The sequence below is a fragment of the Delphinus delphis genome, chromosome 8 (genome assembly GCF_949987515.2).
Source record: "Delphinus delphis chromosome 8, mDelDel1.2, whole genome shotgun sequence".
NCBI lineage: Eukaryota > Metazoa > Chordata > Mammalia > Artiodactyla > Delphinidae > Delphinus > Delphinus delphis.
This window is the reverse complement of record NC_082690.1, coordinates 19,580,489-19,652,577: the sequence shown is the minus strand read 5'-3', so window position 1 is coordinate 19,652,577 and position 72,089 is coordinate 19,580,489. Positions and strand designations below refer to the sequence as shown.

The 72,089-nt window shown below is 39.3% G+C and overlaps 2 protein-coding genes and 1 pseudogene across 3 annotated transcripts; all 3 read right to left on the bottom strand.

Annotated features, from left to right (window-relative positions):
* Positions 1-3,510, bottom strand: part of LOC132429368 (NXPE family member 1-like) — a 7,958-nt pseudogene extending 4,448 nt beyond the window's left edge.
* A 29,493-nt stretch (positions 3,511-33,003) lies between these two features.
* LOC132429519 (NXPE family member 4) lies at positions 33,004-48,164 on the bottom strand. Its single transcript, XM_060017922.1, has 5 exons — positions 48,098-48,164; positions 39,577-40,307; positions 39,013-39,074; positions 36,525-36,734; positions 33,004-33,799 (listed from the first exon to the last, which is right to left on the bottom strand). The coding sequence occupies exons 1-5, from the start codon at positions 48,125-48,127 to the stop codon at positions 33,264-33,266; spliced, it is 1,569 nt and encodes a 522-aa protein (XP_059873905.1). The 5' UTR covers positions 48,128-48,164; the 3' UTR covers positions 33,004-33,263.
* On the bottom strand, positions 37,179-37,528 carry LOC132429517 (large ribosomal subunit protein P1-like). Of its 2 annotated transcripts, XM_060017920.1 has the most exons (2): positions 37,463-37,528; positions 37,179-37,381 (listed from the first exon to the last, which is right to left on the bottom strand). In XM_060017920.1, exons 1-2 carry the CDS (start codon positions 37,526-37,528, stop codon positions 37,184-37,186), a joined length of 264 nt encoding a protein of 87 aa, XP_059873903.1. In that variant the 3' UTR covers positions 37,179-37,183. The 2 variants fall into 2 exon arrangements, with proteins under 2 accessions (XP_059873903.1, XP_059873904.1); XM_060017921.2 differs by having other exon boundaries at positions 37,179-37,528.
* Positions 48,165-72,089: the final 23,925 nt, after the last annotated feature.

Genomic DNA, 72,089 nt, shown 5'->3' with positions numbered 1-72,089 from the left:
AGGTATGCCCACAGAGAATTCGGCTAACTAAACCAAAATGTTTCTACTCTGAAGCTGTGGGTATCCATCAGAGATTTGTACAGAATGTCCCCCAGACAGAATCACTGACTCTAGGAGATGCATTCTGGGTTTAAATATGGATGTAGGATATGAATACTTTCCCCTTTGGGATAAATTGAGATGAAATCTGTTATAAAAAGAGTTTGAAATAATTTCCTTGACTTGATTTCTCTCTTTAAAATCCAAGGTGATTGACACCACAGACCCCTGCTAGGAATGGTGTTCCTGGAAAATCGTGATTGCTAGGGTTGATTCTGATAAAGTTTCCTCTGTGTCAGAATGTCTCTTAGAAGATCCATGCCAAGCACCACCTACCACAGGACAAAGCAAACTTACTGTAATATCAGGAGACATCAATGTGGTTAAGATGTTTCATCATTTCAACTCCTATACTGGACCTTCAAAAATATAAGACAACAAATTACCCTGCTGTCTGTTGACACAATACAAGTAATAGAAGCTTGTGAGTGAAGGATAATTTAAAATTTGCTACAGCTGCAAGCTATTATGGTTGTTGTAAATATTGTATCTATTGGGCATTGTATATGAATTAGGATTTTTTATTGTATATCCATTGTATATGCATTAGGAAAACTATTTACCTTTCTGGGAGCACCTTGAAGTCCAGGGCAGCTCTGCTCTTCTGTCACATGCAATCAGTGTGTCCTGGAATTTTAGTTTCAAAGTATTTATCTAATCTGAAAGTCCTCCTCTCTCTCTACTTACACATCACTTATTCAAGTTCATACAGTATTTTTCTTAGATTACTGTCAGCCTCTAGCCAGGCCATCTCAATTTTATCCCATCTAAATTCTTCAACACAACTGCCAGAGCATCCTTTCTTATTGCAAATGCAACTGCATTACTGCTTAAAATCCTTTATTTTAAAGTTGTTTATTTAAAATCCCCATCACTTACCTAAGGAGTTCAGGCTTCTTAGCCTGGCATGAAGACCTCTTCTCATAGGGTTCCTGCTTCCCTCTTTATATATGTTTTCTGCTATGTTTACCTTCCATTTTTCCTAGAAACTTGCTTTCCAAGGGTTGTAATCTTTATGAAGGAAGGTAATATATTTGCCTGGTCCACTGCTGTGTCCCTGATACCTCACAAAGTGGCTGGCAGAAAGTCATGTTCAGTCTGATGCATGAATAAATATACACTGCATTTCTTTCCTCCAGTTGATGAAAGACTCTCTGACTCTCCTACTTCAAAGCTCTTACGCTCCCTTTGATTCACTCTTTGTTCCAGTTCTGTGTACATGTGTAGGTAAGCGGTAGCAGGCAGAAAGGGGACACGGGGGAATGGGGACCCAGGTGCCAGGTAGTACAATGGATATAAGTGGTACCTGATTTGCTACTATGGATGTCTCTTCAGGTTCAATCCAGAGAAAGGAAGGGATCAACACATTTTCATCCTTACTGGGACTTAGGCATAAGGACACTTACTGGGTAGGAAGAGATTTGGTGAGGGGTACCATCAGAGATCAAAGGGAAAGAACAGAAACCCAACTGTGCTTTTACTTGTTTCAGAAGGGAATCAAAGACTATTGATCAGAAGCCAACACTTGGATAACTCTGTAAGATCTGAAATGCATGTTATTTTTCCATGTTTGCTATCCATACGTTACTTCCTCTTCGCGTATTTTTTGGGAGCTTAAGGGGAAAAGACTGTAAGCTTGACTTAGAAAACTGCTGAGAAAGGGGTTGCTGAGAACCTAGCATTCCACTCTATGGCCAAGCTTAAGGAAAGTGAATTCCCAGGGGAAAAAAATGGATCCCTAGGGGGAAAAAAAAGAATGGAAAGGGAAAAGGAAATGGATTGAGACTTACAGAAAGTTAGCAAAGTAGCCAAAGAGTCTGGAACTGATAGGTTGTCTCAGGGATTGGCCCACAGGTTCTGGGATTTGTGGTGGCATATAAGTTATCCTTTGTAAATTCCCAAAGTGACTCATGAAGTGTTTTGCAGCTTATGGTAGAGCTGGCAGACCAGGAAGTAAGTATGTTTGTGAGGAATGGGAGAAAATCTTGGCATTGACACTGCCATGATTGATATGAGAAACATGCTTACACCCCAGTTTATGGAGGTCTGTTCAACTGGAGGCTTCCGAAAATCACTAGATCACAACTCAGGGAGTATGGAGGACTCCTCCAACCTGATATCTGAGAATATCTGAGAATACCTGATCTTGAGATCAATTGGGGATGAACAGTAGGAAGGAGTTGGATCGTTGGAAAGATGACTCAGGTTGCAGTGTGGACAATGGATTAGAGAGGGTAGGCTAGGCAGAAAGGAATCTGTGACAAGTAATCTAGATGAGATGATGATGATGATCTGAACTCAGGTAAGAGCAGTAATCATGGAGAGAAATGGATAAATGTGAAAGATACTTAAGAGGTAGAATCTACAGAATATGATATGGGGGATGAAGAAGCATGGATGTTACCATACACTTATCAAGGAGTCCTTTTCTGGTGTAACATCTATTAACTAACACAGCAGAATACTTTTCCATTGAACATATTTTGTAAAACCTAGGTCTACAGTAAAAGATATGACTGAATCTGAGAATACCCGTCATCATGGAGAAGGACAGGCATATATAATATAGTTCACCTTGGGCAGCCCTCTTTTATTGAACATCTGAGTGAGAATGCCAACCCTGGTGGTAGGAGTCATGAACAGGGGGCTCAGGAAGATGCCGCATACCTGATCAGACCTTAAAGAGGCATCTGAGAGGGTCATGCTCAATACATATATATATTTTTTTGCGGTACGCGGGCCTCTCACCATTGTGGCCTCTCCCGTTGCGGAGCACAGGCTCCGGACGTGCAGGCTCAGCGGCCATGGCTCACGGGCCCAGCCGCTCCGCGGCACATGGGATCTTCCCGGATCGGGGCACGAACCCATGTCCTCTGCATCGGCAGGCGGACTCTCAACCACTGCGCCACCAGGGAAGCCCCATGCTCAATATTAATTGAGGTAGGCAATGTAGCTCTGCCTGTGGGCACCTCTCAGGGTATCTGAAAGTATACTTAGCTGTGAAAAAAAGCTTCTTCCTTGACAGTAAGATAAGAAATTTCTCCATTCCTGGTGGTCATGTCAGTCAGGGCCTCACAGAGTGTGTGTTGAGGTCAGAAAGTAGAATTCTTGGACACGAGTATCCAGGTTCTCACACAGTTCAGCACTTGAATTTAAAACCAGGGTGCAAACAGTATTGACATGGGAGGTACCACTGGCAGACTGGCCCGTGAAGATCACCCTGTCATAGCCTTGGTTCCTTGCCCTCCCGAGAGCCTACACCCCTTCACTGGGGAGGATGAGCAGGAGAGACAGAGACACCCGGCCCTCCCAGAACAGGGTGAAGCTGACAAGGTAGGTGCCATTGTTGAAGTCTGTCACCTTTCCCGAAGCGCCTGCCTTCAGGGCTGGGGAGGACATCCTGGCCCTCAGGAAATCCCCGCCATATTCCTTCCTGCGTCCCAAGTGGTCCCTCACCTCCAGCAGGACGTCTAGCTGATCCCCCCTGCAGTATGTGTCTTGAGGGCTGAGGAGGGTGGCTTTGCTGTGTGTGGCGCTGGTGGTGGAGCTCACATGGGAGAAGGGTCTGGGTGGGATCAGCTGGTCTGGGTGGGGTCAGCTGGGATCCATGATCCCCTTTATTCTCAGCTCAGTCTCTGTTGGTGACTTTGACAGGCTCGGTGATGTTTTAGGGTATGGGGACTTTGTGGAGCTGTTCCAGTGGCGGAGGGAAATGGGTAAGTTAGAGTGAACCAAACTGAAGGGGCAAGGAATGAGACATACTATGAAATGAACCTGTCCAAATAATTTTTACTTCTTCTGTGTTTGAATATTTATTTACATATTATCATCAATTTTATTTAAACTCTGACAATTTTGAATAAAATGTATACTACACATTCATCTTTAACCTCAGTGTTTTTGAGAATGCCTGAACAGTTGTAGATAAATATATTAAATCCAAAATATAGAGCTCAGAGAATACTTATGAGTAATAAATTGATTCCAGTGCATTTACTCTTCCTTTTCTTATACATCTTATCACCAGTCATCATTACCTTCTGTTAGTTCTACTTATGTATATCTTTTACCCTTGTCTAATAGTCTTTTCTTCCCCAACTGTATTATAGTTCAAGTCACCATTGTTTATTTCCTGAATTGCAGAAGTCATTCCAAGGGTCAAAGCTTCAGTTCCGCTTTCTCCCCAATTAATTTTCTCCATTGTTGCTAAATCAGTCCTTCTCAAGCAAAACTCTCTTCACGTCCCTCCCTGCTTAAATCCCTTCAATGGCTTCTCATTACCCTGGGGGTAAAGTCTAATTTTGATATGGCTTTATGCTATGACCTCTTTTATAACTCTCTCTAGTTCCTGCCACTCCTTTTTTGCATTCTATTGATACATTTTAATGAGTAACTGTTTTTATTTTCTGGAGCTGACCTTCCTTTCCTTCAGTTCTCACTCTTTATTAATACACCTCTTCCAGGATGGCTGGCCACCTCCACCTTTTCCCCCGAACCACCTAAACATCTGTTAACTTCTTACTGAAAAATCTTTAGAACCTTAGAGGTTCCTTTTTATCCTTTTAGCACTAGATCATGTTTTTATAGGTTCTCAAATTCAGTAATTTCCAAATCTTATCGATAGTCAGAAGTGCCTGCAAACTTTTCTAAAAATATGGATTCTCAAGCTGCAGCCCAGATCAGCTGAATCATAATCACTAAATGCCTTGCCCGAGAGTTTGTTTTTCAAAAGCCTCACATGCAGTCAAGTCAGGTAATTGTGAGAACAATGGTTATAGACTGGTGGTTGTCAACCCTTTTGTACTTTAGAACACACATAAAGCTTCAACAAAAAATATAGGTCCACTGCACCCCAGCAATAAAATCAATAAGACCCACGTGGTTGGTACAAAGCAATAGAGTAAATCAAAAGGGACAAGAAACAAGAAAATGAGATATAATTAAAAATAAAAATGAATAGAACCCAAGTTCCTTTCAAGGTCAGGAATAAGATAAAAATGTTATCCACTTTAGAAGTCCTGAACAATAAAACAAAACAAACGAACAAACAAGTGTATGAGAATTGTGAGGGAAGAAGCAAACTGTCCTATTTTTCATTTTTCTTTTCTTTTTTAATTTTATTTTTTGCAGATGTTGTTATTGTCCACCAAAAAACCCCCACCAGAGTTAGCAAATTGTTAGCATTTACAGAGTCACAAAGGAGCTGGATACAAAATAAACTTGTAAAAATAGCATTTATCTATACCAGTAATAATCACCAGAAAATACAATAGGAGATAATCTCTGACCTTGTTGGAGGCATTTTGAAAACTCTTTTGAAGAACATTTTTAAAAGACCTTGAACGAAAAGCTTTAACATTTTTAAAAGTAGTAGAGCCTAATATTATAAATTTGTTAATTTTCCCTCAAATAATTTAAAAATTCTATGTATTTATTTTTTTAATTGAAGTATAGTTGATTTACAATATTGTGTTAGTTTCAGGTATACAGCAAAGTGATTAGGTTATATCTATCTATCTACCTACATATTTCTGATTATTTTCCATTATAGGTTATCACAATGTATCAAATATTGTTTCCTGTGGTATACAGTAAGTCTTTGTTGCTTATCTGTTTGATGTACAGTAGTCTGTATCTGTTAATCCCATACTCCTAATTTATACCTCACCCTGCCTCTTTTTCCCTTTTGGTAACCATAAATTTGTTTTCTATGTCTGTGAGTCTGTTTCTGTTCTGTGTATAGATTCATTTGTATTATTTTTTAGATACCACATACAAGTGAGATCATATAAATTTGTCTTTTTCTGACTTCACTAAGTATAATATTCTCTAGGTTCATCCATGTTGCTGCAAATGGCCATATTTCATTCTTTTTTAATGGCTGAGTAATATTCCATTGTATATACATATACCACCTCTTCTTAATCCAGTCATCTGTTGATGGGTACTTGGGTTGTTTCCATGTCTTGGCTATTGTAAATAGTGCTGCTGTGAACATTGAAGCACATGTGTCTTTTCTAATTATAGTTTTCTCCAGATATATTCTCAGGACTGGAGTTGCTGGATCATATGGTAGCTCTATTTTGAGTTTTTTAAGGAACCTCCATACTGTTTTCCATAGTGGCTATACCAATTTACATTCCCACCAACAGTGTAGGAGGGTTCCCTTTTCTCCACACCCTCTCCAGCATTTGTTATTTGTAGATTTTTTGATGATAACCATTCTGATAAGTGTGAGGTGATTTCTAATTGTGGTTTTGATTTGCATTTCTCTAATAATTAGTGACGTTGAGCATCTTTTCGTGTGCCTGTTGGCCATCTGTATGTCTTCTTTGGAGAAACGTCTATTTAGGTGTTCTACCCATTTTTTGATTATGTCGTTTGTATTTTGTTATTGAGTTGTATGAGCATTTGTGTATTTTAGAAATTAAGCCCTGGTCACTTGCATCGTTTGCAAATATTTTCTCCCATTCTGTAGGTTGTCTTTTCATTTTGCTGATGGTTTTCTTTGCTGTGCAAAACCTTATATGTCTGATTAGGTCCCATTTGTTTATTTTTGCTTTTATTTATATTGCCTTGGGAGACTAACCTAAGAAAACATTGCTATGGTTTATGTCAAAGAATGTTTTGCCTATGTTCTCATCTAGGAGTTTTATGGCATCATGTCTTGTATTTAAGTCTTTAAGCCATTTTGAGTTTATTTTTGTTTATGGTGTGAGGAAGTGTTCTCACTTCATTGATTTACATGTGGCTGTACAGCTTTCCCAACACTAGTTGTTGAAGAGACTATCTTTTCTCCATTGTATATTCTAGCCTCTTTGTCAAAGATTAATTGACCACAGGTGTGTGGATTTATTTCTGGGCTCTCTATTCTGTTCCATTGATCTATATGACGTTTTTGTACTAATACCACATTGTTTGTTTTTTTTGGCCATCCTCACAAAATGTATTTATTTATTTATTTTCTTATTAGTCATCCATTTTATACACATCAGTGTATACATGTCAATCCCAATCGCCCAATTCATCACACCCCCACCCCCCGCCACTTTCCCCCCTTGATGTCCATACGTTTGTTCTCTACTTCTATCTCAATTTCTGCTCTGCAAACCAGTTCATCTGTACCATTTTCTAGGTTCCACATATATGCATTAATATACGGTATTTATTTTTCTCTTTCTGACTTACTTCACTCTGTATGACAGTCTCTAGATACATCCATGTCTCTACAAATGACCCTATTTTGTTCCTTTTTATGGCTGAGTAATATTCCATTGTATATATGTACCACATCTTCTTTATCCATTCGTCTGTCGATGGGCATTTAGGTTGCTTCCATGACCTGACTATTGTAAAATAGTGCTGCAATGAACATTGGGGTGCATGTGTCTTTTTGAATTATGGTTTTCTCAGGGTATATGCCCAGTAGTGGGATTGCTGGGTCATATGGTAATTCTATTTTTAGTTCTTTGAGGAACCTCCATACTGTTCTCCATAGTGGCTGTATCAATTTACATTCCCACCAACAGTGCAAGAGGGTTCCCTTTTCTCCACACCCTCTCTAGCATTTGTTGTTTGTAGATTTTCTGATGATGCCCATTCTAAGTGGTGTGAGGTGATACCTCACTGTAGTTTTGATTTGCATTTCTCTAATAATTAGTGATGTTGAGCAGCTTTTCATGTGCTTCTTGGCATCTGTATATCCTTTTTGGAGAAATGTCTATTTAGGTCTTCTGCCCATTTTTTGATTGGGTTGTTTGTTTTTTTAATCTTGAGCTGCATGAGTGGTTTATATATTTTGGAGATTAATCCTTTGTCTGTTGATTCATTTGCAAATATTTTTTCCCATTCTGACGGTTGTCTTTTCATCTTGTTTGTAGTTTACTTTGCTTTGCAAAAGGTTTTAAGTTTCATTAGGTCCCATTTGTTTATTTTTGTTTTTATTTTCATTACTCTAGGAGGTGGATCAAAAAAGATCTTGCTGTGATTTATGTCAAAGAGTGTTCTTCCTATGTTTTCCTCTAAGAGTTTTACAGTGTCCAGTGTTACATTTAGGTCTCTAATCAATTTTGAGTTTATTTTTGTGTATAGTGTTAGGGAGTGTTCTAATTTCATTCTTTTACATTTGCTGTTCAGTTTTCCCAGCACCACTTATTGAAGAGACTGTCTTTTCTCCATGGTATATCCTTGCCTGCTTTGTCATAGATTAGCTGACCATATGTGTGTGGGTTTATCTCTGGGCTTTCTATCCTGTTTTTGTGCCAGTACCATATTGTCTTGATTACTGTAGCTTTGTAGTATAGTCTGAAGTTAGGGAGCCTGATTCCTCCAGCTCCGTTTTTCTCCCTCAAGACTGCTTTGGCTATCCAGGGTCTTTTGTGTCTGCATACAAATTAAAAAATTTTTTGTTCTAGTTCTGTAAAAAATGCCATTGGTAATTTGATAGGGATTGCATTGAATCTGTAGATTGCTTAGGGTAGTATAGTCATTTTCACAATATTGATTCTTCCAATCCAAGAACATGGTATATCTCTCCATCTGTTGGTATCATCTTTAATTTCTTTCATCAGTGTCTTATAGTTTTCTGCATAAAGGTCTTTTGTCTCCCTAGGTAGGGTTTATTCCTAGGTATTTTATTCTTTTTGTTGCAATGGTGAATGGGATTGTTTCCTTAATTTCTCTTTCAGATTTTTGATCATTAGTGTATAGGAATGCAAGAGATTTCTGTGCATTAATTTTGTATCCTGCAACTTTACCAAATTCATTGATTAGCTCTAGTAGTTTTCTGGTGGCATCTTTAGGATTCTCTATGTAGACCTTAGACCTGTATTGCTGTAAACTTCCCTCTTAGAAGTACTTTTGCTGCATCCCTAGATTTTGGAAAGTTGTGCTTTTATTTTCATTTGTCTCGAGGTATTTTCTGATTCCCATTTTGATTCCTTCACTGACCCATGGTTTTTTTAGTAGCATTTTGTTCAGTCACCCCATGTTGTGTTTTCTCCGTTTTTCTTCCTGTAGTTAATTTCTAGTTTCATGCTACTGTGATTGCAAAAAATGCTTGATATAACTTCTGTCCTCCAGAGTTTGTTGAGACTTGTTTTGTGACCTACCATGCGATCTGTCATGGAGAATGTTCCATGTGGTCTTGAAAAGAATGTGTATTCTGCTATTTTTTAATGGAAAGCCTTGTAGATGTGTGTTGACTCCAGTGGTCTAACGTGTCATTTAAGACTGCTGTTACCTTACTGATTTTCTGTTTGGATGGTCTATCCATTGATGTAATTAGGGGTGTTAAAGTCCCCTGCTATTATGCTATTATTGTCAATTTCTCCATTATGTCTGTAAATATTTGCTTTATATATTTAGGTGGTCCATGTTAGGTGCATGTATGTTAATAAGTGTTACATCTTCTTCTTGTATTCATTCCTTTATCATTATATAATTCCCTTCTTTGTCTTTTTTTATAGTCTTTGTTTTTAAAGTACTTTTTGTGATATGAGTATTGCTATACCTGCTTTCTTTTTGTTTCCATTTGCATAAAATATCTTTCCCCACCCTCTTGCTTTTATGCTGTGTGTGTCTTTAGCTCTGAAGTGAGTCTCTTGCAAGCAGCATATGCGTGGGTCTTGGTTTTTTGTTTTTTGTTTTTTTTTTAATCGGCCACCCTATGTCTCTTGTTTGGAACATTTAGTCCATTGAGTTTTATTTTTTTAAGATTTAATTTTATTTATTTTTGGCTGCGTTAGGTCTTCATTGCTGCACGTGGACTTTCTCTAGTTGTAGCAAGCAGGGGCTACTCTTCGTTGTGGTGTGCGGAGTTCTCATTGCAGTGGCTTCTCTTGTTGCAGAGCATGGGCTCTAGGTGTGTGGGCTTCAGTAGTTGTGGTGTGCAGGCTCAGTAGTTGTGGCTCATGGGCTCTAGAGCATAGGCTCAGTAGTTGGGGTGCACAGGCTTAGTTGCTCCATGGCATGTGGGATCTTCCCAGACCAGGGCTCGAACCCATGTCCCCTGCATTGGCAGGCAGATTCTTAACCACTGCACCATCAGGGAAGTCCCTCCATTGACATTTAAAGTGATTATTGTAAGGTATGTACTTAGTGCTATATTGTTACTTGTTTTCTGGTTGTTCTTGTAGTTCTTTTCTGTTCTTTTCTTCATGTTTTAGTTTCTTCCCCTGTGGTTTGATGATTTTCTTTAGTGGTATCCTTGTGTTCCTTTCTGTCTAGTTTTTACGTTATCTATTATAGGTTTTTGGTTTGTGGTTTCCATGGGGTTTAATATATGTTAACCTATAACTATATCTTTTAAACTGGTAGTCATTTAAGTTCAAACATATTCTAAAAGATCTGTAATTTTTACTCCCCTCACCCATGTTTTGTGTTTTTGATGCCATACTTTATGTCTTCATGTTTATCCCTTAACTCTTTATTTTAATTATAGTTGATTTTACAAATTTTTGTCTTTTAATCTTTGTACTAACTTAAGTAGTTGATCCACAGGCTTTACTATATATCTGCCTTTCCTAGTGGGATTTTTCTTTTCCTATAGATTCTTTTTTTTGACTGTATTAGTGAGATTTTACTTAAAGCATTTTGAAATTTTTTGTGAGGGGGCTTGAAGGTGGCAGAGATAATGTTTTACAAAAGAATTTTTTCCCCCATTATTTTTCTCCTGGGGAGAAAATAGCATCTTTTCAGATGGGCTCTTCCTCTTCTACCCTTGACTTAAATGTCCTCGGTGCTATAGATTCTTACTTCTAGTTGTAGCCTTTTCTTTTCCACTTAGAGACAACCCTTTAACATTTCTCTTACAGTAGATTTAGTATCGATGAACTCCTTTAGTTTTTGCTTGTCTGAGAAGTTCTTTATCTCTCCTTCAATTCTAAATAATAATATTCCTGGGTAAAGTATCCTAGATTGCATATTTTTCCATTTCAGTACTTTGAATATATCATGGCGCTCTCTTTTGGCGTGCCATGTTTCTGCAGAAAAATCAGCTGATTTTGTATGTGACTGTTTGTTTTTCTCTTGTTACTTTTAGAATTCTTCTATTTCTCACTTTTGCCATTTTAATTATATGTTGTGTTCTGGGTTTGTTTGGGTTCATCTTGTTTGAGACCCCCTGTGCTTCCTGTACCTGGATATGTTTCCTTCTTCATGTTTGGGAACTTTTCAGCCATAATTTCATCAAATGCATTTTGATCCTTTTCTCTCTCTCTTCTCCTTCTGGGCCCCTTACAGTACCAGTGTTAGTATTCTTGATGTGGCACAGGTCCCTTAAACTGTTCTCATTTTCTTAATTTTTTCTTCTCTTTGTTGTTCTGATTAGGTGGTTTCCATAATTCTGTCTTCCAGACCACTTATGCATCTTCTGTATGAGCTAGTCGGCTGTTAATTCTTACCAGTCTGTTTTTCATTTCAGTTATTGTACTCTTCAGGTCTGATTGGTTCTTTTTTTATATTTTCCAATTCCTTCTTAAAATTCTCACTGTGTTCATCTCTTCTTTCCCCTAATTCTGTTAGTGTTCTTATTACTAATTCTTTGAACTCCTTATCTGGTACATTATTTCTGTTTCATTAGTGGTTTTTTTTTTAAAGGGGTTTTTCTTATTCTTTCATTTGAAACAAATTCCTCTGTCTTCTTATTTTGCTTAACTTCTCTGTGACATTAGGTCAAATATTACCTATTTTGATCTTGAACCAGTATCCTTATGTGGAAGCATCCTTACACAGTCTGTGCGTTCCCAGTGAGTTTGTTTGGAGAGCTGGATCTGGCATAAGCATGAATCATGTCTTCCCCCAGGGCATGCTGGCGGCTATCGCCTTGGTAGGAGGTGGGGCTGGAGACTGAAGGACTAGAACTGGAGCTAGGTGTGAGCCTGGGTTTCTCCTCTTCTCAGTTGCCACCACCTCCCTATTGGGGGTGGGGTCTGTTCCCTAGTTACTAGAGCAGATGCCTTGAGGTTTGGGTCTGAGGTGGCTCCATTCCCTCTAAGTGTGTGCTCTCCCCATTCTCAGCAGCAGCATTCTTGCTCTAGAGGTGAGCTATGCTGGAGCAAGAGGGGCTACTGTGGGCACTTGGTGTGGGTAGAGGCATGAGCTGTGGTAGTCCTGGCCTCAGTCAGAGTTCCAGACCACTTCCTATGTGCTGCCTCCACAAATGTCAGCAATGGCCACTCTTGCCCCATTCAGATGCCATTCTGGGTCTGAGCCAGCTCTGTCCCTCACAACTGCACACTCCCCTCAGCCACTACAGCTGCTGCTCTAGTGTGGAGCTTTGCCATGGGGCAAGAGTGCCTAGAGTGGGCGCATGACTCAGGCTGGGGCTTGTGCTGGAGTGGTTGTGGGAAACTGGCCAGAGTCCTGTGCAATTTCAGTCAGCTTCCTCCACCTTGTTTTGGGAGTAAGCAAGTGTGCGTGTGCTCTTCATGAGCAGAGTCTAGGTTTTTTACAGCCCTCTTGTTTGTCCCACTGATTTTCAAACCAGCTAAGGGGACTCATCTTCCTGGTGTCAAAACCCCAGGTTTGGGTTGCCCAATATGTGTCTCTACCTTAGATCCTTCGATCCTCAGGGAGGATCTCTGAGCTTGTGTAAGCCCCCTCCTCATCTTTGTCTCCTACCAGGGGTGCCGGTCCTGACCTGATTGCTTCTCTTCCCCTCCTACCCAACTCTGTGTGGATCTTTCTCACAGCCTTGGTTGTACAAGAGTCTTTCTGCCAGTCTCCAGTTTGTTTTCAGTGAGAATTTTTCCACATGTAGATGTATTTTTGATGTGTTGGTGGGGGGAGGTGAGCTCCACATCCTCCTACTCTGCCATCTTGATCTCCCCCTGATTGGAATTCTTAACCCTTAGAGTCCTTAAGTCCAAGTGGAAACTAAGAGGTTAGCAATTGTGGACTGTTGGTCACGCTAGCATTCTGATGATTGCCAAATTTATAAATACATTTAATAATTTCTGGATGTATATTCTTCCTTATAGTAAATTTTTCAATGCCTCAAAAAACATGTTTACTAATAAACCCAAATATCTTTAGTTCCTCTGTAAAAGGAAGCCAAAAGTGGTTAAACCTATGTTCAGTAATTAATGTTTCAGTATTTTATCTTAGTTGAAAATGATCTAGCTATTCGATGAATAGTCATCATTTAACTTATCTCAATATAACTTTAACATTTCAAGTTTTTAAAAAGATTTAGAAACAATTTTTATGTAGACTTATCATAAAGCATAATTACTGTTGAAAAATTCATTAATAAACTTTTATATGTATTTAATTTACTTATTCTTGGAAATCATGTTTAGATTACTTATGAAAGCTTCACGTGACATTAAATGCTAATCATCATCTTATCTTTCTTGCTGACAAATTATGTAACAGAGATAATGTGAGCTTATTTAACTTTTAGTAAACCGAGGTAGAATAGAAGTTGTATATCTATATTATATTTGAATGCGAAAAATTCCTGTTTTAATTAAACCAACAAACTTAAACTAGCTTTTATTTACTAAAGATTATCCTAGATCACATGAACCTGAAAAACATTTCAGTAATTTCTATATTCCTGAGAGTATATTTAATTTAAGTCAATCAAACAGAGCTCTTTACAAATTCATTTTGGCAATACCACCCAGAGGTAGAAAAATATCACATATCTATAACATGCATACATAGACATACATAAACATACAGACAGATGCAAGCAGAGATCTTACGGCTTTCATTTAAAAATTTTAGCCATGACACATATATGATAATGCAAAACTCACTAGTTTATAAAAGAACAGCTGGATCCAAATTGTGTATCTGGCAGATAGAATAAGTTCAGGTTACTTGCTCAGGTGGCTTAAACTTTTCACTAATATTGGTAGTGAAGGTTTTTAAGATTTTTTTATTCACCTAGTTTCCAAATAGCCTTTTTTTTCTCTCTCTTTTTTTTCCCCTTCTGATAAGAATGACCTCCTTGAAGTTTGCATTTTAAAGAGATGGCCCTCAGTTCCTAAAGACAGGATAGAACATTTAAATATATCTCAAAGGCACAGAGAAAGAATATAAGTTTCTCCAAGAAGGGCTTTTGTTTCCTAAAGCCTGAGTTTTTTCAATACCTACAAGCCTTTTGAGATGAAGACGGGATGTTTGGGGATTGGTAAAAAAGGATAGCAGAGATTTTTCGTTCTTGTAAAGATTCAATTTGTAAGACAAGTTGTACAAGCTGTCTTCAGTTTGTCAGACAGTTTTTAATTCCTCAAAGATTGGGTTGAGGGCCTTCCCTGGCGGTCCAGTGGTTAAGACTTTGCCTTCCAACGCAGGGGGTATGGGTGGGTTCAATCCCTGGTTGGGGAGATAAGATCCCACATGCCTCGAGGCCAAAAAGCCAAAACATAAAACAGAAGCAATATTGTAATTGCTTCAATAAAGACTTTAAAAATGGTCCACATCAAAAAATCTTAAAAAAAAAAAAAAGAGTACATTATCTTCAATTTGCTTCTTTATATTTAGCTGAAGATCTTCACTAAGATAGGAGTGAAAAGTTTCCTAGATTCTCTTTGTAATGTTTCAGTAAATCCTCCCACAAAGGGTTCAGAATGTTTTTCTTTCCCTCTGGGCATGTAGTTTCATTTTAGATTAGGGGCATGGCCAAAAAGGAAAGTTCCTATTAGGCTCTGAATATCAGCTTTTAATTTGGTCAAATTCTGGGAATTTCCCAGTGGTTAGGACTCCGTGCTTTCACTGCCCTGGGCCTGGATTCAGTCCCTGGTCAGGGAACTAAGATCCTGCAAGGCCACGTGGTGGCTTTATTTTAAGATAAAATAAAATAAAAATTGGCCAACTTCTCACCATAAAGCTACTTTAAAAAATCCTTTCAAATATCTTGTTAGGTTTTAGCCAGGACAAATAGTATTTACTCCTGACCGTACTGAACAACTCCATGGACGTAAGAAGTGTTCCCAAAGAGGGTGCAAAACATACTACTTTCCCCAAATTCAAAGATAACCAAGAGAAAGAAAGACAATTGCCCTGAGAGCTGGCAGCAGTTGGTTGTACCCTAGCTGTAAATGGAGTGCAAACCCACATTTCTGTCCAGCCATGTGGACAGTGGGGTGTGAGCCACAATTCTATCTGGGCATTTTTTAAAAAAAATTTTATTGAAGTATAGTTGATTTACAGTGTGTGTTAATTACTGCTGTACAGTAAAGTGATTCACTGTACATTATATATGTATATTATATATATTCTTTTAAAAATATTCTTTTCCATTATATATGTATATTATATATATTCTTTTTAAAATATTCTTTTCCATTATGGTTTATTATAGATTATTGAATATAGTTCTCTGTGCTATAGAGTAGGACCTTGTTGTTTATCCATTCTATATAAAAAAACTTACATCTGCTAACCCCACCTCCCATTCCATCCCTCTCCCTTGGTAACCACCAGTCTATTCTCTATGTCTGTGATTCTGTTTCTGTTTCATAGATAGGTTCATTTGTATCATATTTTAGATTCCACATATAAGTGATACCATATGTTATATGTCTTTCTCTTTCTGACTTACTTCACTTAGTGTAATAATCTCTAGTTGTATCCATGTTGCTGCAAACGGCATTATTTCATTCTTTTTTTATGGCTGACTAGTATTCCATCGTATTGATATATATGTACCGCTTCTTTATCCATTCATCTATTGATGGAAGATTAGGTTCTTACCATGTCTTGGCTATTATGAATAGTGCTGCTATAAACGTAGGGGTGCATGTACCTTTTTTGTTCTGTTTTTTTTTTTCTTTCTTAATATCTTTATTGGAGTATAATTGCTTTACAATTGTTTGTTAGTTTCTGCTTTATAACAAAGCGAATCATCTATACATATACATATATCTCTATATCTCGTCCCTCTTGCGTCTCCCTCGCACCCACCCTATCCTGTTCCTCTAGGTGGTCACAAAGGACTAAGCTGATCTCCCTGTGCTATGTGGCTGCTTCCCACTAGCTATCTACTTTACATTTGTTAGTATATGTAAGTCCATGCCACTCTCTCACTTCATCGCAGCTTACCCTTCCCCCACCCCGTGTCCTCAAGTCCATTCTCTATGTCTGCATCTTTATTCCGGTCCTGCCCCTAGGTTCTACAGAACCATTTTTTTTTAGATTCCATATATATGCGTTAGCATACAGTATTTGTTTTTCTCTTTCTGACTTACTTCACTCTGTATGACAGATTCTAGGTCCATCAACCTCACTACCAATAACTCAATTTCGTTTCTTTTTATGGCTGAGTAATATTCCATTGCATATATGTGCCACATCATTATGCATTCATCTGTTGCTGGACACTTAAGTTGCTTCCTTGTCCTGGCTATTGTAAATACAGCTGCAATGAACATTGTGGAACATGACTCTTTTTGAATTATGGTTTTCCAGGGTATATGCCCAGTAGTGGGATTCCTGGGTCATATGGTAGTCCTAATTTTAGTTTTTTAAGGAACCTCCATACTGTTCTCCATACTGGCTGTATCAATATACATTCCCACCAACAGTGCAAGAGGGTTCCCTTTTGTCCACATCCTCTCCAGCATTTATTGTTTGTAGGTTTTTTGATGATGGCTATTCTGAATGGTGTGAAGTGATACCTCATTGTAGTTTTGATTTGCATTTCTCTAATGATTAGTGATGTTGAGCATCTTTTCATGTGTTTGTTGACAATCTGTATATCTTCTTAGGAGAACTGTCTGTTTAGGTCTTCTCCCCATTTTTGGATTGGGTTGTTTGTTTTTTTGATATTGAGCTGCATGAGCTGCTTGTATAGTTTGGAGATTAATCCTTTGTCAGTTGTTTCATTTGCAAATATTTTCTCGCATTCTTGGGTTGTCTTTTCATCTTGTTTATGGTTTCCTTTGCTGTACAAAAGTTTTTAAGTTTCATTAGGTCCCATTTGTTTATTTTTGTTTTTATTTCCATTTCTCTAGGAGGTGGGCCAAAAAGGATCTTGCTGTGACTAATGTCATAGAGTGTTCTGCCTGTGATTTCCACTAACAGTTTTATAGTGTCTGGCCTTACATTTAGGTGTTTAATCCATTTTGAGTTTATTTTTGTGTATGGTGTTAGGAAGTGTTCTAATTTCATTCTTTTACATGTAGCTATCCAGTTCTCCCAGCACCATTTACCAAAGAGGCTGTCTTTTCTCCATTGTATACTCTTGCCTCCTTTATCAAAGATAAGGTGACCATAAGTGCATAGGTTTATCTCTGGGTTTTCTATCGTGTTCCATTGATCTATATTTCTGTTTTTGTGCTGGTACCGTACTGTCCTGATTACTGTAGCTTTGTAGTATAGTCTAAGTCAGGAAGCCTGATTCCTCCAGCTCCGTTTTTCTTTCTCAAGATTGCTTTGGCTATTTGGGGTCTTTTGTGTTTCCATACAAATTGTGACATTTTTTGTTCTGTGAAAAATACCAGTGGTAGTTTGATAGGGATTACACTGAATCTGTAGATTGCTTTGGGTAGTATAGTCATTTTCACAATGTTTATTCTTCCAATTCAAGAACATGGTATATCTCGCCATCTGTATCATCTTTAATTTCTTTCATCAGTGTCTTATAATTTTCTGCATACAGGTCTTTTGTCTCCTTAGTTAGGTTTATTGCCAGGTATTTTATTCTTTTTGTTGCAATGGTAAATGAGAGTGTTTTCTTAATTTCGCCTTCATATTTTTCATCATTAGTGTGTAGGAATGCAAGTGATTTCTGTGCATTAATTTTGTATCCTGCTACTTTACCAAATTCATTGATTAGCTCTAGTAGTTTTCTGGTAGTATCTTTAGGATTCTTTATGTATAGTATCATGTCATGTGCAAACAGTGACAGTTTTACTTCTTCTTTTCTGATCTGGGTTCCTTTTATTTCTTTTTCTTCTCTGATTGCTGTGGCTAAGTCTTCCAAAACTATGTTAAATAATAGTGGTGAGAGTGGGCAGCTTTGTCTTGTTCCTGATCTTAGAGGAAATGGTTTCAGTTTTCACCATTGAGAACGATGTTTGTGGTGGGTTTGTCATATATGCCCTTTATTATGTTGAGGTAGGTTCCTGCTATGCCTACTTTCTGGAGAGTTTTTATCATAAATCGGTGTTGAATTTTGTTGAAAGCTTTTTCTGCATCTATTGAGATTATCATATGGTTTTTATCCTTCAATTTGTTAATGTGGTGTATCACATTGATTGATTTGTGTATATTGAATAATCCTTGCATTCCTGGAATAAACCCCACTTGATCATGGTGTATGATCCTTTTAATGTGCTGTTGGATTCTGTTTGCTAATATTTTGTTGAAGAATTTTGCATCTGTATTCATCAGTGATATTGGCCTGTAGTTTTCTTTTTTTGTGACATCTTTGTCTGTTTTTGGTATCAGGGTGATGGTGGCTTCATAGAATGAATTTGGGAGTGTTCCTCCCTCTGCTATGTTTTGGAAGCATTTGAGAAGAACAGGTGTTAGCTCTTCTCTAAATGTTTGATAGAATTTGCCTGTGGAGCCATCTGGTCCTGGGCTTTTGTTTGTTGGAAGATTTTTAATCACAGTCTCAATTTCAGTGCTTGTGATTGGCCTGTTTATATTTTCTGTTTCTTCCTGGTTCAGCCTCAGAAGGTTGTGCTTTTCTAAGAATTTGTCCATTTCTTCCAGGTTGTCCATTTTATTGGCATATAGTTGCTTGTAGTAATCTCTCATGATCCTTTGTATTTCTGCAGTGTCAGTTGTTGCTTCTCCTTTTTATTTCTAATTCAGTTGATTGAGTCTTCTCCCTTTTTTTCTTGATGAATCTGGCTAATGGTTTATCAATTTTGTTTCCCTTCTCAAAGAACCAGCTTTTAGTTTTAGTGATCTTTGCTATTGTTTCCTTCATTTTTTTTCCCATTTATTTCTGATCTGATTTTTATGATTTCTTTCCTTCTAACTTTGGGGGGTTTTTTTTGTTCTTTATTTCTCTAATTGCTTTAAGTGTAAGGTTAGGTTGTTTATTTGAGATTTTTCTTGTTTTTTGAGGTAGGATTGTATTGCTATAAACTTTCCTCCTAGAAGTGCTTTTTCTGCATCCCATGGGTTCTGGGTCATTGTGTTTTCATTGTCATTTTTCTCTAGGTATTTTTTTTTATTTTGTGTTGATTTCTTCAGTGATCTCTTGGTAATTTAGCAGTGTATTGTTTAGCCTCCATGTGTTTGTATTTTTTACAGTATTTTTCCTGTAATTGATATCTAGTCTCATAGCATTGTGGTCAGAAAAGAAACTTGATACGATATCCATTTTCTTAAATTTACCAATGCTTGATTTGTGACCAAAGATATGGTCCCTCCTGGACAATGTTCCATGAACACTTGAGAATAAAATGTATTCTGTTGTTTTTGGATGGAATGTCCTGTAAATATCACTTAAATCCATCTTGTTTAATGTGTCATTTAAAGCATGTGTTTCCTTATATATTTTCATTTTGGATAATCCGTCGATTGGTGAAAGTGGGGTGTTAAAGTCCCCTACTATGATTGTGTTACTGTCCATTTCCTGTTTTATGGCTGTTAGCATTTGCCTTCTGTATTGAGGTGTTCCTATGTTGGGTGCATAAATATTTACATTTGTTATATCTACTTCTTGGATTGACCCCTTGATCATTATGTAGTGTCCTTCTTTGTCTCTTCTAATAGTCTTTATTTTAAAGTCCATTTGTCTGATATGAGAATTGCTACTCCAGCTTTCTTTTGATCTCCATTTGCATGGAATATCTTTTTCCATCCCCTTACTTTCAGTCTGTATGTGTCCCTAGGTCTGAAGTGGGTCTTTTGTAGACAGCATATATATGGGTCTTGTTTTTGTATCCATTCAACCAGTCTGTGTCTTTTGGTTGGAGCATTTAATCGATTTACATTTAAGGTAATTATCGATATGTATGTTCCTGTTACCATTTTCTTAATTGTTTTGGGTTTGTTTTTGTAGGTCTTTTCCTTCTCTTGTGTTTCCTGACTAGAGAAGTTCCTTTAGCATTTGTTGTAAAGTTGGTTTTGTGGTGCTGAATTCTCTTATCTTTTGCTGTCTGTAAACGTTTTTTAAATTTCTCTGTCGAATCTGAATGTGATCCTTGCTAGGTAGAGTAGTCTTGGTTGTAGGTTTTTCACTTTCATCCCTTTAAATATGTCCTGCCACTCCCTTCTGGTTTGCAGAGTTTCTGCTGCAAAATCAGCTGTTAACCTTATGGGGATTCCCTTGTATGTTATTTGTTGCTTTTCCCTTGCTGCTTTTAATATTTTTTCTTTGTATTTAATTTTTGACAGTTTGATTAATATGTGTCTTGGTGTGTTTCTCCTTGGATTTATCCTGTATGGGACTCCATGCGCTTCCTGGGTTTGATTGACTATTTCCTTTCTCATGTTAGGGAAGTTTTCAACTATACTCTCTTCCAATATCTTCTCAGACCCTTTCTTTTCTCTTCTTCTTCTGTGATCCCTATAATTTGGATGTTGGTGTGTTTAATGTTGTCCCAGAGGTCTCTAAGGCTGTCCTCAATTCTTTTCATTCTTTTTTCTTTATTCTGCTCTGCAGTACTCATTTCCACTATTTTGTCTTCCAGGTCACTTATCTGTTCTTCTGCCTCAGTAATTCTGCTATTGATTCCTTCCAGAGAATTTTTAATTTCATTTATAGTGTTGTTTATCATTGTTTGTTTGCTCTTTAGTTCTTTTAGGTCCTTGTTAAATGTTTCTTGTATTTTCTCCCTTCTATTTCAAAGTTTTTGGATGATCTTTATATCATTACTCTGAATTGTTTTTCAGGTAGACTGCCTATTTCCTTTTCTTTTGTTTGGTCTGGTGGGTTTTTACCTTGCTCCTTCATCTTCTGCATATTTCTCTGTCTTCTCTTTTTGTTTAACTTACTGTGTTTGTGGTCTCCTTTTTGCAGGATGCAGGTTCATAGTTCCCTTTCTTTTTGTTGTCTGCCCCCAGTGGGTGAGGTTGACTCAGTGGGTTGTGTAGACTTCCTTGTGGAGGGGTCTGGTGCCTGTGTTCTGGTGGGTGGGGCTGGACCTTGTCTTTCTGGTGGGCAGTGCTATGTCCGGTGGTGTGTTTTGGGGTTTCCGTGAAGTTAGTATGATTTTAGGCAGCCTCTCTTCTAATGGTGGGTTTGTGTTTCTGTCTTCCTAGTTGTTTGGCATGGGGCATCTAGCAGTAGAATTTGCTGGCTGTTGGGTGGAGCTGGGTCTTAGTGTTGAGACGGAGATCTCTGGGAGAGCTCTCACTGATTGATATTACATGGGCTCAGGAAATCTCTGGTGGTCCAATGTCCTGATCTTGGCTCTCCCACCTTGGAGGCTCAGGCCTGACGCCAGGCCAGAGCACCAAGTCCCTGTCAGCCACATGGGTCAGAAGATGAGGGAGAAAAAAAAGAAAGAAAGAATAATAATAAATAATAATAAATTGAAAAAAATTATTAAAATGAAAAAATAATAAAAAAACAAAAGAAGAGAGCAACCAAACCAATAAACAAATCCACCAATGATAACAAGTGCTAAACACTAAACTAAGATAAACATAAAAATCAGAAACAAATCAGTTGCCAACAGCAAGCCCCAAGTGTCCAGTTGCTTCCAAATCCACCGCTACAGTTTTGGGATAATTCATTGTGTATTCAGGTATTCTGCAGATTCAGGGTACATCAAGTTGATTGGGGTGATTTAATCCACTGCTCCTGAGGCTGCACAGAGAAATTTCCCTTTCTTTTCTTTGTTCACACAGCTCCTGGGGTTCAGCTTTGGTTTTGGCCCCACCTCTGCGTGTATGTTGCCCTCAAGTATCCATTCCCCACCCAGACAGGAGGGGGTTAAAGTAGTGGCTGATTAGGGGGCTCTTGCTCATTCAGGCAGGGGGGTAGGTAGGGGTACGGTAGTTATAATTGGAATGAGGGGTGAGCCTGTGGTGGCAGAGGCCAGCATGATGTTGCAACAGCCTTGGGCATGCCGTGTGTTCTCCTGGGGAAGTTGTCCCTGGATCACGGGACCCTGGCAGTGGTGGGCTGCACAGGCTCCTGGGGGGCAGGGTGTAGATAATGACCTGTGCTTGCACACAGGATTCTTGGTGGCTGAAGCAGCAGTGTTAGCATTTCATGCTTGTCTCTGGGGTCCAAGCTGATAGATGTGGCTCATGCCCATCTTTGAAGCTCATTTAGGCGGTGCTCTGAATCCCCTCTCCTCGTGCACCCTGAAACAATGGTCTCTTGCCTCTTAGGCAGGTCCAGACTTTTTCTGGGACTCCCTCCCGGCTAGCTGTGGCGCACTAACCCCCTTCAGGCTGTGTTAATGCAGCCAACCCATCTTCTCCCTGGGATCTGACCTCCGAAGCCCAAGCCTTAGTTCCCAGCCCCCACCTGTCCTGGCAGGTGAGCAGACAAACCTCTCAAGCTGGTGAGTGCTAGTCAGCACCGATTCTCTATACAGGAATCTCTCCACTTTGCCCTCTGCACCCCTGTTGCTGCGCTCTCTTCCATGGCTCTGAAGCTGCCTCTCCACTACCCCCATCTCCGCCATGAAGGGACTTCCTAGTGTGTGGAAACTTTTCCCCCTTCGCAGCTCCCTCCCAGAAGTGCATGTCCTGTCCCTATTCTTTTGTCTCTGTTTTTTCTTTTTTCTTTTGCCCTACCCAGGTACGTGGGAAGTTTCTTGCCTTTTGGGAGGTCTGAAGTTTCCTGACAGCGTTCAGTAGGTGTTCTGTAGGAGTTGTTCCACATGTAGATGTATTTCTCATGTACTTGTAGGGAGGAAGGTGATCTCCACATCTTACTTCTGTGCCATCTTGAAGGTCTCCCCCAGCATTCGGTTAGTTTTTAAATGCTGGACTCAGTTTTGACTGAGTTCTGAGTAACAGTACTGATAGAGCCTTAAAAGCAGAAAAAACAAAAACAAAAAACTGTTCTCTCTTTATTCTAACAGTTGTGTGGCCTAGATAAAATGATATTTATGATATAGCTAGTGGGAAGCAGCCGTATAGCACAGGGAGATCAGCTCGGTGTTTTGTGATCACCTAGAGGGGTGGGAGAGGGACGGTGGGAGGGAGACACAAGAGGGAGGAGCTATGGGGATATATGTATATGTATAGCAGATTCACTTTATTATAAATCAGAAACTAACACATCATTGTAAAGCAATTATACTTCAATAAAGATGTTAAAATAAAAATACAGACTAAGAGACGTGAGAGGTTCCAGTAAAGGAAGTGGTCAGCTGTGGTAAAAAGATAATAAAAAGTCTCTTGCCTCTTCGGCAGTTCCAAACTTTTTCCCGGACTCCTTCCCAGCTAGCTGTGGCTCACTAGCCCCTTCAGGCTGTGTTCACGCAGCCAACCCCAGTCCTTTCCCTGGGATCCGACCTCCGAAGCCCTAGCCTCAGCTCCCAGCCCCCACCTGTCCTGGTGGTTGAGCAGACAAACCTCTCAGGCTGGTGAGTGCTGGTCAGCACTGATCCTCTGTGTGGGAATCTCTCTGCTTTGTCCTCTGCACCCCTGTTGCTGTGCTCTCCTCCATGGCTCTGAAGCTTCCCCCCTGCCCACTCTTGGTCTCTGCCAGTGAAGGGGCTTCCTAGTGTGTGGAAACTTCTCCTTCACAGCTCCTTCCCAGAGATGCAGGTCCTGTCACTCTTCTTTTGTCTCTGTTTTTTCTTTTTTCTTTTGCCCTACCCAGGTATGTGGGTATTTTCTTGCTTTTTGGGAAGTCTTCTGCCAGCGTTCAGTAAGTATTCTGTAGGAGTTGTTCCACATGTAGTTGTATTTTTGATGTATTTGTGGGGAGGAAGGTGATCTCCGCGTCTCACTCCTCTGCCATCTTGAAGGTCCCCCCTGTAAGGTATTTCTATACATGTTCTGCTCTTCGGTTGGATTGTGAGTACTTTCTGGGCAGGGATCAAATCTTATTCTTTCTTGTTTTTCTAAGTTTGTCAAGCCTTTTACGGTAACCACTTTTATCAATATCATTGTTTATATTCCAAAGGAGCAAATCTTTTCTGGCAACACAAAGGGTACAACTCATATGTCCATATTCTCTTTTCCTTTTTAAGGCTGCAGTCATCAATAGATAAAGGTGAAAAATACAATCTATGTCCCTAAATTCTTCATTTCTAAGTCAGAGCATCAAAATATTTTGGGATACACATCTCATGGCCTTTGGCAGATCGGATGAATCTTGGAGGCTCTGTGTCATATCATGGATTTATTGTCCTAAAAGAGAATATGTCTCTATTACATGCCATGTCATTTTATACATAAACCTCTTCCTAATTCTAAATAGGTGGATACTAGCAGCTATTGCATCTCGCTTCCTCCCTGGCAAATGTGAAAGGAATCTTTATTTTATTCAGCTCATATAAACTGAGCTATTGATATATTCTGGGCATTGTTCTAGATGCTGTGGGCAAAGCATCTAGTGAACAACACAAGGCCCTTACAGTTAGGGAGCTTAGAATCTAGCATTGAGTAGAACAGGTAAAAATCACATATATGACCTAACTTAATGAGAGCATTTTGGATAGTGATACATAGTCATATGAAAAGAGAACATGGCCAAGTAATTAACTAATGGAGAGATGGAGAGAGCTACTTCTGTATTGTGTGGTCAGGAAGAATGATCTCTCAGGAGATAGTTGACTGGAGACTGGACTGACAAGAAGACAGCGTTCTGGATCATTGGAAGGAAATTTAGAAGCCATTGAAAGATTTCACCTAAGGATATGAAATAATCTGATTTCCATTTTAAAAGATCAATCTGGCTGCTTTGTAGAGATTGACTTGTGAAGTGTCAAGATTATAAGCAGAAAGACCAGTCATTTCCTAAATCCAGGAAAGAAGTGGTATAGCTTGGGCTAGGATGGTGGCAATGGAAGTAGAAAAGAAGAGACAGATTTTCTACATATATTGTAAGAAAATATGGCAGGACTTTGGAATGAGTGAAAGAAATGGATGAATCAAGGATAGCTTCTAATTACTGTATGGATTTTACTAACATTTTTTGAATTGGAGAAGACTGGGGACAAATGTGTTCTGGAATATAAATCAAGAATTCCATCTTGATCATGTTGGGTTTGAGATGCTTCCTAGACAGGCAAATGGAGAGTTAAGTAAGCAATGGGATATGCAAGTCCTAAGCAGTGGGATATGCCAGTCCTAAACTCAGTGGAGAGATCAGACCTGGAGACACATATTTAGAAGTCATTGAATACAGGTAGTATGTAAACCCAAGAGTGGATATCACCCAGAATGACAGCATAGATAGAACAAAGCAGGTGGTAGGACTGAACCCCAGGGTATTCCAAATTTAGAGGCCAAGAGGTGGAATTAGCAAAGGAGAGTGGGAGGGAGCCTCCAGGGAGGCTGGAGGAAAACACAGAAAGAGTCATGTCTCACAAAAAAGGAAAGTGAGGGTTTAAATAAAGAAGGTTTATTCAACTTGGTTAAATTCTACTGAGAGGCTGAACTGGATGAAGATAGAGAAGCGGCCATTGGGATGAACAATATGAAGATGACTTCAACAAGAGCAATGTAGAACATAAGCCCAACTGTGATATGTTGTAACAGAGAAGAGGAGGTAGTGAGGACATTTTCAAGAAGGTATTGTACAAAGAGGAGAAGATATGTGTCAATATCTGAAGAGAAAAGTAATATCAGGGGATATATATAATTTCTACTTATAATTTCTACTTTTTTTTTGCTTTGTAGTCTCCTATTTATTTCTTAAAATATTAGCTCTTTACCATATCTTTAGAAATTTTATTTTTATTAAAAAATTTTATTGCAATATAGTTGCTTTACAATGTTGTGTTAGTTTCTGCTGTAAAGCAAAGTGAATCCATTATACATGCACATATATCCACTCAGTTTTAGATTCTTTTCCCATATAGGTCATTACAGAGTATCGAATAGAGTTCCCTGTCCTATACCATAGGCCCTTATTAGTTATCTATTTTATATATAGCAGTGTGTATATGTCAATCCCAGTCTCCCAATTTATCCCTCCCCCTCTTATCCCCTGGTTTGTTTTCTACATCTGTGACTCTACTTCTGTTTTGTAAATAACATTTGTACCCTTTTGTTTAAGATTCCACCTGTAAGAGATATCATATGATATTTGTCTTTCTCTGTCTGTACTTCACTCAGTATGACAATCTCTAGGTCTATCCATGTTGCTGGAAATGGCATTATTTTGTTCTTTATTTAATGACTGAGTAATATTCCATTGTATATATGTATCACATCTTCTTTATCCATTCCGCTGTTGATGGACACTTAGGTTGCTTCCTTCTCTGGCCATGGTAAATAGTGCTGCAATGAACATTGGGGTGCGTGTATGTTTTCGAATTATGGTTTTCTCTAGGTATGTGCCCAGGAGTGGGATTGCTGGGTCGTATGGTAGTTCCATTTTTAGTTTTTCAGGGAACCTCCATACTGTTCTCCATAGTGGCTGTTACCAATTTACATTCCCACCAACAGTGCAAGAGGGTTCCCTTTTCTCCACACCCTCTCCAGCATTTATTGTTTGTTGATTTTTTGATGATGGCCATTCTGACCAGTGTGAGTTGGTACCTCATTGTGGTTTTGATTTGCATTTCTCTAATAATTAGTGATGTTGAGCATCTTTTCAGGTGTTTTTTGGCCATCTGAATGTTTTCTTTGGAGCAATGTCTGTTTCAGTCTTTCACCCATTTTTTAATTGGGTTGTTCATTTTTTTGATATTGAGCTGCATGAGCTGTTTGTATATTTTGGAGATTAATCCCTTGTCGGTTGCTTCATTTGCAAATATTATCTCCCATTCTGAGGGTCATCTTTTTGTTTTGTTTATGGTTTCCTCTGCTGTGCAAAAACTTTTTTTAATAAAAAAAAAGTAATTTATTTATTTATTTGTTTTTGGCTGCGTTGGGTCTTTGTTGCTGCACACGAGCTTTCTCTAGTTGTGGCGAGTGGGGGCTACTCTTCATTGTGGTGTGCAGGCTTCTCATTGCAGTGGCTTCTTTTTGTTGTGGAGCATGGACTCCAGGTGCACGGACTTCAGTAGTTGTGGCACACAGGCTCAATAGTTGTGGCTCATGGGCTCTAGAAAGCAGGCTCAGTAGTTGTGGCGCACAGGCTTTGTTACTCCACGATATGTGGGATCTTCCCGGACCAGGGCTCCAACCAGTGTCCCCTGCATTGACAGGTGGATTCTTAACCACTGTGCAACCAGAGAAGTCCCTGTGCAAAAGCTTTTAAGTTTAATTAGATCCCATTTATTTATTTTTGTTTTTATTTTCATTACTCTAGTAGGAGGTTCAGAAAGGATCTTGCTGCAGTTTATGTCAAAGCGTGTTTTGCCTATGTTTTCCTCTAAGAGTTTTATAGTGTCTGGCCTTATATTTAGGTTTTAATCCATTTTAAGTTTATTTTTGTGTATGGTGTTTGGGAGTGTTCTAATTTCATTCTTTTACATGCAGCTGTCCAGTTTTCCCATACCATTTATTGAAGAGGCTGGCTTTTCTCCATTGTATATTCTTCTTCTTTGTCATAGATTAAGTGACCATAGGTGTGTGGGTTTATCTCTGGCCTTTCTATCCTGTTCCATTGATCTATATTTCTATTTTTGTGCCAGTACCATACTGTCTTGATTACTGTAGCTTTGTAGTATAGTCTGAAGTCTGGGAGCCTGATTCCTCCAGCTCCGTTTTTCTTTCTCCAGATTGCTTTAGCTATTCGGCGTCTTTTGTGTTTCCATACAAATTGTGAATTTTTTTGTTCTAATTCTGTGAAAAATGCCATTAGTAATTTGATAGGGATTGCATTGAACCTGTAGATTGCTTTGTGTAGCATAGTTGTTTTCACAATATTGATTCTTCCAATCCAAGAACATGGTATATCTCTTCATCCATTTTTGTCATCTTTTATTTCTTTCATCAGTGTCTTACAGTTTTCTGAGTACAGGTCTTTTGCCTCCTTAGGTAGGTTTATTCCTAGGTTTTTTTTTTTTTTTTTTTTTTTGGTGCAATGGTAATTGGGATTGTTTCCTTAATTTTTCTTTCTGATCTTTCATTGTTAGTGTACAGGAATGCAAGAGATTTCTGTGCATTAATTTTGTATCCTGCAACTTTACCAAATTCATTGATGTGTGCTAGTAGTTTTCTGTTAGTATCTTTAGGATTTTCTGTGTATAGTATCATGTCATCTGCAAACGATGACAGTTTTACTTCTTCTTTGCCAATTTGGATTCCTTCTAATTCTTTTTCTTCTCTGATTGCTGTGGCTAGGACTTCTAAAACTATGTTGAATAATAATTGTGACAGTGAATATTTTTGTCTTGTTCTTGATATTAGAGAAAATGCTTTCAATTTTTCACCATTGAGAATGGTGTTTGCTGTGGGTTTGTCATATATGGTCTTTATATGCTGAGGTAGTTTCCCTCTGTGGTCAGTTTCTGGAGAGTTTTTATCATAAATGGGTGTTGAATATTGTCAAAAGCTGTTTTTGCAGCTATTGAGATGATAACATGGTTTTTATTCCTCAATTGGTTAATGTGGTGTATCACATTGATTGATTTGCGTATATTGAAGAATCCTTGCATTCCTGGGAGAAATCCCACTTGATCATGGTGGATGATCCTTTTAATGTGTTGTTGGATTCAGTTTGCCAGTATTTTGTTGAAGATTTTTGTGTCTATGTTCATCAGTGATATTGGCCTGTAATTTTCTTTTTTTGTGTGATATCTTTGTCTAGTTTTGGCATCAGGATGATTGTAGCCTTATAGAGTGAACTTGGGAGTATTTCTTCCTCGGTAATTTTTTGGAATAGTTTGAGAAGGGTAGGTGTTAACTCTTCTCTAAATATTTGATAGAATTTGCCTGTGAAACCATCTGGTCCTGGACTTTCGTTTGTTGGAAGATTTTTAATCACTGTTTCAATTTCAGTACTTACGATTGTTCTGTTCATATTGTCTATTTCTCCCTGGTTCAGTCTTGGAAGGTTGTACCTTTCTAAGAATTTGTCCATTTCGTCCATGTTGTCCATTTTATTGGCATATATTTGCTTCTAGTAGTATCTTATTGATCCTTTGTATTTCTGTGGTGTCTGTTGTAACTTCTCCTTTTTCACTTCTGATTTTATTGAGTTGAGTCCTCTCCCTATTTTTCTTGATTAATCTGGCTCAGTGTTTATCAATTTTGTTTATGTTCTCAAAGATCCAGCTTTTAGTTTCATTGATCTTTGCTATTCTTTTCTTCATATCTATTTCATTTATAACTGCTTTGATCTTTATGATTTCTCTCCTTCTACCAACTTTGGGTTTTGTTTGTTCTCCTTTCTCTAGTTGCTTTAGTTGTAAGGTTTGGTTGTTTATTTGAGATTTTTTTGTTTCTTGAGGTAAGATTGTATTGCTATAAACTTCCCTCTTAGAACTGCTTTTGCTGAATCCCATAGGTTTTGGATCATCATGTTTTTGTTGTCTTTGTCTCTAGGTATTTTTGATTTCCTCTGTGATTTTTTCAGTGTTCCATTGGTTATTTAGTAACATATTGTTTAGCCTCTGTTTACTTTTTTTTAAAGATACAAACTATCATAACTATTATTAGAGCATGGTCTTGTTGTTTCCTAAGGAAATGGCCCAGTAAAAAGGAGTGAGTTGATGACTGTCACAGTTATCAATGGATTGCCTCTCAGCTCCAAATTCACCCATCAATATATTCTCTGCAGTGACAGACAGAATTATTTTAAGTACCTCTCCTTAAGGTGAGCGTGTTGTCGAGCTTTGTCATTAGAGGGCATTGGAGGGACAGTACAGGAGGAAGGCACTATCCCCTGTCACTGCCTACAACAGTGGGTGGGCATTGTGAGTATGGAGAGTTCCAGTGGAGCTCTTCCTGTCTTGTTCCTAGAACCAGGCAATTTCTCAGTGACCTTGTAGGCTTGTCCTTTCCCAACAATAACTTTCCCTGGCTTTCGTACACAGAAAACGACAATCTGTGGCTTCCTGCCAGTGAAGGCCTCCTGCTTGCACAGACCCTGATTCCCTCTGTAGGTCCCTGGGCAGGTCAGCTGTCCCGACCCCCACCCACTTTACATGCCCCCACCCCTGCTTGCCGATCACCTGTATTCCATCTGCACTACAGAGGGTCACTTTCTGCTTGCCCAGCAATTGCAGACCATCTGTGACCTGGACAAACCAGTGATCTTTTCTGCTGCCCAGTGGGCTGAACTACATTTTCCTCAGCAGGGTCTGAATTCTAGCCTTGGGGAGGGCCCCTTCCAAGTTGCTCCTTCCTTGGATACCCTCTCTCTTCCCTAAGGGTACAATATAGAGTTTCCTTCTATCTTACAGTCACTCGTTTATCAGAGTGTAATAATTTTTTATATCAGACGTCCTGTAATTTTTAATATTGTCAGTTTCTTCTCAGTATACTCTTTAACATCCTTACCTCTTGATAATAATCATTTCCCTTGGAAATATTTACCTTTTTGTTTCCTTTAGAAATATTTATCCATCTTGTCTAAGAATCCATTCTATCCAAAAGGCTGTGTGCCAGTAAGTTTTACTTGTTTCTCTCATTGGAAGACCAGTTTGCAGTTGCTACAGACATACTGCGCAAGCATCTCAGACAGGAAATGACCCACCAAACATCAAGCAGACGTGGCAACAGTTACTCTGTGTTTATAATGATTCATTTTGAGAAAAACTGATTCATTTTTGGGAAGAACTGAAATCATTTTGGATTTCCGCTAGAAAGTGCTCACTTCTGAGGTCTATCATTCTGAATGCATTACCCTGAGCTTGCACTTCCTCTTAGGGTTCACACATTACAAACAAATACTTCTTCTCTTTTCTTTTCTTTCAAAAAAAAATCTCTGGGTCACATTCTAATTTTAGTTGCTCTTCTAAAATTATAGTCCTCTGTGTTCTTTAAAAAAAAATCTGCCCCTTTAGCAAGACCTTCAGTGACCCTGCCAACCTTACCCAATTGGAGAGTGGTAATGGAAAGTCACTTTATTAATAAAAGAAAACAGATGCTTTTCCAAAGTTCCATGGTTTCACAACTGCTGTCATTCTGACGTTAGCAACTATAGCAGTCTGTGATGATGCCTGAGTTATGTTACCAGTCCCTCTCTCCCTCCCTCCCTTCTTTCTTTCCTTCTTTTCTCTCTCGCTCTCTCTTTCTCTTTCTCTCTCTCCCTTCCTCTCCCCTTCCTCCCTCCCTATTCTTTCCCTCCCTCCCTCCCTTTATTTTCTTCCTTCTCTTTCTCCTTCTTTTCTTCCTTCTCTCTTTCCTACCCTCTCTCTTATTTTCCTTCCTTTTCTCCCTCCCTCAGTTGCCTTCCCATTATAATTAGGATAGAATTCAAACTCCTTGCCATAGACTACAAAGGCCACATGTGATCTGGTCCCTACCTTCCTCTCTAACTTCTTCTCCCTCCATACTTCTCGCACTGACAATACTCCAGGCATAATGGTCTCCTGGTCTTTAAATAAACCAAGCTCCATCATGTCTCAGGGGTTTGGTACTTGCCATTCTTTCTTAAGGATTGCTGTCTTCAGTTTGTCTCATGGATGCCTCCTTTCCATTATTTTGATCTCGCTTGTAATGGCTTCTCCTCTGAGATGCCTTTTTGAAATGCTCTAACTAGTCACCTCCATCACCACCATGCTGTCACTCTGCATCACATTACCCTATTATATACTTTGTTCATACTACTTTAGTAGTGTGGGATTATTTTATATCTTTTTTGTTTATCTTTTTCCTTTATTACAATATAAGTTCTTTGATGGCAAAAAATTCATGTGCCTTTTGGACCACTGTATCCCTAAAGTCTTGAATAGTTCCTGACACATGATAAGGGACTTACTATTTTTGACCATCTGTTTACTGGGCACTGAACTGTGAATTGTGGTTCATGGGCAAATAAGTAGAAAAATTATTATCTCTTTCCTGAAGGAAACTGGATAAATGGATTTAAGATATTCCTATTATAATTGTCTTTTCCTAGATGGAACAAGAGTACGTCAGGGGCCCAGTGATATCTGGGGCATGGTTTAGAGGGAAAAATTAAAGAAGGATATTATACCAAAATACTTTATAATAATTATATCACCCTATTCAACTGAAATTCTCATATTCTTTTTCGGTCAAATTTTGGGAAGGCCTATTACAATGCAAGTGAGGGTGATGAAAATAGTAACCCATATGTGTAGATTATAGAAACCAATGTTGATTATCTACATTATGGTTTTCAAACATTTTAAGCGGTAGAACCTTTTTTTCAAATCAAAAGCCTACCCAGAAGCCCAATAAACATGGGTAAAAATGGCTGATATTCTGGCTGAAGTGGTGTGGAAGAACTGGTACCCTGCGCACCGAGCACTTCTCCTAACTGTCCCTCCAGGCAGTACCTGCAGCACCACCCAGAGCTGTACAGAGCAAGGTTTGAAAATCACAAATCTCAGACTAACTCCTTCGTTTCAGAAACTGAGGCCCAGAGAGCTGAAGTGACTTATCCAAAGTTATGTAATTACTGTCAACAGAAGGACTGAAGCCCGGCTCTCTGAATCCTAGAGCACTGTGCTTTCAACTGTTTTATCTGGTATTCCTAAAGGATAAATTCTATAGAATAGATTAGCTCCTAGCAGTGGGAGTCCCTCTAGGGAGAGAAATGTCAGAGGCTTTCAGTATCCAGAGGGTCTTGCTTCAAATTCTGTTGCTCCTTCAGGACCATGTACAGGGAGCATTGCCTCAAAAGGCTTCTCTTCCCACTTGGAAATCATCTTGAACTTGTCTCGTAAATAAGGAAATGGGACTACTTTCTCCAAATATTTATTTTATAATGACTTTATTGCTCTGAATTTCCATGCATCACAGAGAACTTTTAACCATTAGGTGTCTTGACTTCCTGCTTGTGAAAAGTGGCATGACTCTGATCAAGAAGTGTAGCTCCTTTTCATAAGTATTTTTGTGTTTATTTGTAAGTGGAAGCCCAAACTAGAAATAACTGATTTGGTTGAGTTGCTGGTTAATAAATCAGCCATAGTGCAGATTTTCTCTTGTTAATTGAGAGTTCAGAGCCAACAGCATCTGGCATGATAGCAAACACTTAATAGATGTCTTTAATTAAGTGAATAAATTAAAGCGATATGTTTTATCTAGCAAATAAAGTTTAACAATATATTAATCTGATTTCTGACTACAGATTGGGGCGGGTGGACATTATTTGTGCCATATGCAATTGTTATATCCCAGGCATCAATAATGCTCACATTGAGATCCTGAAAAATGTCCTTTATGGCAAGATATTGGATGTAACCATGAAAGTCACTAAATCTCTCCACATCAGTGTGCATCTCCCTGATGTTTTCTGCCTTGATGATAACCACAGTGTCTGGGCTTCTCAGAAGAAGGCGCTGAACTGCATCATGGATACTGAGGGCCCTTCGGAGAAAAACATTAATGGGAAAGGGTCTGAAGTGCTGGCCCAGAGAGATAACAATGATAGTACTTTTTCCTCCTCCAGTTCTGTCAATAACCCGAGCGATGTACTCAATCTCTTTGACTGAATAGGCCAGTGATACAACCAAGGGGTAACTATGCTTTTGCCACTGGATTTTGATATTCTTGTCCAAGTCCACAGCAAATTGTTTTTGAAATTTTCCAGATTCATGCAGATCCACTGACTTCAGGGCTGATGACAAAGGAAAAAAAGTTACAAAGGTCATAAAAATAGAAGAAAAGATTTGGTGTTTATGATTAAATAAGTTAATCCTGACTAATTTATTATAGGTTTAAATGAGAGAATAGTTTGAAAATTATTGAGCAACCAAAAGTGTTATACAAATAAGAAATTATATCTGCCCCTCTGTAGAACCATGTAGAACCAAATTGACTGGCGATGGTGAGCACTGAGATCACTTCACTGGAGGATGATGGAGTCACTTTTGTGGGTATTAGTTTTGTACGTTTTGCTAACTATAGACTAAGTTCATTTGAAGATAGAGAAAGATACCAATTGATGTCTTTATATTTCAAAAAACAAGTAACCCTATTTCCCCAAGTCCTCTGTAAGTTCCCTTAAGACTGGAATTATATTTTATACTTCTGTGTTTCTTTTACATATGCATGAAATGGCACTGAATACATCATCTATAATAATAATATTACTACTCATTTGTGAAGGACTTTACAGTTTACAAAGCATTTATTAGGACTGATCTATTCATTTACTTCAAAGCTCAATATATATGCATATATATATTTAATTGCCATATTGTAGAAAAGAAAACCAAGAGATGAAATGACCTGTTCAAGATTACACAACTAGTAAGTGACAGAATCTGTACCTAAACTTGAAGTTTCTCACAATTCTTGTGAAAGTAGTCTACCCAATCTTAAAACTTTTGAAAAGTATAATATGGATAGAAGAAAATGAAGTCCCTTCATTTTTCATCGTATTAATTAGACCCTTGTCAAACTATCAAGGCCAGCTGCTTTGTAGCTAGAACTTCTGAGGAAAATGTGTAGTAAAGGATTATTAATGCTTTGTAACATGTATCATCTTAGAAGTAAAGGGCTGCACTTAAAATCTTAACCAGTGTGGTTTGAAAATAGTGATGCTGGAGGGTTGGGTGGAGGAATAGGGCAGAATTTTTTCTTCATTCTGCTTCTAACATATTTCAGTTTCCTTTTCCAAAGCACACTGTAGCCATACAATTTAACTTTTAACAATATGTGCAACAGATGTTTTGCTACCACAACTTGAAAGGTCAGCCAAGAGGGTAGGTAACTCAATAATTTAGTACTTTCTATAAACTAAGAGACCCACAGTTATAGGATGTGATGCTAGAGGTTATCCCCAGACCCTTAATTTTATAGATGAGGAAACTGAGGTCTGGTGGAGTTTAGTCATTTACCAGAGGTCACAATTTAAAACTCTCCCCTTCTGTTGGAGGGGATCCAAGGCCCTACTGATTTTCCCTTTTTACTGGGAGAATCAGCTTACACCCTAAGTTGGAGATCACAAGAGTGGCATCCTGTCAGGAAGGCCAGCAGGGAGCCACACCAGCTGCACTGTCCCCAGTGGTAAAAGCCAGGGTCCAGGACAGGCAGTGACAGTTTTCCAGGTAAGAGTGCTAAGATCTACTAGTGGATTCTGAATTAGTATTGATGCATTCTTGGTTTAGTAAAAGGAGCAACTGGACTAGGATTCTAGCAAATGGATTCTAGCCCCAACTCTGATGTGAACTAATGATAATCATTGCAATAGCTGTTGTTTACTGGGCACTTTCTGAGTGCTCATGTGTCTTGCAATGTGTTAAATATTTTATAACCATTACCTCATTTACTCTTTATAACCACCGCCAGATGCTGTTGTTATTTTTAGTTCATTGATGAGGAAAATAAGTACTATGCCCAAGGTCATGGCTTCTAAGTGGCACAATCTAGGTCTGTTAGGCTCCAAAGCCCCTACTTTTAACCACTGTGCCTACCTGATGTGAAGCCATTATCTTACTCCTAGCATCTGTGCTTCCATGATATAATAATAGTGATGACAGCTTACACCAAAGGGAACTTAGTATGTAGCAAACGGTATTCTAAATGCATTGTGTATATTACCTCGTTTTACCAGGTGGGTACTATTTTCATCTCCATTTTACAGATGAGGGAACTAAGGACAAAATCACTATGTAGTTATGTAACTTGCCCAAGCCCATCCAGCTAGGACATGTAGAGGCCATATTTTGATCCCAAGACATCTGGATTTAGAATCCACATCCTTAATCATCATGCCATCTGTAGAAGGTGGACAGTATAATATCTTATTATTGTCTGCTCTGTCCATGATTTTCTGAGCATGCTGGATAAATACTGAAGTGTGAATTTTGCAGGGATAGGCATGGAGTAAACCTTTTTCTAAACTGGCTCCCTTCTAGTCAATAAATGTATTCTTTTAAAGAAAAGACAATGATGATGGGCTTCCCTGGCGGCGCAGTGGTTGAGAATCTGCCTGCTAATGCAGGGGACACGGGTTCGAGCCCTGGTTTGGGAAGATCCCACATGCCGCAGAGCGGCTGGGCCCGTGAGCCACAATTACTGAGCCTGTGCATCTGGAGCCTGTGCTCCGCAACAAGAGAGGCCGCGATAGTGAGAGGCCCGCGCACTGCGATGAAGGGTGCCCCCCCCACCCCGCTTGCCACAACTAGAGAAAGCCCTAGCACAGAAATGAAGACCCAACACAGCCAAAAAAAAAAAAAAAAAAAAAAAAGAAAAGACAATGATGTCTTGTGAAAAGTGTTGGTGTGCTGTGATTAACAAATATGAAAAAGAAGAGGCATTTCCCATATTCATTTCTCCCCTTGAAATGAAAAAGATGTTTCTGAAAAGGATATGAGTAATAGCTTAGACAGGCATACTCTTGATACTGCTTTTGAAGTATTCAATCCACTGGCGGATCGTGGAATCTCCCATTAGATGTATGAATTTTCCTCTCAGGCATTCTTTCATTTCGATTGGAGCCAAACTACAGGAGACAGGATTCCATGTGTCTTTCCAGACATGTCCACTGGGGATTGTGGATGCCATTCCAAACTTGCATTTCTTTTTCATTGGAGCTGTCTTTTCTGCTAAAGAATCAACAAGATAGGATCTTCTAAAATATCACTTTACCCATCAGTATTTATTAAGAACCAACTGTCTTTTCTAAGTATCCTTTTAATAGGGTGTGAGGATGGAGGAAAAGCCTTATTGAAGCATCATTATCTTAATGGAATACTTATTTTTCAGAAAAAATTTTCTCTGATAAGAATTTTCTAAATGATACCCATTAATGTTCATTACAGAGAACAAGATTTCTCCCAGGAAAAAGGCCTTCTAGGTAAAATTTAAGTATTTGTTTGCCTTCTTATGAAAGGAAAGACATCAATTCTTGCTTAGTAATGAAAACTCAATTATCTTGTCATTTTATCCCACTTTACCCCCAAGTTTATCACACACTGTCCTAGTGTGTTTTTTGTTTCTGTTTTTCTTTCTTTCAAAGAGCTCAGATTTTTATTGAACGTGTTACTAAAGAGGTTTAGTCAAAAAGACCAAAGCCCATGTCATCATCAGACTCTTCAGATTCTTCTTTCTTTGCTTCCACTTTCTTCTTTTCAGCTGGGGCAGCAGTGGTGGGGCGGGCGGGACCTGCTGCTGGGGCAGCACCAGCTGCTGGGGTAGGTCCACCAGTCCCCACGTTGCAGATGAGGCTCCCGATGTTGACATTCGCCAAAGCCTTTGCAAACAAGCCTGGCCAGAAAGGTTCAACATTTACACCAGCTGCTTTAATGAGGGCATTGATCTTATCCTCCATGACCGTCACCTCAGCGTCGTGCAGGATGAGGGCCAAGTAGATGCAGGTGACCTCCGAGACAGAGGCCATGGTGGGGGCGAGTGCTAAATGGGGGCTGCTGGGTGTGGTGCTTGTCGCCAGATGAAGTGAGGGCCTCTCCCCAACGCGGCTTTAGCTTCCTCGGAAGGATGGAGCACCTTAGCGGCAGCTGAGGACTGTCATAGTGTCTTAAATGCCACAATCAAACTGTAAATCCTTTGAGTTAAGTGCATGGAAATATAAAAAAAATTAACAACTAATTTGGTTTGGGACCTGGACAGTCCACATGGATATGGCTGTAGGCTGGAGCAGAGTCCTGGAGGTCCAGAACAGGCCAGGTATTAACCCGTTAGTCACTGGTTTGTGAAGAGTCTGGGAATCTGATGGACTGACGTATCTAGCCTTGGTGGTCTTGGGGCAGTGATTATCCACCAACCAAAGGAAGTGGTTTAATATTTTAATAACCGGTATGAGTATCCTTGTGTATCCTGGGTGAAAAATGCCATTTCTACCTGTAGGTCGTATATACACTTCAGTGTAAATGAGTTCAGTAGCAATTAGCAAGTTGTTAATGTCGAATTTAAAGGGACACAAAAGTTCTTGCCTTAAATCATTTTAGATAATGATTTCCTAGGATGTTTTGAGCCAAAGAAATTGAAGAGCAATTAATAAATATAAGTGTGGAATTGCTATTTTATATGTTAAAATGTTTGAAAGGCGGCAAAGACAAAGAGGGGGAAATTGTAATGAATTGACTTATAGAGGGCAGGTTAGAAACCTCTAGATGGTGATTCTTGTGCTTGTAGCAATGTGGGAAGTGCTGATGGTGGTGGTTTGGGAATAAGACCTAGGTGCAAATTAGGAGACATTTGAAGGTTGATGTGTCTGATGGGCAGGTTATCTGTTGCCTGATAGATAATGATAAGATTGATGATGAGAGTTATATTTATTTATTTATTTTTATTATTTTTGGCTGTGTTAGGTCTTCGTTACTGCACGCGGGCTTTCTCTAGTTGTGGCGAGCGGGGGCTACTCTTCCTTGTGGTGCACGGGCTTCTCATTGCGGTGGCTTCTCTTGCTGTGGAGCATGGGCTCTAGGCACACGGGCTTCAGTAGTTGTGGCACGTGGGCTCAGTAGTTGTGTCTCGTGGGCTCTAGAGCACAGGCTCAGTAGTTGTGGCTCACGTGACATGTGGGATCTTAGTTGCTCCGTGATATGTGGGATCTTCCTGGACCAGGGCTCCGTGACATGTGGGATCTTCCTGGACCAGGGCTCAAACCCATGTCCCCTGCATTGGCAGGCGGATTCTTAACCACTGCACCACCAGGGAAGCCCTCATGATGAGAGTTATAAAACAGGTTTATGATTCTATTCATTTATTCACTTAGGTAACTGGCATCTTGACCTACCATAGACCAGCCTGATAAGCAGAGTAACAATAGGACAGGTAATAGTGAATAAGTCCGCAAAAAGAAGAAATGCTTTAAATGGGACTAGTACTAAGTACCACCCGTCAAACACAGGGAGAACTTACTGTTGCATTTGGAGACAGTAATGGCGCCAAACTTTTTCATCATCTCTATACCCACATTTGACCTTAACGAGACAAATATAGAAATTAATCTGCAGGTGGCCCCAAGATCAGGAAACACAAGAAGCCACATTACCCATTGCTTCAGTTATTTCTTGTGATAATAACTGACTACTTTGCCCACGGTTCCAAACCATTTATTAAATTTACATTTCTTGGCCTATTAGTCCAGGGAGTACAGATCCCCAGAAAGTGTACAAGGTAAGTTTTTGAGAAGCAGAAAAAATATATTAGATCCCATGCATATTCACACATGTCTATTTCTCCTCCTCTTTTAATTTTTATTTTATTTATATTTTTTGTTTCAATGATAAGTGTTAAATATCCCAAACCTTTAGGGACTACTGGAGAGTGGGCACTGTCCCCAAATGAATTCACAGACCTTTTCTAAAATGGCTCTTCACAGAGTCCCTAAGTTGATATACTCATAGTAGTTTCCTTTAGATCAACAGATAGGCCAAATCATTACTATATTTGCCCGGGTAGTCTCCAGAAATAATTATTTACCTTTCAAAGAGGCTTCTTTCTTGTTTGCTAAGATAAGACACGGCCTTGTTTTTGGAATGCATGTGGGTGAGTGCAGCACAGGGTATATGTGGAGGCTTCACGCAGTAGAAGGCTTCTTGGTCTCGACTATCCAGGTACTCACACAGTTCAGCACTTGAATTTAAAACCAGGGCGCAATCAGTATTGACATGGGAGGTGCCATTGGCAAACTGGCCTGTGAAGATCACCCTGTCATAGCCTTGGTTCCTTGCCCTCCAGAGAGCCGACACCCCTTCACTGGGGAGGATGAGCAGGACAGACAGAGACACCCGGCCCTCCCAGAACAGGGTGAAGCTGACAAGGTAGGTGCCATTGTTGAAGTCTGTCACCTTTCCCGAAGCGCCTGCCTTCAGGGCTGGGGAGGACATCCTGGCCCTCAGGAAATCCCCGCCATATTCCTTCCTGCGTCCCAAGTGGTCCCTCACCTCCAGCAGGACGTCTAGCTGATCCCCCCTGCAGTATGTGTCTCGAGGGCTGAGGAGGGTGGCTTTGCTGTGTGTGGCGCTGGTGGTGGAGCTCACGTTGGTGAAGGGTCTGGGTGGGATCAGCTGGTCTAGTTTCTCCTTGATCCCCTTTATTCTCAGCTCAGTCTCTGTTGGTGAAACTGCTGGATCCAGTGGTGCTGCAGGACATGATTTCATGATGAAATTCCTGTGATGGAGGGAGATGGGCAACTTGAGTACAGTCCATAACTGAAATGACAAGGAATACAATAAAGAACAAAGAAAATGTGCTTATTTAATGTAATAATTTTGGTAGGTTAGCCAACTTCTCTTTTATAAAATGATGGGAGGTACAAAAATTAAAAATATATTGAGATTTCACTATTTCTGTTTTTTTTTTTTTTTTTTTTTTAGTGGCTGCACTGCATGACTTGCAGGATTTTAGTTCCCTGACCAGGGATTGAACTCCAAGGTCCTTGGGAGTGAAAGTGCAGAGTCCTAAGCATTGGATTGCCAGGGAACTCCCATCAGTGGCTAATCTATTTTGAATGAGCCACTCCACCCTAAAGAGCCCCGGGATCTTCTTCCTTAAAGTGGTGATCATAAAATATACTTTCACTGGGCAGTCATGGAGACCAAATGAGAAAATGCTTTTTAACTGCATAGCAGAGAACAAATGTTTATTGTTCAATTATTTTTTATCTTAAAACTAGAATTCAGTCATTTAAATAAATCCTTAAGAAAATGTTTAAGAAGCATGGAAATTTTATGTAATATACAATTATCTATTTTTTTCTATTTCACTTGTTACACTTTGATTAAATTGTGATATTTATTAGTAATTTTCAGATTGCTTTAGCTAACAGCACATAAGAAGCATAGGCTTATAAAATATTTATTTTCTAATCATAAAATAACACTGATTTATTATTAAAAACGAGGGAATGCCACAATTCTATAGGAAATAAAAGTCAATCACACCAACCATTGATAACTACTCTTGCCGTTTGGGTGATTTTATCTCATCCTCTATATAACAATTTCACATGATTGTGAATAAACTGAATATTTACCAATGAATTTTGATTTAAAAAAAAGTGTAATTAAAAACTTTCCACCTTATGTCAAAGGACCACATAATATTCCAGCCTATGGAATATTTCACTTATTCCTGTCTTTTTAGATATTTATTGCATTCAGCTTTTCTCTATTACTTATGATTCTGTAAAGAACACTTTTTGGTATAAATCTTTCATAGTAATATCTCCAAATTTCCAATAAAGGCAGAATAGCTTGTACTGGACTAACTATGATTAACATTGTTACTGTTTTATTATTTGACACGTGAAGATTTTAAAAAATAAAAACATTTTAATTTATCAAATAAGAGACAGTAATAGCAAACATTTATTATGTGCCAGGTACAATGCCAAATGTTTTTCATATGTTAGCCAATTAATCCTCACAATAATATATGGGGTATTTATTTTTATGACCCAATTTTCAGATGATGAAACTGGTTCACAGCGAAGTTAAGGGACTTAGCCAAGCTTGTATAGCTAGTCAGCAACAGAGTCAGGTTTTAATCCCAGGCAAGTATCTCTAAAAATGAGCTACCCAGTGTGGCAAACATGCAGTAAGACTAAAATTCTCTTTCACTGTTGGTTTAGGTGTGAATGGCACCACATTTCTGGAAAACAGTTCTATAGCATATGTACAAGACCTTTAACAATGTTCACTGCATTTATCAATAACTCTATTTCTGAGAACTCAGTGAGTCATAGTAATATCTCCAAATTTCCAATAAAGGCAGAGTAGCTTGTATTGGACTAATTCTCCTGTAGAGAACAGTGATCAGCTCTACAGAAGGGACAACACTGGACTTGCATTTTAAAAAGTGCTGGGGCTTCCCCAGCGGTCTAGTGGTTAAGACTCCACACTTCCACTGCAGGGGGCACAGGTTCGATCTCTGGTAGGAGAACTAAGATCCCACATGCCAGCGGCGGGATCCAAAAGATAAAAAGAGACAACTGCTAACTAAAGTTCTTCAAGCTGAAGTGAAATTACACCAAAAAGACACATAGATCTTCAGGAAGGAATGAAAAGCACCAGAAATGATAAATATATGTATTAATATAAAATACTGTGTGTTTATCTCCTAGTTTCTTTAAAGTGCGTACAATTATTTAAGAACTACAATTTTGTAATAATATGACAACTATAGCATAAAGAATGGGGGGAATAAATGGAAATAAATGGTTGAAAGGTTATTACAGATTACATGAAGTAGCACAATATTAACTCTAAAAGTTAAGAATGTGTATTGTAATCTCTAGAGAAACCACTTTAGAAAGACAACTTAGAGCTGTAAAAATAATAGAGAAACTGAAAGGAAATACTAAAAAAATCCAACAAAAATAACAACCCAAAATAAGGCAGGAAATGGGGAACAGAGGAATAAAAACCAGAATGGCTGGGCAGAAAACAAATAGCAAAATGATGGACCTAAGTCCACCCATATTAATAATTCCATTAAAAGTAAGTAGACTAAACACTTCATTAAAAGTCAGAGACAATACTCTTCCTGGGATTAAAGTAGTGTAATCAAACTCAAAAGAAAAAAAATACTGTTTTGGAATAGCTAGAGTGTGAAGATTTTTAAAAGACAGTATGTATAAATAAAATAATGTTCTGTAGTCAACGCATTCATTTATGTATATTTTAATATTTTGAAATATTTAAAATATTTTGATATTAAAAGTTATAGTTTGGCATTAAAATTTATGGTTTTATCAAATTTTTCAAGAATTTTTATTAAATGAATTTGTGATCAATGTTTCAATATTTGAGATAATTCATTTATAAAAAGGTGAAGCTGTTATATTTTCACCTATGTGATTAGTAATACATTCTAGAAAGAAAGTTTTACTAGAATGATATTAATAAATGAAGTGTTAAATTTTTTTAAAGGCAGAGATAAAACAGCAAGACCCAACTATTTGCTATCTACAAGGAATGTAGTTTAAGTATAAAGATACCTATAGGTTGAAAGTGAATGGATGGAAAACAATATACCATGTAAGCATAAAAAAGCTAACATTAATGTTAAAGTAGATTTCAAATGGATTAAAGACCTAAATGTAAGGCCAGAAACTATCAAACTCTTAGAGGAAAATATAGACAGAACACTCTGACATTAATCACAGCAAGATCCTTTCTGACCCACCTCCTAGAGTAATGGAAATAAAAACAAAAATAAACAAATGGGACCTAATGAAACTTCAAAGCTTTTGCACAGCAAAGGAAACCATAAACAAGACCAAAAGAGGACCCTCAGAATGGGAGAAAATATTTGCAAATGAAGCAACTGACAAAGGATTAATCTCCAAAATTTACAAGCTGCTCATGCAGCTCAATAACAAAAAAACAAACCACCCAACCCAAAAATGGGCAGAAGACCTAAATAGACATTTCTCCAAAGAAGATATACAGACTGCCAACAAACACATGAAAGAATGCTCAACATCATTAATCATTAGAGAAATGCAAATCAAAACTACAATGAGATATCATCTCACACCAGTCAGAATGGCCATCATCAAAAAATCTAGAAACAATAAATGCTGGAGAGGGTGTGGAGAAAAGGGAACACTCTTGCACTGCTGGTGGGAATGTGAATTGGTTCAGCCACTGTTGAGAACAGTATGGAGGTTCCTTAAAAAACTACAAATAGAACTACCATATGACCCAGCAATCCCACTACTGGGCATATACCCTGAAAAATCCAAAATTCAAAAAGAGTCATGTACCAAAATGTTCATTGCAGCTCTATTTACAATAGCCTGGAGATGGAAAGAACCTAAGTGCCCATCATTGGATGAATGGATAAAGAAGATGTGGCACATATATACAATGGAATATTACTCAGCCATAAAAGGAAACGAAATTGAGCTATTTGTAATGAGGTGGATAGACCTAGAGTCTGTCATACAGAGTGAAGTAAGTCAGAAAGAAAAAGACAAATACCGTATGCTAACACATATATATGGAATTTAAGAAAAAAAAATGTCATGAAGAACCTAGGGGTAAGACAGGAATAAAGACACAGACCTACTGGAGAACGGACTTGAGGTTATGGGTAGGGGGAAGGATGAGCTGTGACAGGGCGAGAGAGAGTCATGGACATATACACACTAACAAACGTAGTAAGGTAGATAGCTAGTGGGAAGCAGCCGCATGGCACAGGGATATTGGCTCGGTGCTTTGTGACAGCCTGGAGGGGTGGGATAGGGAGGGTGGGAGGGAGGGAGACGCAAGAGGGAAGACATATGGGAACATATGTATATGTATAACTGATTCACTTTGTTGTAAAGCAGAAACTAACACACCATTGTAAAGCAATTATACCCCAATAAAGATGTTAAAAAAAAAAAGTAGATTTCAAGACAAAGAGTATCACCAGACATAAAGATGGACATTTCTTAGTGATAACAGCATCAATTGGTCTGAAAACATAGCAACCTTAAATGTGTATGTGCCTACGTATCCATGTATTTATATGTGAAACAAAAATGGACAGAACTAAAGGGAGAAGTAGAAAAATCCACAATCAGGATCAGAAATGAAAAAATCTCTCAGTAGTTGCTGCAGGAACTAAATTAAAAAATGAGTAAGTACCAAATGTAAAATAACTAGTGGGAAGCACCTGCATAGCACAGGGAGATCAGCGGGGTGAGATAGGGAGGGTGGGAGGGAGGCGAAAGAAGGAGGGGATATGGGGATATATGTATACATATAGCTGATTCACTTTGTTATACAGCAGAAACTAACACAACATCGTAACGCAATTATACTCCAATAAAGATGTTTTAAATAAAAGAGTAAGTACCTAGAAGTTCTGAACATTATCTTAGTAACATCTTTTAACCATACAGTACATTATCAGATGTTTTTAAACTGCTACAACTTCACATGAAAATTATAAGTGATTTTCAGTATGGTAGAATAATATTCTCTGCACAATTTTTTTTTAGTAGAAAAGTAACAGGAAAATTCTGATTCAAGGTGGAGGAGTAAGCACATATTATAGCCTCGATTTCCCACCATAAAATTGTATAAACGGCAGAAAAGAACTTAAAATTTTCTAATTGTTCTGGGAAATAGGAAGAGATACCTTATATGGACCAGAACTTATAAGCAGTCTCCTGAAGAACGAAATGCAGATGAGATTAGATCAAAGAAGGAAACCATGGCTCCAACGCATGTAGATGAGGCTTTGGCAAAAGAAGGAAGTCACTGCAGGGACATTACCAACATGGAGGAGGGTGATAACTGGAATAAAAAGGGGTGAAGGGGAGGCTCACAGGAGGACAAACCAGGCAGGTTGACACCTCCTTATTTCCCCGCCCGTGCCTGGGCCAGACAGCTAGAAACAGGGACTTCTGTACTCTGGTGAGAGTAAAAACTACAGATATTTAAGCTGGAGAGGTGGGTAGGACCCAGTGTGCCTGGCAACCCTTTAGAAAAGTGGGGAGCGTTTGTTGCCCTGCAGCACTTTTTGCATCTCTGCCACAAACATGCTGGAGCAAACAGGTAACAGCACTGCACACTGGCCACCACAGAATCTCAGGTGTAAGAAAGTACACAACCAAGAATTAGCAAAAAGTTTTCATGAAAGGTGACTCATGTGAGGGACTTCCCTGGTGGTCCAGTGGTTAATACTCCATGCTTCCATTGCAGGGGGCACGGGTTGGATCCCTGGTTGGGGAACTAAGATCCTGCAAGCCACGTGGCGTGGCCAAAAAAAAAAAAAAGTAACTCATGAGAGAGAGGTATCAGGTTCAACAAAGAGGAGACATCCAAGGGAACAGAATTAATAGAAAAATCAAAATTTTAGAACAAGTATACATTCTGTACTCAGAGAGATCTAGACAATATTGGATCTGTGAACTAGTGAGTCTTTCAAGATCTTGGAAAGTAAAATCCTAATGTTCCTTATGCAAAAGTCAGTTGGATTCCTTTACACCAGCAGTAAGCAATTAGAGAATGTATTTAAAAGGACACTATTGACAACAGCAACAGAAAAATTATGAAGTACCGTGGTATCACTCTAACAAAAGATGTATAAGACCTGAATGCAAAAGTTATAAAATTTAGTGAAAGATCTTGAAGAAGACCTGTATAGATGGAGAGAGATTACATGTTGATAAACAGCAAAATAATATTATAAACATATCAGTTTTCTCAATTTGATCTATATGGCTAATGTCATGGACTTATAATTTAAGTAGAATTTTTCACTAAATTTGACAGTCTGATTCTAAAATATATAAGAGAGAGTGAAGAGCCAAGACTGGCCGAAAACTAAAGAAGTTTTCAAAACTAATTATGAAGCTCTGTTAACTATAGCCATGTGGTATTGATACAGGGAAGACAAATTGTTCAATGGAATAGAACGAAGAGCCCACAGAGGGACCTGTATTTATTAGAGATTTTGATATACAACAAAAATGACATGATAAATCAGCTTGGAAAGGAAGGATTACAAAACAAAAAGAGCTGAAAAAGTGGTTATCCATATGGAAATAAAAGAAAAATCAGCAAAAAAAAAAAAAAATCCAAGTACATTACAGGGCTAAATGTCTAAAGCAACCTTTAAAACTTTAAGTAGAATATTTAGATAAATAATTTGATGTCGGCATAGGGAAGGGTTTATTAGTACTCAAGAAGTATTAACAGTAAAAAGTATTAACAGTAACAGTATTAACATAAATTTTACTACATAAACATGAAAATATTCTGTTGTTCAGAGGTTCCTTGGAGAAGGTGTAAAGACAAGCTAAGCAGTGGGAGAAGACTGTTGCAATGCAAATATAAGTGACAAAAGAAGAATGTGTGTATATACACACACACACACACGCAATATTATCCTCTCTCATATTGCATGATTATTTTCAAGTACCTTGGCTCTTAAAGGTGTGTAAGCTGTTGAAACTCCCCTACTACAATCTACAGGTGTGTTTGTTTGGACTTTTCTAGAACAGATGAAGTGTCGAGTAAAAATGTACTTTTGTAAAACACATAAAGAAAGCAGTTCCTACCTTTGTGGAGTTTTGGAAAACTGTAAAAGTGATCCAGGAGGCTAATATAAACAACAACACCAACAGTGACTTATGATTTGTTATTCTTATTGTCATGATTGGGATCCTAAAAGAGACAATACAAAAACGGGCACAAAACCAGGAAAGAAATGCAGAAATACTTGAAAAGTTTATGCCTCCTGATTCTTTTTGTCCTCGTATGAGTTACTCCCAGAATTGAAACTTGGTCCTCCTGCTGCTCTTGCTGTCTCCCAGCTGCCTTTATTAGCTTGTACCTCAAGAGAGTACACAAAACGATATATGTGCTCTTTGCAGTTAGTATGTTTTCCTCGTCATCTTCTGAGAATGGAGCCCACCATGGACTGTAAGAAATTGAGCAACTAAGGGCCTGATGGATGCAGGGTTGCTCATGCTTAGAGGAAGTTTCCAGGCTATGTGTCATCTAACAGGTTTCCTATTCTCTTCCCTTAAACAGGAAGAGCAGACACAAAACATCCCAATAAATACTGACTCTGATAATCACATTCTTCTGGGGCCCTTTTAATGTAACTTGATTTTTCCAGCTTCCTTTTTACTAATCTGTTAATAGTTTCCCCTTTCTTGTCTTACCAGCCTTTCTAGCACCCCTCAAGCTTGAAAAGATTTGTTTTAAAATTCAGATTTCTCTCTTTCTTTAAAAAATGTTTTAGGCTTTATCAACGTTTTCTATGGTTACATCTTCATTTCTGTCTTTGCCCTGGAATTTCAAGATGTCTTTTAAAATCAGATGGCTTAAACACTGCCCTTCTAAAATTTTCTCATCTCTCACAATTTTCTCTCCCCTAGAAGCACCTCCTACCCTAGATCCCCAGTTTATACATAGACATTAGAAGTTTCTGCACCCAAGAATAAACATTACTCCTTTCCCCGACCTCCCCAACTTTGCAAATATTTTCATACCTTTAGTTTAAAGACTTTGCTTAAGTCCATACACAGGAACTATGGTGAGCTGGGTGGTGAGGCTTTGTTCTGAAGCCACCGGTGTATTACGGGTATACCTCTCCTCTGTGCCAAGACATATCACAGGTGTAAATTGCAGTCTGCATACTTTGAGCTTAGATCCAGAATACTCTGCTTGTTTCAGGTAAGGTGAGTATCAGGCTTGCCAGCCCCACCTTAAGGAGGTTCCTGGATCACAGCTGCAGTTCTCAGTTCATGCAGAGGTGGGGAGGAGAAATGAAATTCTCAGTATGGTTAAATTAGATAATTTTAATGTTCTTAGACTTTATTAATTTTAGTAAGTGTACAATAAATACCTGACAAGAAAATGTGTGAATGAATCTGGAAGTTTGAATGAATTGTCATCTGTGAAAAGCTGAACCACTTAATCTCCACCTGAGCCTTGTCATCAAGACCCAGTTGCCAGATTCTGGTGCATATTATCTAGTACAGAGTAGGTACGCGGTAAAATTTGCTGAATTAAGAAAGAACCTCAAATACAATGTAGGCAAGACAATGATATTGATTCACTCTGAGACCAAGAGAGTGACCGCTTACAGTCATGGGTTTGAATCCATCTGGGATTTGTATTCTTGAACCGATAGAAATGATGCCAGAAAAAGCATGTGCCCAGGACAAATGCACCAGCGCTCATAGGACGCAGTAGCTGATTACACTGTGGATCCTTCCACAGTTTCATTAGTGCTGCCCCACACAGGAAGTTAAACATCTTTAAACATCTACACCAATCCTTTCAGTCATATGTATAAACAAGAAATCAAGACCTATTTCACAAGGATCTTTAGGATTTTGATAATGCTCCCAACATCCTTCATCATGCTCTATGGAACTGGCCTTAACAATACTTTCTTATGTCTTTACATAATGACTGTTGGAAAAGCTGTTTAACCTTATACAACTGGTCGAAGTTGCTCACTTCTTCCCTAGGGAGTCTCTAATAATAGATAAATATTTGCAGTAGGTCTGGTTTGGCGGCTCCGTAGGAGACCGGTGCCAGCAACCACCAAAGTTCACAGCCTACTCTGAGACACAAGTTCACAGCCTACTCTGAGACACATTAAAATCCATGTGGATTTTAATTTTGCTTTAGTCATATCAATCTTGATATTTAATGTTAACCTGGGGTTAGTTTAATAGAAATGCTTGACTTGAGGAACTGAGAGCACAGAGGAGAGTTTAAATGATTTGTCCAGGTCATCCAGTGAGCTTTTTTTTTACATCTTTATTGGAGTATAACTGCTTCACAGTGGGGTGTTAGTTTCTGCTTTATAACAAAGTGAATCAGCTATACATATACATATGTTCCCATATCTCTTCCCTCTTGCGTCTCCCTCCCTCCCACCCTCCCTACCCCACGCCTCCAGGTGGTCACAAAGCACAGAGCATCCAGGGAGCTTTGAAATAGAGCTGAGACCAGGATTCCTGCCACTTTGACCTCTGATTCAGAGCCCTTTTCACTACTCAGCGTGACTCCAATACGTATGGTAGAAGCAAGTTCAGGTAGATCCTGTGGTTCATATATTTATTGTTCAATATATTTAAAAGAAAAGGCTCTTTTTTTTTTTAAACCATGTTTTCTTTCAGTTTGCTCAAAAGCCTGGTGTGAGCACGATATATGTGCTCTTTGCAGTTAGTATGTTTTCCTCATCATCTTTGAGCAGTTTCCTTTCCCTTACATTTATGGGTCTAAATGAGTAGTCTGAACATGAGAGCTCAGTCAGAAGTAGGAACATAGAGCCATGAGTTCACACAATAAAATATAACCCAGGAGAGCATCAATTCTTTGGGGGTGTGAATAGGGTAAGAGTAGTCTTACCTTGGCAGGGGTCTAAAGGAGCCCAAGCAAAACGGGCAAAGGAAAGAGTAGATGTCCAGGAAACACGCAGTGGGGACTCAGCCACAAGTTAGGGAAGTGGCTGCCGTGGCCTCAGGAATCAAACAAGATGCACCCCATTGCCAAGGAGGCTGCACTGAATGGTGGGAAGTCTTGTGTCCATGGGATCTGAGTACAAGGAGAGGAAGGATGAAAGAAGATGCAATAGCAAGAAGTCTCAAGGTTCCAGCAGTGAGAACTTGGCATAGGACTCTATGTCACTAATGTAATGAAGAAGGGCACAGGCTGAGCAGCTCAGCCATGTTGGTGGTGAGGGGAAAGGTCAATGCTGAGGCAGACACGTGATTAGATAACTCACCATGGCCCCAGATTTACTAGTAACAGATCACCATGGCCTCTGTGCCATTTTCAGGTATTGTGCGAAAGTGTACGAAGTTCAGAGGGACTGCCATGCCCAGAGCTCTCTTTGAAAAAGGTGGTGAAACAGAGTTTTAAGTCTGCTTCATTATGCCTAAGTCATTGTTACCTGGCCACCTATAACAGAGATGAGCACCTGTTTCAAACTTGGCATGAGATGCCTGCCAAATATGGATGCTCCCTTTCAATGGTGACTGCCTACATTCAGATCTCCTATTTGCTGGAATGTGAAAGAGACACATACATGTGGAGATGGAAGAGCTTGGTGGGTGTAGATGGAAGAGACTCACGGATCAAATAACAACAGCTAACATTTATTCGAGGACTTACCAGGCACTGTTCTAGTGCTTTTCATGCACTAACCCACTTAACCCTCAGAACTACACTGTGAGGTCATCACCATTTTCAGATGAGGACAGTGAGGCACAGGATGTTTAAACATTAACTAAGTTCACAGAATCAGTACCTGGAAGAGGCAGGCTATGAAGCCAGATCTCCAGAGTTGCATTTTTATCCACTCCAAGGTACTGCCAGCAAGCATGAGATAGCAGAAGACACAAGGCAGCAGAATCCACAAAGCAGAGAACACAGAGAGTAGAAATTAGTTAGATGTTCACAGCAGAAGTAGGAGAAGCAGAGGCAGAAAGGCACTGCCTGGTGGAGCACAACGAAAACCTGTGCCAGCTGCTGGGGTTGTTTCCAGCTCACTACCAGGGCTGCATCATGTCCTAACGTCTCTTTCAGTTAGGTCCTCAGCAGTGCTTTCCATCTCTGTGAGGCACTGGAGCATGTTGGGGGGCCGGGAGGAAGACTTTTATCTCACCCTCCAAATTCTCAGACAGGATTCAATTCTAAAATGTGAGACACTGGCCAAATTACATGAAACCAGCTAGTACACATATTGCAAAAACAAGTTATTAGATTTTTATTCACTGGCAGCAGGAAGCAATATATTTTCCAGGAAGTTGAAAAAGTGAGACACAAGAAAACTGTGAGCATCTTTTTCAAATGCCCTTGACTTTGATATTTTAGTTATCCTAGCAGCACGTGTCCAGGGATTTTTGTGGATAAGTAAATGAATGTGCTTGTTCAGACAGTGATGTGTCTGGTTTCCTGAACAACTCGGATGGATTTGCACAGCTTGAACAAGAGAATACGGACATCTGACCACCTAGTCAGTTTTTGACCAAACATTGAGTAACAGGTTTGCACGGCTGGGACTTTACCTCCAAGGTAGAATGAAGAGGAACTTATTTTAAAATTCTGCAAGAAGTCTTGGCCTTCAGGTTTGACTGGAACGCTTATACTACTCAAGACGCTTTTAGTTATATGATTGTAAAGCAAGTGTATGCCCCTTTTTTATTATGAAAAACATGAATGAAGTGGAGCAAGTTAAATACAGACATTTCAGAATGAAAAGTATTCCATTTGCTAATATAAACAGATCCATTGTCAAGGTACATCATTTCTCTGCATTAGAACACTGCAGGAATAGTTGGAATAGTCAAGATCTGCTGATGAATCCTAAAACCACTGGGTGAAAGTTTGAGGAGAAACAAGAATATCTTTCCACCAATACATTTATTAATTTCAAAGTGAAAAATAGTAACTTTAGGGAGAAAATCAGCGGACACCGGCTTACACAAGTGGTCAAGGTTAATATCAGCAGTAATAAGATGTATCTCCTTTCATGATGTTGTACCGAGAAGGGCACACCACTTCTGTGGTATTCTTGAGAAAAATGCATGACCCCAATCTAATTATGAGAAAATATTAGATAGGACAAAAATTGAGGGACATTTGACAAACTGACAATACTATTCAAAAGTGTAGTGATCATGAAAAATAATGCCAAATTAAGCAGCTTTCAGAGATAGGAAGACACTAAGGAGACACGATGACTGAATGCAATGTGGCTTCCTTAGATTGGGTTCTGGAACAGAGAAAGAGCATTCGTGGAAACACTGGTGAAATTCATACAAAGTCTGTAGTTTAGCTACTAATCTACCAATGTTAATTTCTTGATTTTGAACGTTGCACAATGGTTACACAAGATGTTATCATTAAGAGAAGCTGGCTGAAGGGTATATGAGAGCTCTCTGTACTAGTTTTGAAACTTTTCTGTAATTATAAAATTATTTCAAGAGAAAGAGTTTAAAAGCTTTCTCAAGTGGAGAAAATATTTCTCCATGAAATGGTTCATTTCCCCCCAAATCATCTACTAAATAACTTACCAAATAGACTATCATGTTCACACAGATTGGTGCTGCCACTTCTATCATTTCATGTTGCCATCTATACCTGCTGTATTTCTGGGCTTTATAATCCTGTTTGGTCTATTTTTCTGTAAATGTTATTCTTTTGGGTTTCATTTTGCTTTCTTTTAAAACATGGCTTTATACAAATATAAAGATACAATATCTTATTATCTTCTGGGGTGAATCTCCTTTTGTTGCTCTCGTTTTTCAAAATTAGTTTTCCATGTACTTTTTTTTCCATATATTGTTAATAATCAGTGTTCCTGTGAGGTAGCAGGATGGGATACTAATAGAGGGTGCTGATTCCCTCACATGATCCAGCCCTGGAGATGCCACAGAAGTGAGAGGAGGTGATGTATTTGAGACATTAATAAAAACTGTGAGATATCCCTAGGAAGTCCAAGATAACTGGGTTCTGTTGTGCCTGATGGAGGTGAGGGTTTGGGGAGAGGAAGCGAACCCAGGGAAGGAAACAGCTGGAAGCCATGGGCAGGATAAAGATTGAGGCGAGCATTCTGAGTCCTTTTAATCTCCTTATAATACCCTGGTTAGAACAATGATTGCCACCTTGCTACCGTAGGGCAGAGAAATAGCATCTCTCTGAGCACCTGATTGGGGGCAGTGTAGCAGCATCAGGCACCACTAGGGGACCCTGAGAGTACAGAGGAGAAACCTACTTGTGCAAATGAATGAGCTAGTCCTAAACTTTAACTTCTGCCCCATCACTACTGGGGGCACTACTGTCATTCTGTTTGGGACAGTACTTCATTGTGTGGGATTTTTCTATGCGTTATAAAAAGGCATGCTTAGTACCCCAGCCCCTTGTCCTAAATGCCTGTAGTAACCCAATGTCAATAGAGCAACCTCCAAATTTCCCTCACACATTTCCAAATACCTCCTTTGGTTGAGAACCTCTGGTTTAGATGACTAGATCATAAGAGGATGACAACTCATGGGAAAACTGTACTTGGGTCGAGGTACAGAAAAGTCACTTAGGGTTGGCTGTGTGAGTAACAGAATGGAAAATTGTTGAGGACAGATCAAAACAGGCTCTTAGTACTAAAGAATCCTTTTAAGAACCCCTGCAAATTCACTACCAATGGCACAAGCTAAGGCTTGGAATTTGGCCTGTTCTCCTAGGAAGGCATTACCATTGATAGCCAATAATTTCAGGGAAATGTGACCTCACAGGAAAAAATAATGAGACATCCGAAGAGCACAATCACTATATAAAAAAGGAGAAAAGTAATGGGCCACATAGACCGAGAATTAGAATTAAACATAATAAATATCATTTGAGAGAGAGAAGAGATACCAATTGCTTGACTGTAAAGCACAAATGAGCAGTCATAAAGAAGAACTAGTGGAAGAGTCTCGGTCTACAATATGTAATAACCAAAATAAATAATAGAGTGCAAGAGTAAAATGTATACAAAAATAAAATTAGTAACCTGGAAGATCAGGTTGAAGAACTCTCCAGAAATCATCAAGAAGAAGTTGAAAGAATGTGAAAGACAAGTTAAAAGATATGGAGCAAAGAAATAAAAATGTCAATATCCATATTTAATAAGAATCCCAGAAAGGTAGGGTAAAAACCAAGGAAACAAACAGAGACACTACATTATTTTCAAGTACGTGTGAAAATCAAAAATACTGAGTCACAAGGGAATGCTCAACAACTTTTAAATTCATCATTTATATGTAAAGCACAATGAAATCATAAAATATTTGACAGTGAATAGCAATGAAAGTACTTTATGTCAAATGTTGTGGAAATCAACCAAGTCGTACTGAGGGGGAAATATATAACTGTAAATGCAGCTATTAAATAGCAATAAGAATTAACACTAAATGAGCTAGATGTCCAAGTCAAGAATAGACAAAGAACAGCATAGTAAACCCAAAGAAAGTAGAAGTAAGGAATTCACAAATGTAGGAGCAGATACTAATAAGAGATAAAACAGAGGAACAATAGAAATGATTAACAGAATAAAAAGCCAATTCTTAGAACAAAACTAAAAATGAGCAACTTTCTAGTAAATCTGATCAAGAGAAAAAGACAATATATATAGGACTCCAGCTGCTGAACGTAGGAGGATAGAGGAACAATTTTTCCTCCCTGACAACTACATTAACAGTTAGATAAAAGAAATGTGATCATTTCAACTGACGCTGAAAAATAAGACAATAAAATGCAACACTCATTCATAATTTGAAAACACAACAATGTAAAAACAACCTCTTAGCAAACTAGGAATTGAAGGAAACTGGATTAGTATAATACAGGATGTTTATTAAAGCCCTATATCAAATATTACATTACACTTACCTGTGAAATTTTAGAAGAATTCATACTCAAGTTAGTAACAAATTAAAGTTGCTTGTCATTACAACTTTTGTTCAATATTTTCATGGAGTTGTAGCAAAAGTAAGAAGACCTAAGGGGGAACAAAAAAGGAATGACAGAAGAGACAGAAAATGAGAAAATTGTCTGTTTGAAGATGACATAAAAGATATGATAATCCACAAACTATTAGAAATAATAAGAAAATTTGGTCAAGTTGTTTGATATAAGATTGTAAGTGAGTTGAATAGTGTCCACCCCAAATTCATGTCCACCTGGAATCTCAGATTGTGACCTTATTTAGAAATAGGGTCTTTGCAGATGTAATTAGTTAAGGATCTCAAGATGGAATCATTCTCAATTTAGGTTAGGCCTGAAGTTCAATGACTGGTGTCCTTGTAAAAAGAAAAGAGGACACAGAGCGAAAGAGGCCATATGGAGATGGAGGCAGAGATTGGAGTCTGTTGCCGGAAGCCAAGAAATGCCTGGGGCCACTAGAAGCTGAGGCAGGTGAGCAAGGATTCTTCCCTAGAGCCTTCAGAGGGAGTGTCATCTTACTGACACCTTGATTTCAGATTCTAGCCTCCCAAACTGTGAGAGAATAAATTTATGTGGTTTCAGCCACACAGTTTATCGTACTTTGTTATGGCAGCCCTAGGAAACTAATCAACATATAAAATCAATTGTATTCTAAGCAGTAATAATGACCAATTAAAAATATAATAGTAAAACCTTCTATTTGCAGTAACATCTAAAATTAAAACAGGATATAAAACATTTTTATGGGCAACATTGTGAAACACTGAAGGACATAAAAGAAGACCTGAATAAATGAAATGGTATGTCATGTTTATGAATAAGAAAGTTTAATATCATGTGGATTGCAATTCTCCCCCAAATTCTATCAGACCTCTATATGATGACTAATTATTATATGGAAGAGCAACAAGCCAAAAGTAGGAAACCAAACCTGTAGAAGAAGCTTAAAATGAACGGCCTATCCTACCAGATAACATTTTATTAAAAAGCAATTGCAATTAAGATAGTCTGGTATTGGGGGTTGGAGTCAAGATGGCAGTGTGGGAAGACACGGAGTTTGAGTCTACCTACAACTAGGGTGCCTGCTGGACACTGGTAGGGGACCTTGATGCCCAAGGAGATGGGAGGAACCCGTGAGCAACTGGGTAGGATGCGGGGGGTGGGTGAGCGCGGAGGAGAAGTGGAAGCCGGACAGGACTGGTGCCCCTGAGGGGTGGCTGGGAGGGGGGAGTGGTTCCCATGCCTGGAGGGACCCTTAGGGGCTCAGAGGATCAGGGGAGGCAAGGCAGGTGTTTCTCCCACTCACTCAGCCCCAGGAAACGTGTTGGGCTCCCGGGCCAGATCCCCTGTCCTCCATGGCCCCCTCTGGGCCATGTTGGTCCTAGGGGTGTAGGAGGAAGGTGGGGGGAGAAGAGGAGAGGTGGACCAGGAGGGTCCCTCCAGGATCAGAGGATCAGGGGAGGTGTGGCAGGTGTTTCCCCTGCCCACTTGGCCTGGGGACCTGCTGGGACCTGGCCTCGTACTTCATTCTCCGGGGCCCCCTCTGGCCTTGTGGGTCTTAGGGGCATGGGAGGGAGGGAGGAGGGGGGAAGAGGAAGAGAGGCAGATGGTGGGGGGTGACCCTCCAGGGCCAGAAGATCAGGGAAGGTGCAGTGGGCATTTCCCCCACCCACTCGGGCCCTGGGAAGCCTGCTGGGCTCCTGAGCCTGGTTCTGTGTTCTCTGAGGCCCCCTCCAGCTCTGGGGGTCCTAGGGGCATAGGAGGGAGGGAGGGAAGGGGGGAGGGGGGAAGAGGAGTAGAGGCAGACAGGGAGGGGCCCTCCGGGATTGGAAGATCAGGGGAGATGCAGAGGGTGTTTCCTCCACTCACTCCTCCTAGGGAAGCCTGTTGGGCTTCTGGGTCTGGTCCCCTGCCTTCTGGGGCCACCTCTGGCCACATGGCTCCTAGAGGCATAGGAGGGAGGGAGGGGGGAAGTAGAAGAGAGGCCAATGGGGAGAGGCCCTCCAGGATTGGAGCAACTGGGCGGAATGCACTTAGCATTTCCCCCACCCACTCAGGCCCAGTGAGCCTGATGGGGTCCTGGACCTGGTCCTCTGACCTCTAAGTCCAGAGACACTCCTGGGCCCCTCCTGCTGCATTAAGCCAAAGCACCCGCCCTCCCCCAGGGCCTCTTCTGCCCAGTGGGTCCTAAGCATAGGCCCCACCAACCCCCTAAACCCCACCCCTGCCTAAGCCACACCCCCCAGAGCCAAGGCCTTTTCCAGCTTTTTTTTTTTTTCTCCTCTTTCTTACTATTGTGGTTCCGTTTTACCTTCTGGTTGTTGTTTCATCTATATTTTAATTTTTTAATGCTTTCTAACATATCTGTTAGTTTTCTAACCTTATTTTATTTTTTACTCTTTGTTATTGTTCTGCTCCTTTCTTTCTTTTCTTTTTTTTTCCTGCACTGTGAGGCATGTGGGATCTTGGTTCACGGGCTGGGGGTCAGGCCAGAGCTCCTGCAGTGGGAGCTCAGAGTCTGAACCACTGGACTAACAGAGAACCTGACCCCAGGGAATATTCCATGGAGTGAGGTTTCCCAGAGGTCCACATCTTGGCACCAAAACCGAGCTCTACCCAATAACCTACAAACTCCAGTTCTGGAAGCCTCAGGCCAAACAACCAGTAAGACAAGAACACAATCCCACTCATCAAAAAAAATATGTCACAGATGAAGGAGCAAGGTAAAAACCTACAAGACCAAATAAATGAAGAGGAAGTAGGCAACCAATCTGAAAAAGAATTCAGAGTAATGATAGTAAAGATGATTGAGAATATCGGAAATAGAATGGAGGTATGGATTGAGAAAATACAAGAAATACTTAACAAAGATCTAGAAGAATTTAAGAACAAACAAACAGATGAACAACACAATAACTGAAATGAAAAATACACTAGAAGGAATCAATAACAGAATAACTGAGGCAGAAGAATGAATAAGTGAGCTGGAAGACAGCGTGGTGGAAATAACTGCTGAGGAGCAGAATAAAGAAAAAAGAATGAAAAGAATTGAAGACAATCTCAGAGACTTCTGGGACAATATTAAATGTGCCAACATTTGAATTATAGGGGTCCCAGAAGAAGAAGAGAAAAAGAAAGGGTCTGAGAAAATATTTGAAGAGATTATGGTGGAAAACTTCCTTAACATGGGAAAGGAAATAGTCAACCAAGTCCAGGAAGCTCACAGAGTCCCATACAGGATAAACCCTAGGAGAAACACACCAAGACACATATTAATCAAACTAACAAAAATTAAATTCAAAGAAAAAATATAAAAAGCAGCAAGGGAAAAGCAAAAAATAACATACAAAGGAATCTCCATAAGGTTATCAGCTGATTTTTCAGCAGAAACTCTGCAAGCCAGAAAGGAGTGGCAGGATATACTTAAAGTGATGAAAGAGAAAAACCTACAACCAAAATTACTCTACCCAGCAAGGATCTCATTCAGATTTGATGGAGAGAAATTTAAACCTTTACAGAGAGCAAAAGCTAAGAGAATTCAGCACCACCAAACCAGCTTTACAACAAATGCTAAAGGAACTTCTCTAGGCAGGAAACACAAAAGAAGGAAAAGACCTACAATAACAAACCCAAAACAATGAAGAAAATGTTAATAGGAACATACATATCGATAATTACCTTAAATGTAAATGGATTAAATGCTCCAAACAAAAGACACAGGCTAGCTGAATGGATACAAAAACAAGACCCATATATATGAAGTCTACAAGAGACCCACTTCAGACCTAGGGACACATACAGACTGAAAGTGAGGGGATGGAAAAAGATATTCCATGCAAATGGAAATCAAAAGAAAGCTGGAGGGCTTCCCTGGTGGCTCAGTGGTTGAGAGTCCACCTGCCGATGCAGGGGACATGGGTTCGTGCCCCAGTCCAGGAGGATCCCTCATGCCGCGGAGCGGCTAGGCCCGTGAGCCATGGCCGCTGAGCCTGCGCGTCCAGAGCCTGTGCTCCTCAGCGGGAGGGGCCACAACAGTGAGAGGCCCGTGTACCGCAAAAAAAAAAAAAAAAAAAAAAAGAAAATTGGAGTAGCAATACTCGTATCAGATAAAATAGACTTTAAAATAAAGAATGTACAAAAGACAAGGAAGGACACTACATAATGATCAAGGGATCAATCCAAGAAGAAGATATAACAATTATAAATATATATCCACTCAACATAGTAGTACCTTAATACATAAAGCGAATGCTAACAGCCATAAACGAGGAAATTGAGTGTAACACAATATTAGTGGGGGACTTTAACACCTCACTTACACCAATGGACAGATCATTCAGACAGAAAATTAATGAGGAAACACAAGCTTTAGATGACACAATAGACCAGATAGGTTTAATTGATATTTATAGGACATTCTATCCAAAACCAGCAGATTACACTTTCTTCTCAAGTGCACATGGAACATTCTCCAGGATAGATCACATCTTGGGTCAAAAATCAAGCCTCAGAAAATGAAAGAAAATTGAAATCGTATCAAGCATCTTTTCTGACCACAACACTATGAGACTGGAAGTCAATTACAGGAAAAAAAACTGTATAAAACACAAATACAAGGAGACTAAACAGTGTGCTACTAAATAACCAAGAGATCACTGAAGAAATCAAAGAAGAAATAAAAAAAATACATAGAAACAAATGAAAATGAAACAAATGAAAAAATAGAAACAAATGAAAATGAAAACACAATGACCCCAAACCTATGCGATTCAACAAAAGCAGCACCAAGAGGGAATTTTACAGCGATTCAATCTCACCTCAAGACACAAGAAAAATCTCAAATAAACAATCTAACCGTACACCTAAAACAACGAGAGAAAGAAGAACAAAGAAAAGCCAAAGTCAGTAGAAGGAAAGAAATCATAAAGATCAGAGTAGAAATAAATGAAATAGGAAAAAGAAAACAATAGCAAAGATCAATAAAACAAAAAGTTGGTTCTTTGAGAAGATAAACAAAATTGATAAACCTTTAGCCAGACTAATCAAGAAAAAAAGGGAGAGGATGCAAATCAATAAAATTAGAAATGAAAAAGGAGAAATCACAGCTCACACTGCAGAAATACAAAGGATTATGAGACTACTGCAAACAACTATATGCCAATAAAATGGACAACCATGAAGAAATGGACAAATTCTTGGAAAGGTACAATTTTCCAAGACTGAACCAGGAAGAATTAGAAAATATAAACAGACCTATCACAAGTAATGAATTTGAAACAGTAATTAAAAATCTTCCAACAAACGAAAGTCCAGGACCAGATAGCTTCACAGGTGAATTCTATCAAACATTTAGAGAAGAGCTAACACCCATCCTTCTCAAACTCTTCCAAAAAACTGCAGAGGGAGGAACACTCCCAAATTTGTTCTATGAAGCCACCATCACCCTGACACCAAAACCAGACAAAGATATCCCACAAAAAAGAAAATTACAGACCAATATCACTGATGAACATAGATGAAAAAATCCTGAATACAATACTAGCAAACAGAATCCAACAACACATTAAAAGGATCATACACCATGATCAAGTGGGATTTAACCCAGGAATGCAAGGATTCTTCAATGTGCGCAGTACAATCAATGTAATACACCATGTTAACAAATTAAGGAGTAAAAACCATATGATCATTTAATAGATGCAGAAAAAGATTCTGACAAAATTCAACACCCATTTATGATGAAAACTTTCCAGAATATGGGCATAGAGGGAACCTACCTCAACATAATAAAGACCATATATGACAAACCCACAGCAAGCATCATACTCAATGGGGAAAAACTGAAAGCATTTCCTCTAAGATCAGGAAAAAGACAAGGATGTGCATGCTCACCACTATTATTCAACATAGTTTTGGAAGTCCTAGCCACTGTAATCAGAGAAGAAAAAGAAATAAAACGAATACAAATTGGAAAAGAAGAAGTAAAACTGTCACTGTTTGCAGATGACATAATACTATACATAGAGAATCCTAAAGGTGCCAATAAACAACTACTAGAACTAAGCAGTGAATTTGGTAAAGTTGCAGAATACAAAAGTAATGCACAGAAATCTCTGCCATTCCTATACACTAACAATGAAAAATCAGAAAGAGAAATTAAGGAAATAATCTCATTTAGCATCACAACAAAAGGGGTAAAATACCTAAGATTAAACCTACCTAAGGAGGCAAAAGACTTGTACTCAGAAAACTATAAAACACTGATGAAAGAAATAAAAAATGACACAAACAGATGGAGAGATATACCATGTTCTTGGATTGGAAGACTCAAAGTGGATTAAATACCTAACTGTAAGGCCAGAAACTATAACACTCTTAGAGGAAAACATAGGAAGAACACTCTATAACATAAATCACAGCAAGATCCTTTTTGACCCACCTCCTAGAGAAATGGAAATAAAAACAAAAATAAACAAATGGGACCTAATGAAACGTCAAAGCTTTTGCACAGCAAAGGAAACCATAAACAAGACCAAAAGACAACCCTCAGAATGGGAGAAAATATTTGCAAGTGAAACAACTGACAAAGGATTAATCTCCAAAATTTACAAGCCGCTCATGCAGCTCAATATCAAAAAAAATAAACAACCCAATCCAAAAATGGGCAGAAGACCTAAATAGACATTTCTCCAAAGAAGATATACAGACTGCCAACAAACACATGGAAGAATGCTCAAAATCATTAATCATTAGAGAAATGCAAATCAAAACTACAATGAGATATCATCTCACACCAGTCAGAATGGCCATCATCAAAAAATCTAGAAACAATAAATGCTGGGGAGGGTGTGGAGAAAAGGGAACACTCTTGCACTGCTGGTGGGAATGTGAATTGGTTCAGCCACTATGGAGAACAGTATGGAGGTTCCTTAAAAAACTACAAATAGAACTACCATATGACCCAGCAATCCCACTACTGGGCATATACCCTGAGAAAACCATAATTCAAAAAGAGTCATGTACCAAAATGTTCATTGCAGCTCTATTTACAATAGCCAGGACATGGAAGCAATCTAAGTGTCCATCAACAGATGAATGGATAAAGAAGATGTGGCACATATATACAATGGAATATTACTCAGCCATAAAAAGAAACGAAATTAAGTTATTTGTAGTGAGGTGGATGGACCTAGAGTCTGTCATACAGAGTGAAGTAAGTCAGAAAGAGAAAAAAAATTCCGTATGCTAACACATATATATATGGAATCTAAGGGAAAAAAAAAAAAAGATCATGAAGAACCTAAGGGTAAGACAGGAATAAAGACACAGACCTACTAGAGCATGGACTTGAGGATATGGGGAGGGGGAAGGGTAAGCTGTGACAAAGTGAGAGAGTGGCATGGACATATATACACTACCAAACATAAAGTAGATAGCTAGTGGGAAGTAGCCGCATAGCACAGGGAGATCAGCTAGGTGGTTTGTGACCATCTAGAGGGGTGGGTTAGGGAGGGTGGGAGGGAGGCGCAAGAGGGAAGAGATATGGGAACATATGTATACGTATAACTGATTCACTTTGTTATAAAGCAGAAACTAGCACACCATTGTAAAGCAATTATACTCCAATAAAGATGTTAAAAAAAAACTTTCTTGTTTTATTAAATGTATCCTAAGTAAATTTCCTCCTCAGTTCTGTTTAGATGTATGTTACAAATTTGGACATGTAGTAAGTTTGTTGTCATCTATACTAAGCAATATTAACATCATACTTAATGGAACAAGACAGAATGCATTCTCTCTAAGGTCAGAAGCAAGGCAAGGATATCTGCTCTTACCACACTTACTTACATTACACTTGAGGTTTGAGAGCAAGGCTAAGAGAATCCTCTTGAAATAAGCAGTTCCTTCACAAGTGAAAGGCAGTGGCCTGCTGATGCTGGGGACAGGGTAGGAGAGCTGTCCCATGACTCTGAAGCAATCCAACCTTTCACCAAGCTTATTGCAGTGGCCTGCTAAAGGCAAGAAAACAGGGGAGAACTAAGAGAAATCTCTCCAAAGCACTTTGGGCTGCATTCAGCTAATGTACTGCAGCATTCTCCAAAGGTTAGAGACAAGGAAGCTGGACGTAAAGGTATCTACTGAGGTGCAATAATTTAGAAGTGAGACTGGAGAACAAATAAGAATCCCCAGAGACCCAAAGAAGCTACCATTATGAATTGGAAAGCTGATGGTTAGCCTCTTAAGCCTAAAAGGATCTGTGGAGTCTTGTGTATGATCAGACTCAAGCTGTACTCTGATTCTGCCTTCAAAATATTTTTTAAGTTTTTATTTTATATTGGAGCATAGTTGATTAACAATGTTGTGTTGTTTCAGGTGATTCAAAGTGATCAGTTATACATATATTGATACATGTATCTATTCTTTTTCAAATTCTTTTCCCATTTAGGTTATTACAGAATATCAGTAGCGTTCCCTGTGCTATACAGTAGGTCCTTGTTGGTTATCTATTTTAAATATAGCTGTGTGTACATGTCAATCCCAAACTCCCAATCTATCCCTTCCCCCTACCCTTCCTCCCGGTAACCATAAATTCGTTCTCTAAATCTGTGAGTCTGTTTCTGTTTTGTAAATAAGTTCATTTGTATTATTTTTTTTAGAGTCTACATATAAGTGATATCATATGATATTTCTCTTTCTCTGTCTGACTTACTTCACTTAGTATGATAATCTCCAGGTCCATCCACGTTGCTGCAAATCTGCCTTCAAAACTTTTAAAGCCAGTGATGAACTGAATCAAGCTAAAACTGTAACAAAGCCCAGACACAGCTCAGTGAGAGATTAAATTGACTCAATCCTGCATTCAAGTACCTTGAAAGAAGGAGCACACCCTTTGGTGGGGGGGGGGGGGTATTATTTCCTTCAATATCTACTATTTGTTTATACAGAATGTCTTGACACAGAGTCAAAAAATTACAAGTCACATAAGGAAGACTCAAAGATAGTCCTGTTGTTGGAATTATTAGACAGAGACTTTAATATAACTGTGGCAAACATATTAAAGGCTCTAGTAGAAACACTGGACAATGTAAATAGATGGGGGAATTTCAGCAGAGAGGTCAAAATTATAAAAAAGACCCAAACAGTTATTTTGATGGAACTTATAGATGAAAATGTTAAAAATGAAAAAAAAAATAATGCAGAAGTGAAAAATTCATTCGAATTATGACATGCTGGACTCAGAAGAAGAAAGCAATAATAAACTTGGAGACAGGCCAATAGCAGTTATACAAAATGAAGAACCAAAAGAAAAAAGGCAAAAACCCAGTAACAGAATATCTACGATATGTGGGGCAATATCATCTGGCCCAATATATAAGTAATTAGAGACCTAAAAGGAGAAGGGAGAGATAATGGAGCAGTAGATATATCTGAAGAGATAATGGCTTAGCATTTTCCCAAACTGAGGAAAGATATCAGATATACAAAGCTCAATGGACCCCTAGAGCAACAGACTTCCTCAACTACGCATATCTTAGTCAAACTGTTGAGAATCAAAGATGAGAAATCTTATAAGGAGCCCAAGAAAAAAGACACATGACATACAAGATGTATTAGTCAGGATTCTCCAGAGAAACATAAGCTATAGGATGTATATCTATTATACACTGCTGAGTTTGTAGCAGAAATAGAAATAAAACTGTATGATAACAAGAGTACAAAGGGTAGCAGGAAGTAAGTAGAATTATACTGTTGTATGGTTGCTACATTAATTGCAGAATAGTATATTATTTTAAAATAGACTATCATAAGTTAAAGATGCACATTATAAACTCTAGAGCAGGGGGAGTGATTTTTTTCTACAGAGGACCAGGTGGTAAATATTTAAGGCTTCGTAGCCCAGAGTGTCTCTGTCACAAGTACTCAACTCTGCTGTTGTAGTGCAATGTGAAAATGACCACAGACCACATGTAAGCCTATGAAGGGCTGTGCTCCAATAAAATTGTATTTAGGAAAACAAGCTGTGGACCATCTGGGGACTGTAGACCATAGCTTGCTAGAGTTGAGCACCACTAATGATAAAACAGAGGTATAGCTAAAAATTCAATGAACTACACAGAGATTTGCACATAAACATTCATAGCAGCATTATTCATAATGGCTTCCAAATTGGAGACAACCTACATGTCTTTTAACTGGTGAATATGGTACAGACAAAATTAGGTATAGGTATACACTGAAATAGAATTCAGCAATAAAAAGGAATGAACTGCTAATACATGCCAGGATTTGGATGAACCTCAAAACTATTATGCTCAATGAAAGACTCGGATACGAGAGACCACATATTTCATGATTCCATTTGCAATACGAAATTTGAAATGTCCAGAAAAGACAAGGTTGTAGAGACAGAAACTAGATCCGTGGTTGCTTGGGGTTGTGATGAAGATGAGACAAGAATTGGGATTAAGAGTAAATCGGCATGAAGTATCATCTTGGGGTGATGAACATGTTCCAAAACTGATTTATGGTGATGGTTGCACACAGTCATGAAACACAAAATAGGATGAAATGGAGGAGGTCTGGAGGCAGGGAAGCAGCTAGGAGGAAACAATTATAAGATCGCAAGGGAGGGACAAATCCAGGTGCACAAAACACCTGGAATGTTCTTTTGCCTCTGGGCTAATGTTACCAACCACTTTCCCTGTTCTAACACACTCCTGAGGGTTACGACACTCCTCTCAGTTACAGCAGTTGAGGCGGGGTGGTGGGTGGGTGTGTGCATTTGGAAAGAAGGTGCGGGTACACTTGAAATGAGTGAATTATATGATATGTAATATTTTTACGCCTCAATAAAGTAATATTTATAAAAGTCAACTAAGACTTCTGTGACTACAGAAAATGTAATAAGCTGCAAAAAATACACTCTTACCCTCACAATGGGAAAAAGCCAGATACTCTACAAAAGTGTAACTTTCTTGAGTACCTCAGAGAACTTAAGTAGCAAGAAACCACATGACCCAAATTCCAAGGAGGGACAATCTCCTTCAAGAAGAGATGAGATACACAATCCCTTTCATCTTTGGCAGAGCAGGGGAAAAAGAGAGCAACAGAAAAAGAAAAGAAGAAACCAGCAAAAATGTAAATGAATTGTTAAAGGCCAAGTGTGGGTTTATGTGCTGGTGGGGCATTCCAGAAAAGAGTAGGAAGAGTCACCCCTAAGCTCTTCCACATGGTGCTCGGGAGGAAGACTGGGGGCTGGGCAGGAGATTGAGAGAGTACCCCTACTCGGTGCAGGCATGAAGGAAGGGATTGGCAGCTGCTAAGGGATAAGCATAAAGCCCTGCAGACTTTCCAAGGCTCTTCAGCAAAAGCCTTCAATCACTTGAGGAGAATCTGCAAACCGGTCTCAGGGCCCAGGCAAAACTCCGTTGCTAAGGAAGGAAGATTAGAAATTCAACATGTCCTGCCTTGAGAGTAGGACATGTAACTTTCTCATTCCCAGGACACAAGCAAAGATCCAATCCTGCAAAGACAGGAGGTAGGAGAATAAGACCCCTACTTCTAGGGAAGGGACAGGAAGCCATCATGGACCCAGGATTTATACTGACAGTAGGTAGAGGTCTGCTACCACCATGAATAGGGCAGGAAACTCCCACCGAGACCAACTTTGGATACAAGGCAGACTGTGGTTGCTATGGGAAGGAGGAGCGGGAACTCTGAAAAAAGCTTTCTCAAAGATCCAGGCACAGAGGACCTGCCTAAGACAGGCTGGACCAGGAAAACACTCTCTCCTGCCCCCACCCCAGGCCTAGTATCCAGGAACAATGGCACAGCAGCAGTCTGCAATCTGTGGAGGGAAAGCACCATGACATTGGCCTCAGAGCTGGCTGAGAGTGGAGGGGGAAGCAGGAACACTGAGGAAAGACCCTCCTGCATCTCAACCCCCAGCGTAAGCACAGGGCAACCAAGAATTTGAAGCCTGCGGTGCACTGAAGGTTAATTACAACACCAATAAGGAAAAGTTATTAGGGTGTTGTTAGGATAGCAACAACCTCCGTCTTTCTGTAGGTTGGAATGGAACTGGAACTGGGCTGGACCTCAAAAGGTTTGTTATCCACTTGCATTCTGACCACTGCCAATACTGACGGACTCTGGAGCCAGGACCTTACACTCCTTCCCATGGCAATTTGATACACCAGAAATACATCTACATGTGGAACAACTCCTACACAAGACCTACTGAATGCTGGCAGAAGACCTCAGACCTCCCAAAAGGCAAGAAACCCACCACGTAGCTGGGTAGGGCAAAAGAAAAAAGAAAAAAACAGAGACAAAAGAATAGGGACAGGACCTGCACCAGTGGGAGGGAGCTGTGAAGGAGGAAAGGTTTCCACACACTAGGAAGCCCCTTCGCGGGCAGAGACTGCGGGTGGCGGAGGGGGAAGCTTCGGGGGTGGCGGAGGGGGAAAGCTTTGGAGCCGCGGAGGAGAGCACAGCAAAAGGGGTGCGGAGGGCAAAGCGGAGAGATTCCCGCACAGAGGATCAGGGCCGACGGGCACTCACCAGACCGATAGACTTGTCTGCTCACCCGCCGGGGCCGGCAGGACTGGGAGCTGAGGCTTGGCCTTCCGACGGAGCACAGGGAGAGCACTGGGGATGGGGGCGTGAACACAGCCTGCGGGGTTAGTGCACCACTGCTGGCCGGGAGGGAGTCCGGGGAAAAGTCTGCACCTGCCGAAGAGGCAAGAGACTTTTTCTTCCCTCTTTGTTTCCTGGTGCGCGAGGAGAGGGAATTAAGAGTGCTGCTTAAAGAAGCTCCAGAGACGGGCGTGAGCCGTGGCTAAAAGTGCGGACCCCAGAGACAGGCATGAGATGCTAAGGCTGCTGCTGCCGCCACCAAGAAGCCTGTGTGCGACCACAGGTTACTATCCACACCTCACTTCCGGGGAGCCTGTCCAGCCCGCCACTGCCAGGGTCCCAGGATCCAGGGACAACTTCCCCGGGAGAATGCACGGCGTGCCTCAGGCTGGTGCAATGTAATGCCAGCCTCTGCCGCCGCAGGCTTGCCCCGCACTCCGTGCCCCTCCCTCCCGCCGGCCTGAGTGAGCCAGAGCCCCCAAATCAGCGGCTCCTTTAACCCCATCCTGTCTGAGCCAAGAACAGACGCCCTCCGGCGACCTACATGCAGAGGCGGGGCCAAATCCAAAGCTGAGCCCCTGGGAGCTGTGAGAACAAAGAAGAGAAAAGGAAATCTCTCCCAGCAGCCTCAGAAGCAGCAGATTAAAGCTCCGCAATCAACTTGATGTACCCTGCATCTGTGGAATACATGAAAAAACTACGAATCATCCCAAATTGAGGAGGTGGACTTTGAGAGCAAGATTTATGATTTTTTCCACTTTTCCTCTTTTTGTGAGTGTGTATGTGTATGCTTCTATGTGAGATGTTATCTGTATAGCTTTGCTTCCACCATTTGTCCTAGGGTTCTATCCTTCCTTTTTTTTGTTGTTGTTTTAATTTTTTTTCTCAATAATTATTTTTTATTTTATTAACTTTATTTTATTTTACTTTATCTTCTTTCTTTCTTTCCTTCCTTCCCTCCTTTAGACTACGAATCATCCCAAATTGAGGAGGTGGACGTTGAGAGCAAGATTTATGATTTTTTCCCCATTTCCTCTTTTTGTGAGTGTATGCTTCTGTGTGAGATGTTGTCTGTATAGCTTTGCTTCCACCATTTGTCCTAGGGTTCTATCCGTCCGTTGTTTCTTTTTAAAATATTTTTCTTAATAATAATTTTTTATTTTAATAACTTTACTATATTTTCTTACTTCATTATATTTTACTTTATCTTCTTTCTTTCCTTCTTTCTTTTTTTCCTTCTTTCCCTCCTTCTTTCCTTCCTTAGGCCCTCCCTCCCTCACTTCTTTCTTTCTTTCTACTTCTACTAATTCTTTCTTTCTACTTTTCTCCCTTTTATTCTGAGCTGTGTGGATGAAAGGCTCTTGGTGCTGCAGCCAGAAGTCAGTGCTGTGCCTCTGAGGTAGGAGAGCCAACTTCAGGACACTGGTCCACAAGAGACCTCCCAGCTCCACATAATATCAAATGGCGAAAATCTCCCAGAGATCTCCATCTCAACACCAGCACCCACCTTCACGCAATGACCAGCAAGCTACAGTGCTGGACATCCTATGTCAAACAACTAGCAAGACAGGAACACAAATGCACCCATTATCAGAGAGGCTGCCTAAAATCATAATAAGTCCACAGACACCCCCAAACACACCACCAGACATGGACATGCCCACCAGAAAGACAAGATCCAGCCTCATCCACCAGAACTCAGGCACTAGTCCCCTCCACCAGGAAGACCACACAATCCACTGAACCAACCTTAGCCACTGGGAACAGACACCGAAAACAACGGGAACTATGAACCTGGAGCCTGCAAAAAGGAGACCCCAAACACAGTAAGATAAACAAAATGAGAAGACAGAGAAAAACACAGCAGATGAAGGAGCAAGATAAAAACCCAACAGACCTAACAAATGAAGAGGAAATAGGCAGTCTACCTGAAAAAGAATTCAGAATAATGATAGTAAAGATGATCCAAAATCTTGGAAATAGAATGGACAAAATGCAAGAAACATTTAACAAGGACCTAGAAGAACTAAAGATGAAACAAACAATGATGAACAACACAATAAATGAAATAAAAAATACTCTATATGGGATCAATAGCAGAATAACTGAGGCAGAAGAACGGATAAGTGACCTGGAAGATAAAATAGTGGAAATAACTACTGCAGAGCAGAATAAAGAAAAAAGAATGAAAAGAACTGAGGACAGTCTCAGAAACCTCTGGGACAACATTAAACGCACCAACATTCGAATTATAGGGGTTCCAGAAGAAGAAGAGAAAAAGAAAGGGACTGAGAAAATATTTGAAGAGATTATAGTTGAAAACTTCCCTAATATGGGAAAGGAAATAGATAGTCAAGTCCAGGAAGCACAGAGAGTCCCATACAGGATAAATCCAAGGAGAAACATGCCAAGACACATATTAATCAAACTGTCAAAAATTAAATACAAAGAAAACATATTAAAAGCAGCCAGGGGAAAACAACAAATAACACAAAAGGGAATTCCCATAAGGTTAACAGCTGATCTTTCAGCAGAAACTGCAAGCCAGAAGGGACTGGCAGAACATATTTAAAGTGATGAAGGAGAAAAACCTGCAACCAAGATTGCTCTACCCAGCAAGGATCTCATTCAGATTTGATGGAGAAATTAAAACCTTTACAGACAAGCAAAAGCTGAGAGAGTTCAGCACCACCAAACCAGCTTTACAACAACTGCTAAAGGAACTTCTCTAGGCAAGAAACACAAGAGAAGGAAAAGACCTCCAAGAATGAACCCAAAACAATTAAGAAAATGGGAATAGGAACATACATATCGATAATTACCTTAAATGTAAATGGACTAAATGCTCCCACCAAAAGACACAGATTGGCTGAATGGATACAAAAACAAGACCCATATATTTGTTGTCTACAAGAGACCCACTTCAGACCTAGAGACACATACAGACTGAAAGTAAGGGGATAGAAAAAGATATTTCATGCAAATGGAAACCAAGAGAAAGCTGGAGTAGCAATTCTCATATCAGACAACATAGACTTTAAAATAAAGACTATTAGAAGAGACAAAGAATGACACTACATAATGATCAAGGGATTGATCCAAGAAGAAGATATAACAATTGTAAATATTTATGCACCCAACATAGGAACACCTCAATACATAAGGCAAATACTAACAGCCATAAAAGGGGAAATTGACAGTAACACATTCATAGTAGGGGACTTTAACACCCCACTTTCACCCATGGACAGATTATCCAAAATGAAAATAAATAAGGAAACACAAGCTTTAAATAATACATTAAACAAGATGGACTTAATTGATATTTATAGGACATTCCATCCAAAAACAACAGAATACACATTTTTCTCAAGTGCTCATGGAACATTCTCCAGGATAGATCATATCTTGGGTCACAAGTCAAGCCTTGGTAAATTTAAGAAAATTGAAATTGTTTCAAGTATCTTTTCCGACCACAACGCTATGAGACTAGATATCAATTACAGGAAAAGATCTGTAAAAAATACAAACACATAGAGGCTAAACAATACACTACTTAATAACGAAGTGATCACTGAAGAAATTAAAGAGGAAATCAAAAAATACCTAGAAACAAATGACAATGGAGACATGACGACCCAATATCTATGGGATACAGCAAAAGTAGTTCTAAGAGGGAAGATTATAGCAATACAATCCTACCTTAAGAAACAGGAAATATCTTGAATAAACAACCTAACCTTCACCTAAAGCAATTAGAGAAAGAAGAACAAAAAAACCCCCAAAGTTAGCAGAAGGAAAGAAATCATAAAAATCAGATCAGAAATAAATGAAAAAAACAATGAAGGAAATGATAGTAAAGACCAATAAAACTAAAAGCTGGTTCTTTGAGAAGATAAACAAAATTGAGAAACCATTAGCCAGATTCATCAAGAAAAAAAGGGAGAAGACTCAAATCAATAGAATTAGAAATGAAAAAGGAGAAGTAACAACTGACACTGCAGAAATACAAAAGATCATGAGAGATTACTACAATCAACTCTATGCCAATAAAATGGACAACCTGGGAGAAATGGACAAATTCTTAGAAATGCACAACCTGCCAAGACTGAATCAGGAAGAAATAGAAAATATGAACAGACCAATCACAAGCACTGAAATTGAAAGTGTGATTAAAAATCTTCCAACAAACAAAAGCCCAGGACCAGATGGCTTTACAGGTGAATTCTATCAAATATTTAGAGAAGAGCTAACACCTATCCTTCTCAAACTCTTCCAAAATATAGCAGAGGGAAGAACACTCCCAAACTCATTCTACGAGGCCACCATCACCTTGATACCAAAACCAGACAAGGATGTCACAAAGAAAGAAAACTACAGGCCAATATCACTGATGAACAT

Excerpts from the sequence above, each read along its gene's own strand:
- LOC132429519 (XM_060017922.1), bottom strand. The coding sequence starts at position 48,127 with ATGGACTTAAGCAAAGTCTTTAAACTAAAG. Across the intron at positions 40,308-48,097 it reads GCAAAGTCTTTAAACTAAAG|TTATGGACTGTACTCAAGTT; the intron begins GTATGAAAATAT and ends TTGTCATTTCAG. Across the intron at positions 39,075-39,576 it reads GAAAGAAGCCTCTTTGAAAG|GTCAAATGTGGGTATAGAGA; the intron begins GTAAATAATTAT and ends TGTCTCGTTAAG.
- LOC132429517 (XM_060017921.2), bottom strand. The coding sequence starts at position 37,528 with ATGGCCTCTGTCTCGGAGGTCACCTGCATCTACTTGGCCCTCATCCTG.